This window comes from Pongo abelii, chromosome 1, assembly GCF_028885655.2.
Source record: "Pongo abelii isolate AG06213 chromosome 1, NHGRI_mPonAbe1-v2.0_pri, whole genome shotgun sequence".
Lineage (NCBI taxonomy): Eukaryota > Metazoa > Chordata > Mammalia > Primates > Hominidae > Pongo > Pongo abelii.
Genome location: NC_071985.2, coordinates 92,663,596 through 92,734,688, shown reverse-complemented (window position 1 = coordinate 92,734,688; position 71,093 = coordinate 92,663,596). Strand labels below are relative to the sequence as shown.

Here is a 71,093-nt window from a genome sequence, read left to right as displayed (position 1 = left end):
ACTGAAAATATTCATAGACTCAATGTTACCTGTTCAGGTACTTAACATTTACCTGAATACTTAACATTGAATTTTTAACAATTGGATACTTAACATTTTATTCTCACTATTATCATAGTTTTACTTTGAGAAATGCTAATATTTATATGTGATGGTCATTAAAGCCTTGCTTATAATAATGTAAAAAGAAAATACTAAAAATATATCACAAGGAGAGATATGTGTTAAAAATAAGTTATGTGTCAAATGCTGTGGAAAACCAAACAGCCATTAAAATAATTCTGTGGAATAGTATTTAATAGCAAGATAAGATGTCTAGGATATATGATTAAGAAAAAAGTGGGCCGGGTGTGGTGGCTCACGCCTGTAATCCCAGCCCTTTGGGAGGCTGAGGCGGGCGGATCACGAGGTCAGGAGATCGAGACCATCCTGGCTAACACGGTGAAACCCTGTCTCTACTAAAAATACAAAAAATTAGCCAGGCGTGGTGGCAGGCGCCTGTAGTCCCAACTACTCAGGAGGCTGAGGCAGGAGAATGGTGCAAACCCGGAAGGCAGAGCTTGCAGTGAGCCAAGATCCTGCCACTGCACTCCAGCCTGGGTGACAGAGCGAGACTCCGTCTCAAAAAAAAAAAAAAGAAAAAAGAAAAGAAAAAAGTGGCTGCAGAGTGCACTTTATCTGCTGCACATCATCCCCTGCTCTCCAATAAAAAGTGTCTGAGACGATTAGCACCACAGAGTTACTGTAATTATATCCAAAAAATCTAATTAAAGCTGATTTTTATTTTCCTCATTTTGCTTATCTGTGCATTCTAATATTCTTACAATAAACATATGCTATTTATGTACTTTTTAAAGATTCATTAAAAGAAACTAGGTTTTATGGCCTCTCTCATCTTAAAGTGTTGAAAACAATACTACTTTAACTTTCTGCATAGACAAATGGTTTGTATGTGTTTGAAAGTGTAAGTTACTCTTTCCCAGGACCAAAGCTAGTCACTGGTCTTATTATCAAATCTTGCCTACTGAATGGGTTTCTAGGTGGCCTATAATTCCTTCCCATTCTGACCAACCTGGAAGCTATAGAAATTTTGTGGATGGGAGGGAATTAAGGAAAGGAGTACAGAGAGGATCATGAAAAAGATGATGGTGGATTGGTGGTAGGTACAAGTTTTTCATAGATATCAAGGAGATTTTTCAAAATAATCTGTATCCCTTCACTGATTTCTATATACCCTCTATGGAAATGTGGCCTCTTCAGTTAAGAATCAATATTTCTTAAGGTGTTACCAAATGGTATGAGGTAAAATTCACAGTTGGTATAAAAGGTGCAGGTGGAAAGTAGCAATAATGAGGTGGGTAGGCCACAGAGGTGGCAACAAATCCTCTAAGATGGCTAACATGTTTCATGTGGGTGCTACTCTGTATTTGACAGATGGCAGTAATTTACACATGAATAGGCATATCCTGGAAGCATAGCTAAACTTGAATGCACAGTAGGCACTGTGACCAGAGATTAAGAGGCTTAATAGATACTTGGTGGGGGGCGGGGGAAGTAACTTAAAAATTAAGGCAATAGTGGCAGAAATAAAATTATGTGCCTGTAGGTTTGATCAAAGTGACAGATAACAATACTTTTTGTGCAAGGATATTTTGCCACCAACAGGATGGAGTCCCAGGTATCAGAAAGAAGCAGCATTAGACATACATATAAATGCCTCTTGGATCAACCAGGTAAACCCTTAACATGGAGATTCCACAGGTGGTAACATACTGAAGCCTATTCTGCCAGATGCAGAGCAAGAGTCATCTGTGTGAACCGTGTTCAATGTCTTGAATGGAATACAAAATACAGTGCCAAGTTGGGGCATGCCAGAACTGAGACAGAGACAAACAGAGTCTTCATAAAATATTTCAGAATAAAACAAATCACACCTCTTACTTGATGAATTTGATTACTAGGACAGTTAGAGTGGGAAAATAAAAAAATGAAACAGGTTAACTTCCAAGATCCCTAGATATAATCTTTTGAGCTTGGGGTTCCAAGGTCACTATGAGAGAATTAAATGTCATAATATATATAAATTACTTGTCATAATGATTGCTGCATAAATGGCAGTAGAAGTAGTCATAGTCATGGTCATCATCATTGTTATGGCAGTAGTGGTAGTAGCAGTTTTAATAATTACAATAATTACCTTGAGCAGCATGATATGTCTTTGTTGAGTGGGGCTTTCCCTAATAATTTCCTGTCCAAGATAGTAACTAGATACTTTCCGAGTTCTATGGAGGTGATGTTGTTTGTTGAAGAACTTCTGGGACAGAACTTGCTAGACCAAATATTGTCTATGCAGACACTCTCCAATGTAATTTAGACAGAGCCAGGCCCTTCTGCCCAGAAGATTTTTTACAATTAAATTTATTATATCTAGAAGTCCAATAGGGCTCTGCATGGACCAAATAGCATGAAAGAGAATTCAGACTGGGTATAAATGCTTGGAAGCTAGTGGTCATTACCTCCATGGAAGATATGAAGATAGTGAAAGCCCAGAGAATCAGAGAAGGCCAAGAGTAAGTTGAAGTTTTAGATAGTGTATCTCTAGGGGACTGGAGTTTAACAAAGTTTGATTTTTTCCTTCGTCATGAAGATTATCAGTTCCTTTAGTAGCAATAGAAGGTATGGTAAATCCTTACTAAAGAAGGTATTACTATTCCTACAGTGGAAGTGGAGGGGAACCCAGCCTTGGCGTCTGAAGGGAGGTAGAGACGCAGAAAGACTTAGGGAGGCTCATAGAAGACATCAGAGCAGCATCTGTGGTGGGGAGCAGTCTTCTCTCCGTGTATGAAAATACCTCCTGGCAAGTGGCCTGGGTTCTCTGAGAACAACAGGTGGGGAGGGATGTCTAGAGGTCAAATTGAGTTCAAAGCTTTCTACTTCTTGTTTTAATTGTATATGTGTGGGTTTTCCAGAAGGTGGATGGGTTATGCCTTTTCAGGCCAAGGGGAGCTGTGAACCATGGGTCATCAACTACACCAACCGTTAGTAGAATCACCCACAGCAGCTTCCTGTTGGTGTCTTTCTGACAGGCTGGTGAGCATCAGTTGTAGTAGAAGAAAAAAGCAAGAACCAAGATCCAGATTACACTGATGGCTTTCTGTCTTGTTTTACCATGTCTTTTTTTTTTTTTTTTTTTTTTGCTCACTCTTCTAACACACTCTGCTAATAACTTTTTCACAGTTCATAAAGATATGATTCCCAAGCAGAATCATTATTCATTCAGTCATTAATTCATGCATGCATGAAGCCATGCATTCAGTTACTCAGTAGAGTTTTATTCAATGTCCCCTACTTGATGGGCAATACACTTGGCACTAGACATGCCCAGATAAAAAGATATGGTCCCTACCCTAATGGAAATTGCATTCTAGCATCAGAAGACTAATAGAAAAGAGTAAACATACTTGTGTCCCACTGCTGTGGTGGAGCTCTGTACAGCATGTGAATGGACACAGTGGAGATTAAGGAGTAAAGGCTTCCAGAAGAAATGAATATTGAGAGATAGGTAGATTTTAATCAAGCAAATAAGACTTAGGAAGATGGAGAAGTTCCAGGCCTAGAAAGCATCAGGAGCATGGTAAGAGGTCAGGGACCCATTCGGGCTGCTCAGGTATCCACAGGCACTTTAGAATGGCAGATCCAAAGGTACGAGGAAGAGCATCACAGGAGGTAAGGCCCAAAGGTGGGAAAATCTTTATATTTTCATAGGGTGGAGGAGACACCCACTCCATTCTCAGGGAAGAACACCACTAGATAAAACTCTTTTGGTCCTTTTACCGTTGTCCTTTTATTCTTACTGTTTGTTCCTCTGCATGGGAGAAGAGGCTCATCTGATTGGTGAGTTGGGTTGAAGATGTCAGCTCATGACCTTGTTCTCTCTCCTCACTTGTCCTCAAACAGAAAATAATCTCTTCCTGCTTATTTTCTTATGTGTAATTATCTCAATGAGTTGTCACAGAAGCCAGGGTCCTCTGTTGGCTAAACACAACTCTCCTAACACTAAGTCCCACAGCCTATTGATAGAAAAGTAGAGAAAATCTCCATTTGGCCCAAATATAAGTCACATGATCTAGTCTAGTATGGTCATTATTAAAGCTGATATTTTGTCTCCAATCTGACTTTGTCAACTTAGTTCAAAACCTGGAGAAGAGACATAAGGTGAGTAGCACCCATAAACCCTAAATATTTCAAGACTAATGGTGGCATTTCAACCATGATCAGAACATGATCATTTTGAATTTGGACAGCAGGGTGTATGTGGACTAGAGGGAATAAAGCTAGAGATAAATAGAAGAGCTGTATGGCCACTGATACAGTCCAGGATAGAAAAGATGAAGGCTTGAACTAAGGTGGTTCTGATGAAGAGGAGGAGATAAATTTTGGCAGAGTCAAAATCTGCAGAGCTTCATGACTGATTAGGTGTGGGGTGTAAGAGTGGAGCCAGAATCCAGAAAGATACCTAGGTTCCTGGACTTTGTTTTTACTAAGTTACAAATCTGCTTTAATTTTATTTACAGCACCCTGCTCTGCTTCTTTGGATTGAAGTCCTATTTTTTTCCCTCATAATCCTTTATCCCCAAGATTCCTCTTAGAAGCTATCCCATACTTCCTGTAACCAAGCTCATTGCAATCTCATTATATAAATTTTTCAGGGTTCTCCTAGATGAGCCGCTTCCTCATATTTTGTCTCAGCTTTAGCCTCCTTTCTTCTTTCTTCTCTCTTTAACCATCTCACTCAAATTTAGCATTGTCATTTCCTCAATGCCATAGTGTTAGATTTGTCTGTGTCTTACAGGAAACTTACACGCCTTGTGACAAGAAACCACCATTATTGACCTGTCCAGGAAAACTAGTCATAAGAAGGTATATGGCAAAGCTATAAATGGCCCACTGGTGAAGGAACCCAGAGCTGAGACCAGGATAAGGCAAAGGGTGAGATCAGTTCTAGAGCTAACGTCTAACAATTTCAGTGTTTGTGCATAACTAAAAATAGAATTTTCTTCCAGTGTTTCTCAATTAATTAAATTTTTCACTTTTATCTGGCATCAGATACATAGGAAACTATAAAGAAAAAAAAGTTTAAAGATATAATTGTGGTATTGGTGGACACAATATTGGGAGAATGAAAAAGGTTTTGGTTGCAAGGGAAAGATGATTATAGAATAATAGAACTCCACAAACACAGAGAAAATTAAGGGTCATCAATATTATCAGAAAGCCTCTGACTCCAGCCAATTGGATCATCAATTACTTATAATGGAAGACATGATCCAAGATGGCAAACTAAGCACTGGTATTTAAATTTTCTTACTTTCAAAAACCCCTTAGATGATGAAAAAATTTAAAAATCAAAATAAAATCCACCACCACTTGGAAAACAAGAAGTGGGGAATACTAGTTCTGGCAGGTTTGGGTAGACTAAAACGCCTGAAAATTCTCCCACTTTAAATTCTCCCACTTAAATGCTTATAAGTGATGAATAAATGTTACATAATTTTTAAATACATAACGATATATGTAAGAAAGAAGAGAAATTCCCCCATTGTAGATAAATGAGGAAGTGAAAGCAGAGTGTTAAACATGTAAATTGGCATTACTGTTCCCCTGGGAGGAGTAACAGAGGAAATTAAACAGTAGCTACTTTTTTTTTTTTTTAACATGGAGTCTTGCTCTGTCCCCCAGGCTGGAGTGCAGTGGGGCGAGCTCAGCTCACTGGAACCTCTGCCTCCCAGGTTCAAGATATTCTCCTGCCTCAGCCTCCCAAGTAGCTGGGATTACAGGCGCAAGCCTCCACGCCCAGCTAATTTTTGTATTTTAGTACAGACGGGGTTTCATCATGTTGGCCAGGCTTGTCTTGAACCCCTGACCTCAAGTGATCTGCCAGAGTTGGCCTCCCAAAATGCTGGGATTACAGATGTGAGCCACCATGCCCGGCCAACACTAGTTACTTTTTATGGGCTTAGTGTTTAAAGTCCATGTGGAACTAGGAAACAAAACCTTAAGGCTTCAAAAGGAAGAAACTTGAAATTAAAACACCGGCATAAAGTGTGGACCCTCAAAAGACTACCTTTTAATAAATGAATGGTGGGTGGGGGAAAAAATCCACCCATTAGCACAGATGGATAAGCAAGTTTGTCTTTGTATGAGTTCTGGGAAAAACATAAAATTTTCCCTGAAATAACTAAAGCTCAGGACCATGCCACATTAATGTGTGTGCTCTGGGAAAGCCCAAATAAGGAATTACCATAAAAATTTTTCCTAGGCCAATGAAATTTTCAGGGCTTAGCAGAAACAAATGCAAAATGGATTTTGAAGGATGCAGCAGAAGCCCAGGCCACAGTGACATCAGCAAGATGGCAATCTAAAAGATATTAGCCTTCATCCTCCCCCTCACACACAAAAAAATAGTTATCTATGAATGATAATAGCCTTAAGAGGGCTCTAGGGTCCATTTAAGAATTTACAGCAACACATTAGATTTAAAAAAAGAGAAGAAGAATGACTATACAGAAATAATTTCTGGGGAGAATGGTGTACCTAAGACATCTAGAGATGGCTAGAAACAAAGAAGGGCAGGAGCTATTCAGATCAGCCAGGCAGCAGGTGTTATTCACAGTCCCCAGTGGCCTGTGCTGCAGAAAACATGCGCATCTTCCTAAGGCAACCAACAGCCATTCCTACTGCAGACTCCCAAGGAGGAGATGCTGCTGCATGCCACCTTGCACACCATTATCAATGCAGCAATGAGGATGCATGTGCCCTGAGCACACCATGCCAGACTCAAGCCATGGTTCCTCCACATGTGAACATGCTTCAGACCCCAAATCTGTGCCTTTTTTCCATGGACACTATACATCAGACACTGGTGCCACTACCACTGCAAGCATGCCCTCAAGCTGAACCTGGCATAAAAGGAGAGCCTCTTGGCCATGACTTCCCCAGTGGAACAAAAAGAGATCGGAAGGACCACAATAGCCTTCACCACTGAAGACCCTAACAGCTCTCACTATTGCTGAGGACACCCACAGCCTTGGCCACTGAGAACATCTGCAATCTTTGTCAACACCAATCTCAGCTGACAGAGCTGCATGGAGACTAAACTTCTGCATCCTCACTGGAGCTAGAACTTCTGCATTCCTTCACTCCCGGCTGGTGTCTTTAGTCCTATCTCAAGAGGACAATTTTTCTCTGCTAAAATCAGTCTAAAAAGTCTAGAGGAGATCAGTCCATCAATGTGCAGACATCAAAGAAAGGCAACAAGAAAAAAACAAGGAAACAAAATACCACCAAAAATTGCATGCCTGTAATCCCAGCTACTCGAGAGGCCAAGGCTGGAGAATCACTTGAAACCAGGAGGCAGAGGTTGGAGTGAGCTGAGATTCCACCACTGCACTCCAGCCTGGGCAATTTAATGAGACTCTGTCTCAAACAAAACAAAAACAAACAAACAAACAAACAAACAAAACCAATGATTTTCCAGTAACTGACACCAAAGACATTGAATTCTAAATTTACTTGACAAATAACTCAAAATAATTGTTTGGAGGAAGCTCAGTAAACTACAAGAAAACACCCAAACAATTTAACAAAATTAGGGAAATAATATATGAACAAAATGGAAAATTTAGCAGAGAGATTAAATCATTTTTTAAAAAGATAAATTCTGAAGTTGAAGAATATGATGAATGAAATGAAAAAAGGCAATAGAAACATTAGTAGCAGAATTGAGAAGCAGAAGAATTTGTGAATTTAAAGACATATTATTTAAAAATATCCAGGCAGAGGATAAGGAAGAATGAAAGAAAATGAGGAAAAATTCCTGTGGAATTTATGGAAAAGCATCAAGGGAGCTAACATTTGCATTGTAGGAATTTAATAAAGAAGAGATCAAGAAAAGGACCAAAAGTTTATTTGATGAAATAATGTCTGGAAACTTTCCAAATCTAGGAAAAGATATAGACATACAGGTACAGAAAGCTCAAATATCTCCAATCACATTCAATCCAAAGAAGGCTACACCAAGACATTTTATAATCAAACTGTTAATAGTCAAAGATGAAAAGAATCTTGAAAGCAGCAGGAGAAAAGAAGATCTTATTATAAGGGGATACCTACAAAGCTATCAGGGGATTTCTCAGCAGCAATTCTGCAGGCCAGAAAACAATGGGATGATATATTCAAAGTGCTGAAAGAAAGAAAATGTCCAACTGGCTAGGCGCAGTGGCTCATGACTGTAATCCTAGCACTTTGGGAAACTGAGGCTGGAGGATTGCCTGAGGTCCAGAGTTCAAGACCAGCCTGACCAACATGGTGAAACCTCGTCTTTACTAAAAACACAAAAATTAGCTGAGTGTGGTTGTGGGTGCCTGTAATCACAGCTACTCAGGAGGCTGAGGCAGGAGAATCACTTGAACCTGGGAGGTGGAGGTTGCAGTGAGCTGAGATTGTACCATGGCACTTTAGCCTGGGTAACAAGAACAAAACTCCATCTCAAAAAAAAAAAAAAAAAAGAAAAAAGAAAAAATATTCAACTAAAAATTCATACAGCAAAGCTGTTCATCAGAAATGAAAGAAATACTTTCCCAGATGTGCAAAAGCTGAGAGAGTTTATCATCACTACATCCACCTTACAAAAAATGCTCAGTGGAGTTCTTCAACCTGAAAGAAGGGACACTAACTGATAACATGAAAACATGTAAAGTAGAAATCTCACTGGTAAATACTAGTACATAGTCAATTTCAGAATATTCTAGTACTGTCATTGTGGTGTGGAAGTCATATCTCTAGTATAAAGGTTAAAATGGAGAAGTATTAAAAATAATTATAGCTACAATAATTTGTTAATAGATACACAATATAAAAGGATGTAAATTGTGACATCAAAAACATAAAATGTTTGGGGAGGTAAAAAGTATAAAGTTTTTGTATGCAATCCAAATAAAGTTATTAGCTTTAATTGCTATAACTACAAGATGTTTTGCATAAGTGTCATGGTAACCACAAATAAAAACCTGTAATAGGTATATGAAAGATAAAGAGAGAAATCAAAGAATACCACTACAGAAAATCATCAGATTACAAGGGAAGACAGCAGGAGAGGAGGAAAAGAACAAAGGATCTATAAAACAATCAGAAAACAATTTAACAAAAGACAGTAGTAAGTCTTTACCTGTCAATAACCTTGAATGTGAATGTATTGAATTCTCCAATCAAAAGATATTAAATGGCTGAATAGATTTTTTTCAAAGACCAAACTATATGCTGCCTACAAGAGACTCACTTCACCTTTAACGGCACACATAGACAGAAGGTGAAAAGATGAAGAAAGGTAGCCTATGCAAATAGAAACCAAAAGAGAGGAAGAGTAGCTATACTTATATCACACAAAATAGACTTTCATTCAAAAACTATAAAAACAGACAAAGAAGATTATTAATAATAAAAATGGGTCAATTCATCAAAAGAATATAGCAATTATAAATTTATAACCACTCAATATCAGAGCACCTAAATATATAAAGAAAATTGAATTGACATTAAGGGAGAGATCAACTGCAATATAATAATAGTAAAATTATTGAATACTCCACTTTTGACAATGAGTAGATTGTCAAAATCAATAAATCCTATAGGCTTTCTTTATTCCTTTTCATTATTTTTTCTCCTCTGACTGAATATTTCAAATAACCTGTCTTTGAATTCACACATTCTTTCTTCAGATTATCAGTTCTACTGTTGATGCCTCTATATGCTTCAGACACAAAAGCAGTAAAGAAACATCACACTTGAACTACACTTTAGACCAAATTGGCCTAATGAACATCTACAGAACATTCCATTGAACAGTAGCAGAATAGGTGTTCTTCTCAAGTACACATGAAACATTCTTCAAGATAGATCATATGTTAGGCTACAAAACAATTATTAATAAATTTAAGAATATTGAAATCATATTAGTCATTTCAACCACAACATTCCAACCACAATGTTATGAAACTAGAAATCAAGAACAGGAGGAATATTGGAAAATTTACAAATATATGAAAATTAAACAACACATGAACAATCAATGGTTTGAAGATAAATCATATAGAAAATTAACAAACTCTCAAGACAAACAAAAATGAAAATACATTCTAAAACTTATGATATGCAGCGAAAGCAGTTCTACAAGGAAAACATGTAGCAATAAATGCCTACATTAAAAACATAAGAAATACCTCAAATAAACAACCTAACATGATACCTCAGGAAACTCGCAAAGAAGAACCTATTAAGCCTGAAAATTAGTAGAAGGAGGAAAATAACAAAGATTGGAGTACAAATAAATGAAATAGAGACTAGAAACAAATAATTGAAAAGATCAATGAAACCAATGGTTGGTTTTTGAAAAGATAAACAAAATTGACAAACTTTTAGCTGGACAAACATAAAAATAGACAAAACTCAAATAAATAAAAATTATAAATGAAGGAGGAGACATTGATATCACAGAAATATAAAAGATTATGAGACTACTATAAACAATTATATTCCAACAAATTGGATAACCTTAAAGAAACAGATTAATTCTTAGGAACACACAATCTACTGAGACTGAACATGAAATAATAGAAAACCTGAATGAGCCAAAAATGAGTTAGAAAGTTGAATCAGTAATTTAAAGAATCTCCCATCAAAGAAAAGCACAGGACCTGTTACCTTCAGGGCTGAATTCTACCAACAATTTAAGAACTAACACCAATCCTTCTCAAACTATTGCAAAAACTTTGAAGACAGAATACTTCTAAACTCATTTTACAAGGCCAGCATTACTCTAATACCCCAACAAGACAAGGACACTACAAGAAAAGGAAACTACAGGCCGAAATCCCTGATGAACATAGATACACAAATCCTCAACAAAATTCTAGCAAACCAAATTCAACAGCACATTAAAAGAATCATTCACCATAATATCAAGTGGGATTTATCCCTGGGATGCAAGGATGATTCAACATAAGCAAATCAATAAATTGATATATCACATTAACAAAATGAAGTACAAAACTACATAATCATCTCAATAAATGCAAAAAAGCATTTTAAAACATTTAGCATCTTTAGCATCCTTTTATAATAAAAACTCTCAATGCATTAGGATAGAAGGAATGTACCTCAACGTGATGTAGGCCATATATCACAGCCCACAGCTAACATCATACTCAATGGTGAAAACTTAAACCTCTTTTTCTAAGTTCAGGAACAAGGCAAGGATGTCCACTATCACCACTTCTTTTCAACATAGTACTGGAAGTCCAAACCAGAGTAATTAAGCAAGAAAAAGAAACCAAAGGCATCAAAATGGAAAAGGAAGAAGTACAATTGTCTCTGCTTGCAGATGACATGATCTTACACATAGAGAACCATAAAGACTCCACTAAAAAACTGTTATACAGTAATATAAAGGATATAATTTTTACATACAAAATCAGTAGCATTTCTATGCACTAACAACAAACTATCTGAAAAAGAATTCAAGAAGACAATCCCATACTATAAAAAATAAAATAAAATGGAATAAAATACTTAGGAATAAATTTAACCACGTAAATGAAAGGTCTGTATACCAAAAACTATAAAATATTGGTGAAAGACATTGAAGAAGACACAAACAAATGGATTGAAAGAATTAGTATTGTTAAAAATGTCCATAATATGCAAAGACATCTACAGATTTAATGTAATCCCTATTAAATTTTGAATAATATTTTTAACAAACATAGAAAAAAATCCTAAAATTTGTATGGAACCACAAAAGACCCCAATACAAAAAGCAATTTCGCAAACCAATTCTGCTAAAATTTAATGCCATTTAATTTAGCATAGTGAAATTTGTTCTTGAGCAGAAATGACAAGGCTAGAGGCATCACATTACCTAATTTCAAAATGTACTCAAAGCTTAGTAATCAAACGAGTATGACAATGGCATAAAAACAGAAATATAGAACAGTAGAACAGAGTAGAAAGCCTGGAAATAATTTCACAAATTTATGCTCAAGTGATCTTTGACAAAGTACACACAAGAACAAGAACAAGAACACACAATGGGGAAAGGGCAGTCTTTTCAATAAATGGTGTTGGGAGAACTGGATATCTACATGCTGAAGAATAAAATTGGATCCTTATCCTACACCATACACAAAAATCAACTTAAAAACTTAAATGTTAAAACTTGAAACTGTAAAATACTGGAGGAAACATAAGGAAAAACTTCTTGACTTCAATCTTGACAAAGATTTTTTGGATCTGATCCCAAAATTATGGGCAAAGAAAAAGACAATATTTGCAAACCATATATCTGACAAGAGTTAGTATGCCAAATATATAAGAACCTCAGGTCAACAACAAGGAAACAAATAATTCAGTTAAAAAATAGGCAAAGAACCTGAATAGATGTTACTCAAAAGAAGACATACAAATGGCCAGCAGATATATAAAACAGGCATATGTTAAACATTACTAATCATCAGGGAAATGCAAATTAAAACCACAGTGGAATAGCACCTCATACCCGTTAGAATGGCTATTATCAAATAGACAAAAGATTACAAGTGTTCCCAAGGTTGTAGAGAAAAGGGAACTGTTAATGTAAATTAAAACATTCATTATAGAAAACAGTATGGAAGTTCCTCAAAATATAATAATAGAGCGACCATATGACCCAGCAATCTCACTACTGGATTTATATCCAAAGGAAATGAAATCAGTGTGTCAAAAAGATATCTGCACTCCTATGTTCACTGCAGCATTACAATAACCAAGATATGGAATCAACCTACGTGTCCATCAACAAAAGAATGGATTTTTTAAATGTGGTATATAAACAAAATGTAATACTATTCAGCCTTTAAAGAGAAGGAATTTATGTCATTTGTGACAATGTAGATGAACCGAAAGAGCACTCTGTTGAGTGAAGTAAGTCAGGCACAGAAAGACAAATACTGCATGATCTCACTTACTTGTGGAATCTAAATAACTCCAATTCATAGAAGCAAAGAGTACAATGGTGGTTGTCAGGGTTTGAGGGGGAATGGGGAAATATTGAACAAAGGATGTAACATTTACAGCATGGTGTTATAGTTAACAGTAATTTATTCTATATTTGAAGACTGCTAAAAGATTACATTGAAAATGTTCTCACTATAAAAAATGGCAAATATGCAAGGTGATTCATATGTTAATTAGCCAAATCTAATCATTTCACAATGTATACATATATCAAAACATCACATTATATACCATAAATATATACAAAAGTTTGTTCATCAATAATACCTTAATAGCCTTCACTTAAAAAAAAAAGAAAAAAAAAGGAACCTAGGCCACATAGAATCCCCACATTGCACAGGATGCTGCACAATGTAAAATCACAAAATCTATGAAACCACCATAAACAAGATTTAAAATATGTGAGAGGAAGAAAGATTGCTAGAGGCCAGGAGTTCAAGACTAGTCTGGGCAACATAGTGAGACCCCATCTCTAGAAAAAGAAAATGAAAACTTAGCTGGGCATGGCAGTGCACATCTAGTTCCAGCTACTTGTGGGGTTGAGGTGGGAGGATTGCTTGAGTTCAGGAGTTCGAGGTTGCAGCAAGCTATGATCATGCCACTGCACTACAGCCTGGGTGATAGAGTGAGATTCTGTCTCTAAAAATATTTAATAAATATAAATAAAATAAAATATGTGATAAACTCAGGATTAAATGCCTAAAACTTCAATTGGTAGATTTATCTGAGAATTACAGTGTATTTAAACTATTTTAAGCTTGTTAAAAATCATAAAATCAAGTGTTAAACCAATAACAGTAAAACACAACAAATAACAAAAACACTCTGTGAAGGAATGATAGTAATAATTTATTTTTTGAGGACTCAATGTCATTTCAGGCCCTGTCTTAAGCATTTTATGCAAATAATTTTAATTAATTGCCAAAACAACACTATATTTATATACAATTGTTACTTCAATTTTACACACCAAGAAGCACAAAAGGTTAATTAATTTAACCAAAACTGGAGAGCTAGTAAATAATGGAGGCAAAATGTAAATCCAGGTAATCCTCTGAAACCATGCTTTTAACCATTTTGCTAATAAAATCTCAAAAAAAGTAATCATTGAAATAGAAAATAAATAGGTTAAACAATAAAATAGATACAGCTGAAGAAAGAACCAGTAAACTGGAAGATGGAGATTAAGAAATTACCTAAAATGCAATGTGATAATGAAATGAAAATTTTGCAAGACTAATTAAGAGTCATGAGAATAGAATGAAGTCTAGCAAACTTCTAATATAAATTTCTGAGGGAAAGAATTCAAATAATGCTGCAGCAGCATAATAATAAAGAGATAATAGCCAAATATTTTCTAAACTTGAAAAAAGACATGATACCTTAGACTTGAGTTATTAATCTCTAGCAAAATAAATGCACATTTAGACAAATCATAGTGAAATTGCATAATATCAAATACAAAAAGTCTTAAAGGCAACTGGAGAGAAAAGATAGGTTAATTATAAAGAAAGAACAATTAAATAGATTTCTCAAAGAAAACAGTAGAAGCTAGAAGACCATGGAATAAAATATTACAACTGTTGAGCACAAAGCTATGCTATCAGTCTTAAACTCTGCTTTTGGGCTTTTTGGACAAATAAACTCACAGACCCTATCAAAAATGATGGGAAAGTTTAAGTTCATGAAGAAAGAAATTGATTAAGAAGAAGTGGACTGTAAGAAGCCATAGATAACATTTAATGTGAGTATTAAGGTAAAGGGATGATCATACAATACAAACAAGTTCAAACTTCTGATCACATGATACTCCAATTTCATCCTTTGAGGCCCTCCCTGAGCTCCAAGCACATAGCAATGGCAGGCAAAATATAAAATGTAAAAAAGCTGTGTTTGTTCTACAAAAAGAAAATAAAAATGTCCATGGACCAGAAACAGAAAATCAAAGCAGAAATGCAAATGAAGAAAATAAGAAAGCAAGGATATCAAGAGAAAGAACACTAAAGCATGGAAATAGAAAGTACAGAGTTCCTGAGCTGGGACTAAATTTGGTGTGCTTGAGGAACCCTGAGGCTAATGTGCTTGAAGTGAATTATGCAAGGGGAAGAGTGGTAGGATGATCTGTAGTATTAGTTGGAGTCTAAAACAGGCTTAGGTTGAATTCAAGTGAGATAAGATAGCATAATAATAAAAGGGAAAAGAACAGACTATTTAAATAAATAGTAGTGCACAATTTATATGTGTTTGAAAAAAAGTTAGATCCCTACCCCACATTTTAAATTAAAAAAATACATAAAGATAAAATCAGTAAAAGTTAGATTCTTACCTCATACCACATAGAAACATGATGTATTGAGTGAATATATAATAAAACTATGGAGGCATTATAAGAAAATATAAGAATATTTTATAACATGGCAACATGGTCTGATAGAAGAAGACAGAAAGATAGGAAAGTTAGAAACCAAGATTTAAAAAAATTGAGTTTAGCTGTGCAAAAACTAACCTTCTATATTTTAAAATTCACTGTAAACAAAAAGTGAAGTGAAAAATTGCATAAAAACATTGTCATCACATACAATGGAGAAATGGTCAAAAGCATAATGTTCAGTAGTTGTTTCTAGAGTGGCATAAATAGACTGGACATGAGTATGAGGGAACTTTCTGGAGTGATGAAAATACTTTATCTCATGATAAGGGTTTGGATTACTCAAATGCATGCATTTGTCAAATTGATGGAACTATGCACATAAAATCTGTGCATTTCACTGTTATAAATTATGCCTCAATAAATCATTCCTATAAAAACTGTAAGAAAAACACAAATGACATAGAAGATGTGCAAAGGCTGAACACAGGACAGTTTCTCTCTCCTGCTGCCATGTGAAGAAGGACATGTTTGCTTCCCCTTCTGCCATGATTGTAAGTGTCTGGAGGCCTCTCTAGCCATTTGGAACTGTGAGTCAATTAAACCTCTTTCCTTTATAAATTACCCAGTCTCGGATATGTCTTTATTAGCAATGTGAGAACTAACTAATACACCACATAAACTGATTTCCCAGACGTTGTTAGTGAAGATATAAATTGATACAGCCTTACCTGAGAGACATTGAAGACTATTTAACAAGAATATTTAATATGCATAATCTAGCAATACTAGATTTACAAATTTATTCTTCAGATAATCCAGCAGGAGTGCCATAATATGCTTGTACAAAGACATTTGTTTGCACTTTGTTTTTATAATATGAATTTTTTGAGAGCCTCCTTAATGTCCACCAGTGGTGAGAAAGATTAAAATATATTATGATAGTACTTAATGCCACTGAATTGTACACTTAAAAATGGTTAAAATGATCAATTTTATGTTGTGCATATTTACTACAATAAAAAAGAAAAAAGTTATGATTTATCTATATAACACACTACTATAGAGACTTTTAAAATAGTATAATAGATCTATTTACAGATTTGAAAATATTTCACAATAGTTTGTTAGATAGGTATATACTTCTAAATGTTTATATACTTACATGTATGTATAAGTATGTATACAAAAATAGAAAAATATCTAGAGAGCTACCTGTAAAGTTTTTAACAGTAGTTAACATTTGTGTTAACTTACAGGAAAGACTTTAACTTTTTACTTTATATACCTCAAAATGTTTATTAATTCGTAAGAGTGAGTGACTGGTTGTTTTAAAATTAAATACATTGCTTGATCCCAGGAGTTTGAGACCAGCCTGGGCAAAACGGTGAAATCTTGTCTCTACGTAAGACAAAAAATAGCCAAGTTTGGTGGCATGTGCCTGTAGTCCCAGCTACTCAGCAGGCTGAGGTGAGAGGTTTGCTTGAGCCTGAGAGGCAGACGTTGCAGTGAGGCAAGATTGTGCCACTGCATTCCAGATTGAGTGACAGAGTGAGACCCTGTCTCAACTTAAAAAAATAATAATAATTAAGATACAGACTTCAAACCATATTACCATGATTTCAAAAATTTTGTGAATAAAAGAAGACATACTTTATTCATAAAGCTTCTAGGGGCTGTAACAGATACATAATTTTGGATGTGGTATAGGTTGGCCTATATATACAAAAATATGTCACTAAAATTAAGTGTAGTCACAATAACTTTTTATGTAACTTTGTTTTAGTTCTAATTTGGTAACAGTGACTCAAAATAAATAGAATCATATTTTAAGTGGAAACTCGATGATCCATGTAAGTGGCGGGTCTGGAGTTCTGTGCTGTCTGGGTAGAGAAAGCACTTGGACTGAATGATGGGCACAGCTCTCTCTGTGAAGTCCTGCAGAGTCATTAACCTTGAGTTCATGTGCTCTAAGCTTCACTGTCCCTCCACCCCAAGATCCTAATTTCTTTTATTCCATCTTGTTTCCTCTTGTAAACAGAAGAGCACAATTTGACCTATTTTCAAAGAAGCCAGCAGGAATCTGGTTCTGATAACAGTCCCTGTCGCTCCTGTGTCTATTAGTTCTCCTAGGTAGTTTCTTCAGGGCTGCGCCAACTTCACTTCACAGTAGATGAAGGAATAGTGCCATGGAGAATGGCATCCAGAAGAGGCATACTGGAAAGCTACTGCCCCAGGATCTCTGAAGAACATATCAGGTCTGAGGCTTGGGGTCATGGATGGTTTTCAAAGAGCAGAATCTTCCATAACCTTACATAGCATCTTCATAGTCCACATCTGTAATGTTTGCTTTCCTCAGCCTGGAATAGATGTCTAAAGAAACCTGGAAGCAAAGATTAGGACTAGAGCAGGGAAGACAAGCAGAACATGCCTCCACTGGTCCACTTCCCCAGTTAGCTTGGGTGCATCTTATCATGGCACATCACACAATGCAAAAATCAGGGCCTCTTGGAAAACTGTGGTCCAAGGCCAGCATTTTCAGAGTGCCTGTATCCCATTGGTGGACTACAAAGATGCTCCTGATAAGCTGCAAACTGATGCAAACATACAGTGCCTTCCCTCATTCTTATGGGCCATTGTTAGGCAGCCCCATGGGCTGTCATTTTTTAAAAGGTTGTCAGAATTTTATATTCATAAATTAAATGCAGCATGTCACTGGACTTCACCAAGGATTTGAATTTTGTCCTGAGATATCTGGCTGCCACACTACACTAGACAAAACTGCAAAGCACCTACTGTTTTTGCACACATGCACAGAGCTGGAATTTCTGCAGTTTTAAGAAAGTATTTTCGTATCAGTGGTGATATCTTGAATTATTCAAAGTTTACCAAATGCTAATTTTTAGTGACACAAATTACTATCAGCTTAGGTTTGTTCAATATTAATTTAGTTGCTGTAGATTGGTTAACCTTATAGTACAAAGTGATGGATGTATGGCTCAACAATATTTTAGGATAAAGATTTTCCAATAAATAGAATTTTAGACTAGGTATGCACTGAAGTTTAGCTAAAAATCATTCATGCATCCATTGCTAAAGTAAATGTATTTGTAAGCCTTCAAACTTTCATTGTACAATGACCCCCTATTGTTGTAACTACGTGTTTTTACCTCCATTGCTTTGGGAGGTAGGTAAGAGGTAGACCATGGGATTTTTGCTCTTTCTAAGTGGCTATAATTTAAGAAGTTTGAGAACCAGTCCCCAGAGGAAAGAAAGAACATGGAAGAAAGAACAATAGAGACTGTTACCTTGTCCTCCATATGTGTCGCTAGGGTTTCTGCTGTGGAGAAAAGGCAAGTGCTGTGAAATTCCACTTATATTTAAAGTCCTTCACTAAACTTGTGTTAAGAAAAGCTTCTTCCTCTCCCATCTATTTCCCATGAATTGATTTCCATTAATATTTTCTGTCTTGCTTTTCTGTTTATCACAAATATGATTCCCTTAGTAGCCAGAGGAAAATTGGCAGCCTGGGGGTGGGAGGGTAAGTAGACCCCCTATGCCAGGAGGGGCCTAATACCTCTCAGCTATTCTGGGCCCACCATGTGTAGGATGGGACAAAAGCACCACCTAGGCAGCTGTGATGGGGTTATGAGGAGTATGTCAGGCTACTCAAAGAGGGCAGGCAGAAGCCATCACCTCTGATGCTGCCACATGACTGGGGAGTGAGGCATAAAATGTAGGCCTTACAATGACACCTTATTGTAACTACATGTTTTACCTCCATTGTGTTGGGAGGTCGGGAAGAGGTAGGCCATGGGATTTTTGCTCTTTCTAAGTAGGTATAATTTAAGAAATTTGAGAGCCCATCCCCAGAGGAAAGAAAGAACCTTAGTGTTAGCTCTGGGCTCTACTCAAGGTAGCTCCTGACCCAAGGACAGCCATTAAGTACACACAGCGATGCTCACAGCCTTCTGCTCTGAGGAATGCTGTTGTCTGCCGTGCACAGCCACTGATTGTTTTCTTGGTTCTGGGAAAGACAAAAGTCAGAGACAACTTTACTCCCCCATGTCTCACCTGCTACTGATTCCTGCTCCGGCTGGTTACAGTACGCCAATGAATAAACCTCATCCCCACTTACAACATTCACTGCAAGAGAAGGAAGGAGACTTCATGACACAGCCCCTGATTCCTGTCTTTCAAATTACTCCATACCTTCCACCTGTCACAGCCATGAAGACAGATGAGTCATTTTTTTGTAGCAGAGGCTGGGGCACAGCAAAGTCAGGTTTGGCTGGCAGATGTTATCCCATTTTCCCTTCCCTAGCTTGCTGTACCAACGTTGGCCTGGGTCATTTGGGAAGGCTCACCATTTTCATATATAGGCTGTAGCTGCCCTGGGGTAGGTGAGTTGAGGTAGGTGAACTCTTGGGGTACAGGGCTGGGAAGTCTCCTGCAAACACAGAGACACATGTTATTTATCTGAAATTGCATCCCAGATCTTGCAGATATCACACTGAAGGAGAGAAGCCTGTGACAAACTGTCCTGAGCAGAATACTAAGTTATGAGGAAATCAGCAGCTAGAAGGCACAGCAGTGTGGTATGAGTCACGGCCCTGTGCACAGGCTGAGTGGGGCACTGCAGAGCATGCACCAGCAGGTAACTCCATGAGCATAAAGTGTGGTATTGCCCATTCCCAGAATAGTGTCATTCACATCATGAGTGCTCCCTAAATATTAAATGAATAAATACTGATTCACTCCAGATGGAAAACACTTTGCTGGGCAAAACAAGCAACTTGAGGAAGGGACAGAAGAAAATGCCCCTTCATGTGCAGGTACCAGTGAAACAGTGCTACTCTCATTTGAAGAAAAAAGAATATCTGTTTATTGTTGGCATAAATGATAATACATTATATTAAAAAGACAACTAAACATTGGGATCTCTAGATGGAAGTATTTTAAAAAATATTTTCTTCCTCTAAACATCTAAAGAACTTCACCAATAACTGTTCAGTATGTTTATTCCCGTCTGTCTTACATTGCAGAAATGTACATGTATCTTACCTACCCTAAAATACTTTAAAACTCTCAAGAGTTTTTTATATTTTTATACTTCTCAGCACTCAACAGAATGACTTACAGATCCTCAAATATTGGTTGACTGATTGAATGAATGCATGATCCTGGTGAAAGCTATGTGATTATTTATTTATTTGTTTATTTATTTATTTATGAGACAGAGTCTTGCTCTGTCACCCAGGCTTAAGTGCAGTGGTGCCATCTCGGCTCGCTGCAACCTCCACCTCTCGAACTCAAGGGATTCTCTTGCCTCAGCCTCCTGAGTAGCTGGGACTACAGGCATGCATCACCACGCCCAGCTAATTTTTTGTATTCTGGTACAGACAGGGTTTCACCATGTTGTCCAAGGTGGTCTGGACTCCTGGGTTTAGGTGATCCGCCCGCCTCAGCCTCCCAAAGTGCTGGGATTACAGGTGCGAGCCACTGTGCCCAGCCACAATGTGATTTTAATATTCTGCAGTGGTATTGAAGGGGATCAATAGGAAAAATAATGAAAAGATTTAAAATCATTAATGTACGAAATCTAAAAGAAGGGAAGTGACAATGAATTGTTCAAAGTTGCCAGTGGGAGAACTCAGGAGTGAGTTCTGGGTATAATAAAGCAGAAAAAAAAAATGCTCAGGAGAGAACAAATCTAAATCTATTTTTAAAAGAGATTTTTCTGCATTATTGGCACTTATAGTGAAAACAGGCCTCACCTGAGCGGATCCCTGGCTGAACGTCTTCCTGAAAGAAAAACAAATGAGCATACACATAAATGGAAGAACCTTCACTGTTAGTGTTTTCATACACCCTGCACAGGGATATGCCTCATGCTCAGATGCCCATTGTGGGTGCCACTGTGTGCTCAGCAAACATCCTGGCAATCATTTACAGAGCCTTCATTTCACAGATGGAAACTCAGGTCCTGAATAATTAAGTGAGATTCCCAAAGCCAATTAGTACCAGCTCTAGGACTTGGGACCCAAGTCTCTAAACTTGCACATTTATTGTATGTTTCGGTTTTGTTTTACAACCACACCACCCAATCTTATTGTGACAAAAGTCCTTGGAGGCAGGTGCTGCCACAACCATGATATAGATGGTGTGACGTACCCAAAGATGTCAGAAAAGCTTGGAATTTAAATGAGAATTTCACAGTGTCCTCTCTTGCCTTGTCTCCAACTTCCTCAGTGAAGAGGAGACCAAGGTTAAATATATAAATAAATATGTAATTACCAATTGTGATAACGTGTGAATCTAAATAACTTGGAACTCATAATAGGAGAGAACAATTGCAGGCTGTGCAGGCCAGGTGAAGCCTCTTGGAGAAAATGTCATTTCAGAGGAAAAGCGAGAAAGTTCCAGCAGTAAGTAGAACATGTGGACGTGTGAATGTGCATTTCAGAGAGAAGAAAAAGCATGTGACAATACTTGAAGGTGAATAAGAATTGATGCACTGACTTTAGTACTGGGATATAGTCAGGATAGCTGGAACTGCTAACAGTATTTCTCTTCTGTGGCAGATTATTTTAAATGTTATATTTGTTTGTTTGTATGTTTGAGACAGAGTCTCACTCTGTCACCAGGCTAGAGTGCAGTGGCATGATCTCAGCTCACTGCAACCTCCAACTCCCTGGTTCAAATGATTCTCCTGCTTCAGTCTCCCAAGTAGCTGGGATTACAGGCATGCACCACCATGCCCAGCTAATTTTTGTATTTTTAGTAAAGATGGGGTTTCACCATGTTGGCCAGGGTGGTCTCGATCTCCTGATCTTGTGATCTGCCCACCTCAGCCTCCCAAAGTGCTGGGATTACAGGCATGAGCCACCAACCCCTGCCAAATCATTACATTTTTGTATAAAAATTAAATCACAGAAGCACAAAATATCACTTGAACTTCAATTGATAGCACATGAGGGATGGAGAACTTTATCAAAAATGTTACACTGTGTTAATAGGCACTGTTCCTACCTGCTGGGGTTGTGGGCAGATTTATAGGCAAGGTGTTAACAGCATATACATCTTTTGCAGTATACATGTCACAATTTCAGCCTGTTTTAGTGAAAACGAAGATTACAGTAACAAAATGCCACTCTCTTTAAATACTAACCTATTTTTCTTTTGAGGCCATAGCAAAATAATAAGGCCACAGTGGCTGGACCAAGGGTGCCGAGCAGCCCCTCAATGACTCCTGAGGTAAGATGATTGCTTCTGGCCCCAGTAGGCACTAGAGGGAGAGACCCGTGCATGATCTGCTTGGAGGAAGGGCTTGGGGCTTACAGAGCAGACATCTTGGGTGTGGGTTGTGCCCAAGGTCTGCTCTTCCAAGTGGGGATTTATTTATTTGTCTAGGGACTTGTGGCTTATCATCTTTATGAAAAGAGAAGAGATGCACCCAACCTTGAGTTCTCCATGCCCCTCCAATACATCACTCATGACAGCACCTCACACAGAGGCCCCACCATTGGTAGCACACCCCCGGAAGCATAGTGGCACCAGCAAAACTCTCCCAGGATGCTGGGAAGGAGACATTGACCAAGACAGTTCCATAGCCTGAGCTATACCTGTGAAGTTGAGTTTCACTGTCTCACTGCGCTGGGCCCCCAGGCCATTGTTGGCCTCACAAGAGTAGTTTCCAGAATGTTCTGCAGTCAGGGAAAGGTTGAAGGAGGCTCCTCCTCCAGAGGGGGCTGAGCTGCTCCCCAAGGTGATATCCTCGTGATAAAACCAGTACAGGATTGGAGGAGAGCCTCTCAGGGCCTCACAGTGAAGCTCCAGCACATCCTCCACTGCAGCCTGGGCCCTGGGAGCCTTGAGCATGAGGATTGGGCGAGACACCGGGACTGAGGGAGATAGTAGAGTGTAAGAGACAGTCTCTGACAATGCAGCAAACTCATAATCCCTGCCCACTGATGCTCAGCCCCATTGAACTTCCTCAGCATGCCCCAGGGAAACTTTGTGTGCCCCAGGGAAATGTGGAGCCCAGTTTGTGACTGACTGGCTGAATGGAGGGTAGTGGAACTTACTTCTGACAGTGATGCTTACCAGCCCACTGGGGCTGGGACCATAGCCATTTTCAGCTACACAGTAATATTGCTCAGCATCACTCTCCCTCGCTGAAGGAATCTCATACTCTGCTGTCAGTGAACGCTGGATCTTTGACTGAAGGTTTAAACCTACAGCCCCTTTGTACCAAAGGAAGGTGATGTCTCCTGTGCCCATAGCAACCGAGCAGATGAGGACCAGCCTGTCTCCCTCCATCACTTGTCCTCCTGGGGGCTGAGTCTCCAAGCTCACATCAGCGACAGGGACCCCTGTTTGAACACAAGATGACATAGGAAGACCCTGAGTAGGGAGAGTTTCAAAGACAGTAAGTAGATGTGACAGTCCTGAAAGCAAAGAGCATGAGTGAAGTCAATAATGTATATAGCTTAATTTGGGTGAGGTGGGAAGGGGTCTGCTGATTGGTTGGGTGATGGTGGTAGGATAAGAAAGACAACATAGTATTACCATACAAGGTGTAACATCACCTCTCTCCCTAGAACAATGTGACTTCCACTACCTTAATCTCTCAAACTTTCATTTTTTCAAGAAACAATAGTATAGTGAAGTGATTATAAGTCTAAATTGTAAATTGAAGTGCCTTATTTGAAGAGTGGTTCCAACTCTTTTACTCGTTGTGTGTGCTTGATCAAATTACTCAACTTCTCTGAAGTACAATTTCCCATACGTAAAAGAGAGCTGGTAATGATAGTTATCTCCTGCAGTTGGAGGGTTCAATTACACAATATCTGTGAAGCATTAGGATAGGGACTGCCATGTATAAATTGCTCAATGATTATTGTGGTGGTGGTGGTCCAGTTTCACCAGTGTTGAGTTTTTAGCAAGTGTGGGAGAGCACAGCCTTTTGGAGGTATTAGACATTTGCTTCATGGCACGATAGAATGGGAGAGGATGTTAGAAGTGTCAACGCTGACATGGAATAACAAGATGAATTATGAAGCATTCTTTTCTTTCTATTTTTTGGAAATCAAGCTCCAACTGTCCTTCCATAAGCCCTGCTCCAGTAACCTATTCTACACACTCCTTCAGCAAAGCCTTCTCTGAGCACCTCAGTCCTTTATCCCCCTTCTCTGTAGTCAACAGCCAGTCCTACACAATGCAGCATCACATATTTAACCCTAGTTATTCAGAGTGCTGGCTGAGCATCAGCTTCGTGTAGTCAGGGACCAAATATTATGCAGCTCTTCCCCCCACACCCTCCAGCACAGTGAAGACACACAGTAAGGGTTTCCTAAGTACTCTCTGTTTGCCTGAATGGAAACAGAGTGAATAAGGGAAGATCCCTTAAGGATCCCAATAATGAGAGAAACTCAGGAATATCTTTCAAGCAGCTCCTACTCTTGCAGAGATAGAACCCATAACAGTGAGGATTAGCCTCTTGCCACTGCCCTTCTCAGCCTATCCTGGCAGACCGACCCCACTGACACTCACTGTGCACATTTATCTGGGATCTCCTGCTCCTCAAGACTTTGGACACCATTGTCTGTGCCTCGCACCAGTATGACCCTGAGTCTTCTTTCCACATGGCAGCGATCTGGAGCTTGGGGGAGCTGCTCCAACCTGGGTCCAAGGCCCGGGCATCTCTGAAGAAGCAGAACTGGAACTGGGCATCTGAACTCTGTAGAAAGGGCATCTTACACATCAGGGTCACTGGGCTCCCCTCTGTGGGGTGGGAGGGGCTGGCTATCAACAACAGCTCTAGAGAGAGGAATTAAACACAAATGATTAATGAGGTTCAGAGTTTCTGGTAAGAGGCACTTTGTGTCTCAGCAATTCCCAACAAGACTCAAAAAAACAGCCAGTTGGACACACAGGCTACCCCACATGTCTCCACCACCCCTCAGTGGCCCATGGGCCTTCCTTTGCCATGAACTTACCCTGCTCACCCCTGGTACATCCTGCCCCTGTGCAGTGTTATCTTTCAGAAGGCAACCCTTACCTTTGACTTGGATCTTATTATTTTTTGAAGTTTCTATCCATAAACTAAAAACACCTTTCTTGAAGCCAGTACAATAATATTGAAGACTGTCACTGGAGTTGGCATTGGAGATGGTGAAGCTTGAAGTTTTATTAAAAGTGAATATGCTTCTTTTATCCTTGTAAGCCATATTCCTTATCTTTTTCTGTTCCCTTTCCCCTGGCATCTCAGAACCACACTATCTTTTTCAAAAACAGGATATGGGACCTGCAGGGTCGATCTGTCCAGGAAAGACATAGAAGAACCCAATCCTGTCATTGCTGACTCTGTCCTGCCCCTATTATTGCTATTTCTATTAGAAGAAATGGGGTGTATTTGCTTGGAAATGCCCAGTACCCACTATCCACACAGCTTCTATACAAACCTCTGTAGAAACCATGATCTAAAGAGGCTTCTATCTGAGGCTTCTATACACACCTCTGAGGCTTCTATATAAACCTCTGTAGAAACCATGATCTAAAGAGCTAATTTAATTCATATCTTAATTCTCAGGGATGTGTCCTTTTGGGGTGTTAGGAGCTCTTTTCTTTTTCTTTTTTTTTCCTTTTATATTTTTTTATTTTTATTTTTTTTTTTTTTGAGACAGGGTCATGTTCTGACTCTCAGGCTGGAGTTCAGTGATGCGATCTCAGCTCACTGCAACCTCAACCTCCTGGGCTCATCCCACCTCAGCCTCTCAAGTAGCTGGGACTACAGGCACATGCCACCAAGCCCAGCTAATTTTATTTATTTTTTGTAGAGGTGAGGTCTTATGCTGTTGCTCAGGCTAGTCTTGAACTCCTGGGCTGAAGTGATCCTACCACCTTGGCCTCTCAAGGTACTGAGTACAGGTGTGAGCCACCACTCCCCGCCTGGGGCTCTTTTCTGGTGATAAGATGATAAAATTGTGCTCTGCTCTCTCCTCATCTCCCCAACTTGCAGCAGCCCATAAAAATGTCACAACCCCTAATAGCTATGGGCTGTGTGGGCATTTGTTTATCCAACTCTCAGAGCCTCTGCCCCTTGAAAAATATTATACTTTCCCTAAGACAAAACTTTATTCTTTCCTCACCAGATGAAAATGACAAGTGCTTTGGATTACTAAGGGGTGAATTACTAGGAATTCAGCTTTTTGGCTGAAATGTGTGTTTTTTTTTTTTTTTGAAACTTTTAAACATCAGTTCCATCCATAGTACCAGAATATTTGCTTTGTCCTGAGGCATGGAATATCTTAGAGTCACTGTCTTTCCTTGGAAAACTGTGGTCCCCAGAAGACTGACCAGTAGCACAGCTCTTGGAGCTAGGCAGGGCAATAAATAAAAAGGCATTTAGGCCAGGCATGGTGGCTCACAGCTGTGATCCCAGTACTTTGGGAGGCCAAGCCTGGTGGATCACCTGAGGTCAGGAGTTCAAAACCAGCCTGGCCAACACGGCAAAACCTCTCTCTACTAAAAATACAAAAATTAGCCAGGCGTGGTGGCGTGCATTTGTAGTCCCAGCTACTGCAGAGACTGCGGCAGGAGAATAACTTGAACCCAGGAGGCAGAGGTAGCAGTGAGCTGAGATCACACCACTGCACTCCAGCCTGGGCAACAGAGTGAGACTCTGTCTCAAAAAAGAAAGGCATTTAGCATTTGGGCATCTGTAACCCACTATTCTCAATGGGGCTAGGGTGGTAATGAAGTAGGAAACTGGACAGGGTGGATTGCAAGGGTCTGGAGCTCAGTCTTACAGCTCAGAGCTTATTTCAGATAATTCTTAGATAGCAGAGACTATCTGGAAAATACCTGGTGACAGAAACTTGGTTTCTTCATCTTTGATATGGCTTTGGATTTCTGCTTAGGCTGGGATTGGGCACTTGGGCTTAGGGGTAAAGATGAGACCAGACACAAGGCATGCATGGTATTAACACAAGTCATCAGTTAGACTTGGACAAACATTAGATAAGGAACCTAGAAGGCTAGATTGACTCTGAATCTCTCTGAATCTTTCTAGTCACAGGAATTCCTAGGGAACTTGGGAATTTGTGTTCCCTAGTTGCACTTGCAGCTGATGTTCTTGAGGTAGCAGGACAATCTCTTTTAACTCTGTGGCTAGTATTTTCTGCACAAGATAGCAATTGTTACATTTTATCATTAAGCATGATCTAGTGAAGAGTCCTTGGTGGGGAAAGGAATTTCTTACTCTCCTTCTCTGGTAAAGGTAAGACTTTGAATCAGGATCAGCGCAATGAAGTAAGTTTGCATAAGCCAGAGTCCAAAAGAGAAAATGAGCTGAGGTTAACAGGTGTGGCTGCAGAGAAGAGCTAAAAATAGGAAGGAGGCAGAAGTACTACTTCATTCCACACATGTCTGGAGGATTCACTCTAATGTTCTCCGTGGATGTGTGATTTTGGCATTTCCTTCATCACCCATGGTGACAAACCCAGCCGAGAAGCACAACTGGAATTGGAGCTCCTGAGGCTGGGAGGACAGAGATGCTTCTAGCATGAATCTTCAGCACCCTTTTCCTTCCTTGGGCAAACAGTGTCTCCCTCCCTGTGCTGGGACTTCCCGGAAATAAGACTGTGTTCTTGAGAAGGTCAGAGCAAGACCTCTTCACCCCACTGAGCAGACACGTGTCAGGTGCAGAGACTAATGTGAAGACAGAGCAGCCCAGGCCCAAGGGAGCCACTGATGTTTGTACACCTCAGCAGGTGTCACCCTGATATGTTTTGGGCAGGAAGGGGCTGCTAAGCAATCCGCAGGCCTCCTGTGCTGACCAAAGTAATAAAATACCCACAGATCTTGAAGAAGAAAAGGAAGTGCAACTCACCGGCAGGTTCACAGAGTGGAGCTAGGAGAGAATTCAGCAGAGATCAGTACAGAGCAGCAAATCCCACACATCTCCAAAGTTTAAATCCTCTGAGAGCTTCCCCAACACCACACCCTCCGTCCCCTGTACCCTCCCTGCATCTCTCTCTTCCTCCCTCTTTCTCTCTTTCTCTCTTCTCCCCTTCCTTCTTTCATCTTCTCTTCCTCCCTCCTTATCTTACTCCTGCTTCTTTTCTTCTTTCTCTCTGCTCCTTTTCCCATATTCTGCATCACCCACAGAGCACCTGCCCACAGAACAACACATGGTTCATTTTTATGATCATAAAGTAATTGCCAATGACCTGTGTCGTCTGTGATTAGGAGGTGGCATCTTTGCTAACTACTTAGCAGCTCCCTCTTCAAGCTCCTCATTCCCATTCCCACCACCTCCTTTCAGAAGTCTTGAGGATCCAGCTTTGGATTGACTGTCTCTTGGGAACAACAGAGTCAGGCAAGGAGAGTGAAAAGCCTCATACTCAAGTCATAGAGACCCTTTGTTTACCAATTTCAGATCAGAGGAGGCTTAGGTCCAGAAAAGGAATTGAAATTTCTCCAAAAATTCTCTTCTATCCCAAGGATTTGAGCATAATATTATGGTTCAATGATCAAGAAAAAATAATTCTGGGGAAAATGCAGGCTTTGTAGCTGGATGACACAGATTTGAGTACTGGCTCTTCCTCTTACAAGCTGTGTGACTGTGGGAGAAATGTTTCGCCTCTCTGTGCTTTAGTTTCCTTGTCTGTAAAGTGTAGATAATTGTAGTACCTACCTCATAGAGTTTCTGTGAAGATTAAATAAACTGATATTCTTAAGGAGCTTAGACTAGTGCCTGTAATTTACTTATTCAGTAAATATTGTGTCATTACTATTATCTATTTTAGCCAAGCTTGGTTTGAGATACTTACTTTTTCTTAGGTTAAATGTTTACTTGAATAATTAGTTCCTTAGGTAGGAGAAAAGTATCAATAGGAGATAGCATAAAATCATATTCTATACATTTGTCCGTACAGCAAATAATTTGAAGTGCTCACCGTATGCCAGACGTTGTGCATGGCCCTGGAGTGATGGGAGTAAACATGAATGGCAATCTTTGATGTCAAGAAATTTATATTATAGTGGTAGAGAGCCAATTTAAAAATAAGTATATAATATTCTTTCAGAGGGTGATTGGTTCTCTAAGAAAAATAAAGCAGAGAAATAAGACACAGAACATCTTAAGATGGTCTTAACTGTTTAGATAGATTTAGATAGATTCAGTAAAAACCTAAATGAAATCAGGAAATAAGTCTTCTGAATATTTGGGAAAGAGCATCCCTGGCAGAGAAAACATCAAATGCAAGTATCCTGAGGAGGAAATACGCTTGTACAAGGAGGAATGAGAAGGCAAGGGCGCCTGGAGCTGACCAAGCAAGGGGGCAGGGGTTAGTTATCGGTGTCTGAGAAATAGGAAGGATCTAGTCACAGGCACTTTATGGACTTGGCAATAGTTTTGGATTTCATTCTAGGTGTGATGGGGAGCTATGGACAGTTCTTACTTAATTTACAATATCACTCAGACACTGTGAGGAAAACAGTATAGAAGTGAAAGAAAAACAGGGAGAACGTTAGTGGGAATTTAGTGTAGGAGAGTAAAGATAGTGGCTAAGATTAGACAGTGCTGGTGATATGAAGTGGTCAGACTTTAGTATAAATTCTGAAAGTAGAATTAATAGGAATTGCTTATGGATTAAATAGAAAGTGCAAAAGGAGAGAGAGGGGAATTAATTATGACTCTTAGATTTTTGGCCACAGCAACTGGAAGAATGGTAGTGACATTTCCTGAATTGGAGAAGTTGTGGGGGAAAACAGGTTAAGTTTTGTGGTGGTGGTAGTACAGGTGGAAGATCAAGAGATCTGTTTGAGTTTAAGATGCCTGTTAAACACCTGAGGTTAAGTCTAATATGTTTATTAAGATGTCTATTAGATACCTGAATGCAGTTAAGTACATAAGAGATATTTAAAACAGAGGTGAAAGCTGGAGAAATAAGCTTGCATTTAAGCTTAAAATGGCACATGAAGTGACATAATTATATAATTTGGGGAAGTGAGTATGGATGAAGTCTAGGTATCAACTTTGAGGATGTTCAACATTTTGAGGTCAGCAAAGGATCCAAGCCAGATGCAGTGGCTCATGACTGTAAATCCCAACATTTTGGAAGGCTGAGGTGGGAGGATTGATGGGGGCCAGAAGTTTGAGACCAGCCTGGGTGGCAAAAAATAATTAATTAATTAAAAAAAAAACCCTGTCTGTTAAAAAAAAAAAATTTGGTGGGGGGTATGGACTTTCACTCTTCTTGCCCAAACTAGAGTGCAATGGCACAATCTCGGCTCACTGCATCTTCCACCTCTTGGGTTCAAGCAATTCTCCTGCCTCAGCCTCCTAGCTGGGATTACAGGCATGTGCCACCACGCCCAGCTAATTTTGTGTTTTTTGTTGTTGTTGTTTAGTAGACACTGGGTTTCATCATGTTGGTCAGCTTGGTCTGAACTCCTGACCTCAGGTGATCCACCTGCCTTGGCCTCCCAAAGTCCTGGGATTACAGACATGAGCCACCATACCTGGTCAAAAAATTATTTTAATTAGCTGAGTGTGGTTGCATGTGTCTCTGATTCCAGCTACTCAGGGAGCTGAGGCAGGTGCATCACTTGAGACCAGGAATTCAAGGTTGCAATGAGCCATGACCATACCAGTGCACTTCAGTTGGGGCAACAGAGTAAAACCCTGATTCTAAAAAAAATTAAATAATTTAGCAAAGAAACTGAAAAGCAGCAGATACTGAATTAGAAAGAAAACCAGCAGAATATGATATTCCAGAAGCCAAGTTAAAAGTGTTTCAAAAAAAAGAGTGATCAAATGCCCCTGAGAAATTGAGTAAAATAAAAAATTAAAATTGACCCCTGGATGCAGCAACATGAAGATGGTTGATGCTATGTGCAAGAACAGTTTCAGTAGAGTGGTAAGGATGAAAGATTGATTTAAGTGGGTTCAAAGAAGAATGAGGAAGAAGTATAAGGACTTCAGTGAGTTTACCAGGGGTTAGAAATGGGAGAAGATTTGACTATAAAAGGGATTGAGGGCATAAGAAAAATTTTTTTTCTTTTCTTTTCTTTCTTTTGAGACAGAGTCTCACTCTGCCACCCAGGCTGGAATGCAGTAGCGTGATCTTGGCTCATTGCAACCTGTACCTCGCAGGTTCATGCAGTTCTCCTGCCTCAGCCTCCTGAGTAGCTAGGACTACAGGCTTGCACCACCTCACCTGGCTAATTTTTGTATTTTTAGTAGAGATGGGGTTTCACCATGTTGGCCAGGCTGGTCTTAAACTCCTGACCTCAGGTGATCCACCCGCTTCGGCCTCCGCAAGTGCTGGGATTATGGTTGTGAGCCACTGCACCCAGCCAGGAAATTTCTGAAGGGATGAAAATGTCCTGTATTTTGATTCTGCTAGTGGTTATATGGATCTAAATCTTTGTCAAAAATTATAGACAGTGTTTCAAAAAAGTAAGTCTTAATGTAATGTAAATTAAAAATAAATATTAAATAAAGGATGAAAGGAAGTGAAGCAAAGACAGCAATGCACTGAAAACTTTATTTTTTGTTTTATTTTATTTTTTTGAGACAGGATCTGGCTCCGTCACCAAGGCTGGAGGTCAGATCACTGCAGCCTTAACCTCCTGGGCTCAAGTGATCCTCTTACCTCAGCCTCCCAAGTAGCTGGGACTACAGGCATGTGCCACCATGCCAGGCTAATTATTTATTTTTTATTTTTCGTAGAGACAAGATCTTGCTATGTTGCCCAGGCTGGTCTCAAACACCTGGTGTCAAGGGATCCTCCCGCCTCAGCCTCCCAAAGTGCTGGGATTATAGCATGAGCCACCACACCTGGTGCACTGAAAACTTTAAAAAGGGAGACAGAAAACTGGTGTAGTAAATGGAAGCCATATTTTTATTATTTTAAGAGAAAAGACATTGTCGGTGATGTTGGCAAGATGGCTGACTAGACGTGTCTATTACTTATCCCCCTCCCCCCCTAAAAAAAGACTGAAACAATAAGGAAACAACTACATTTTGACTGGAGTGTCTAAAGGAGAGCACTGAAGTACAGCAGGGGAGTGGCAGAAACCTTGTAGAGCACAGAAACTCAGGATGGCTACATAAAGAAGGGAATGGAACCCTGCAACCTGCCTCTGCAACCCTGTCTCCTCAGTCAGGATCAGCTTGGAATGCAGGCTGGGATTCAGGCCTAGGAGGGGCTTTTCCCTGAAAACAAAAGGTAAAGAAGTCCCCAGAAACCCCCATTATATCTGTGGACACCGGCAGTCTTTGTTGCTGGAGAATCCTGCAGTTCTCACAGGACCTAAGTCCAGTTTTGGAAGTTGCCTGGAGTTCATACGGCTGCATTATTCTAGAGTAAGAGCCCATACCGTGGCTCCTCCCATCCCATGACCCAAGCTACTTGCACAGCACCATCTTGAAACTAGAGCAACTACTAGAGTGTATTCTGTTCTTGGGGGCAGTAGTCACTGCATCCTTTCATCCTTGAGGCTTCACCATCATTGCATCATGCCTACACACGGTTGTACACCATTTGCTAGCCAAGCTGCCCCGCTTCCTAACCCATGGGAACAAGCTGTCTAGGAAGCACTCATTTTCTCCATCCTAGTGGCTTCAGTGCCCCAACCCCAGGGACTCAAAACCTAGGCTCAGGGAGACAGCTGTGATCCTGTCACTTGAGTCCACATGACACTCTGCCCTGCCAAGGAACAGGCTGTCCTGCCCAGTGGGGAAGTCAAGCCTTATCCAGAAGACCAGCCATGTGCCTGCCTCCTTGGCATATGACCCAGTCAGGCATCCTGCCCCTAGGGAAGCCACAGCTGAGCCAGCAGACCAACTGCGTGCTCCCTTGATGTGAAAACCAGTCTGGCACCTCACCCCTGGGGAAACACAGCACCTGCCTATCTGTATTACTCTGCCCTTCTCAGCCAAACAGCCTAAGTGTCCTGCCTGGATCTGGACTAGCCCTCTGAAGCCTGAGCTGCTGAGGCACACCATTTCCTTGTTGTGATGGTGTGATATTGGGGAGTGAACCCACTATTGTACTGTTCCGTGCTCTCCAGAGCCGAAGCCACAACTGCATCCTGTCACCATTCCAGGGTCTTTCCGGTCATTACACCTGGCATCACAGAGCCGGGGTGACTACTGTGTCCCACCACTCCAGGGTCCAGAGTCACCACTATGTAATACACTCTCTCCTGGTGCCTAAGTTGCCACTGTGTCTCATTGACTCTGGGATTTGATTTGTAGTTGTGATCTGCTTCCCAGTATCTGAGCCTTTGGAAAGCCCTTTATCCTTAGAGCTGTGATGGTGCCGTATCTTGATCCCCAGGATCAAAGTCACAGGTATAACCTTGCCCGTTGTGCCTGAGATACTGGGGAGTGCTTCAGAGTCACATTATTTGTCTTGGTGGAAGAGTTGTGTCCATCTATGCCTAAGACAATGAACCTGCATCCAGGCACAGATGCCATAGTAGTGGCAATGTGTGCAGGACACTGAGTGCAGGACCACAACCACTTCAAGAATCTGTGCCCTGGAACACAGTACTACCATGCCTGCCTGTGACCCATGCCAGGGCCAAACACCAAAAGACACCCTCTCAGGTGTGATTGTCTATGAGGAAAAGAACAGGAAGATCCATAAAGCTCTTGCCACTGAGAACTGTAACAATCTATCTTGCCACCACCACCCTCACAAACTCCTACAGCCTAGGCCACTGAGGCACACACAAGCATTGCTGACATTGATTACTGCTGAAGAAATTACACAGAGACCACACTACTATGCTCACCTGGAACCAAACCAATGAACCTTCCTCAACTAAGGATCCATCGGTGCCCTAGGATCAATCTGCAGGCGAAAGTCTTTTCTTACAAAAGCCACTCTATAAAATTGAAAAAGGTGACTCTTCCACCAGATGCACAAATGGTAAAGCAGGAACACAACAAACATGAAAAAGCGAGGAAACATGACACCACTACAAGAACAAAACAATTTTCCAATAACTAACTGGAGATTTATTAATTGCCTAAAAAATTCAAAATTATAATCTTAAGGAAACTCACTTATAAGAGAATACAGATGAAAAGTTCAATAAAATCTGGAAAACAATTTATGACCTAAAGAGGAAATTTGAAAATATATAGATATCATGAAAATAATCCAAACAGAAATCATAGAGCTAAAAAATTAAATGCATGAAATAAAAATTACACTTGAGAGTTTCAACAGCAAACCAGATAAAGAAGAAGAATTTCTAAAGTTGAATATAGATCTTTTGAAATAACCCAGTTAGCTGAGGAAAATTTTTTTTCAAAAGTGTAGAAAGCCTACAGGAGTTATGGGACACCATTAAGTGAGCAAATATTTGTATTTTTAGAGTACTAGAAGAAAAAGATATAGAGAAAGTTTTGGAAAGCATATTTGATAAAATAGTAGCTGAAAGTGACTCAAGTATTGGGATGGATATGAACAACCAAATCCATGAAGCTCAAAAATCCCCAAATAGATTTAACCTGAAGAGGTCCTCTCCAAGGTTATTATAGTCAAATTGTTAAAGGTCAAATACAAAGAGAATTCTAAACATAGTAGAAACATCAAGTCACACATAAGAGAATTTCTATAAGAGTATCATCAGATCTATCACCAGAAATCATGCAGGCCAGGAAAGAATAAGATGATATATTCAAAGTGCTGAAAGAAGAAAACTTTCAGCAAGAATACTATACCCAGAAAAACTGTCTTTCAGAAATGAAGGAGAAATAAAGTCTCACCCACACAAGCAAAAGCTGATGGAATTCAAGACCACTAGACAAGGCTTAAAGTAACTGCATAAGAGAGTGTTCCAGCCAGAAGTGAAAGGACAATAATTACTCCATGAAAACATGTGAAAGTGTACAATTAACTAATAGAGTTAAATTGATCATTAAGTTCAGAAAATCTCATTACCGTAATGGTGATTTGTAAATATTTCAAATATCTACTATGATGGTTAAAAGTCAAAATGGTCAATAATAACTATAGCTGTGATAAGTTGTTAAGAAATACACAATACAAAATATGTAACATAAGGCAACAAAAATATAAATAATGGGGGCAATGATAAATGTCTAGACCAAAGTTAAGTTATCAGCTTAAATTAGTCTATTATAACTATAAGATTTTTTATATAAGCCTCATGGTAACCACAAAGAAAAAATTGACAACAGATACGTAAATGGGAGAGAGAAAAGAATCAAAGCCTAGCGCTACAAAAAATCCACCAAAACACAAAGATAAACAACAAGAGAGAAACAAAGGAATGAAAGATCTACAAAACAATTAGGAAAACACTCAACAAAATGGCAGGAGTAAGTCCGTACCTATCCATTGTAACCTTGAATGTAAATAGATTAAATTATTCAATTAAAAATATAGAGTGGCTGAATGGATTTTAAAAAACAGGACCCAACTATATTCTGCCTACAAGAAACTCTGCCTGTAAGGACATACATAGACAGAAAGTAAAAGGTTGAAAAAGAAATACCATGAAAATGGAGAACAGGAATAGTTATGCTTATATCTGATATAATAGAATTTAATTCAAAAACTATAAAAAGACACAAAGAAGGCCATTGTATAATGATAAGGAGGTGAATTCATCAAGAAGATATAACAATTTTAAACATATGTACATCCAACACTAGAGCACCCAAATATATAAAGCAAATATTATTAGATCTAAAAGGAGATATAGACTGCAATATAATAATAGTAGGGGACTTTAACACTCCACTTTCAGCAATGGAAAATCATCCAGATGGAAAATCAACAAAGAAATATCAGATTTAAACTACACTCTAGACAAAATAAACCTAATGGACATTTATAGAACATTTCACCCAATATCTGCAGAATTCACATTTTTCTCAACCGCACATGGAACATTTTCAAGGATAGATTATATTTGAGGAAGAAAAATGTCTTAACAAATTTACAAAGATTGAAATTATATGAAGTATCTTCTGACCACAATGGTATAAAACTTGAAATCAATAACACAAGGTACTTCAGAAACTTCACAAATACATGAAAATTTAATATCATGCTCCCAAAGAACCAATGAGTCAATGAAAAATAATTAAAAGAGAAATTTTAAAATTTATTGAGGCAAATGAAAATGGAACAACAACATACAAAAATCTGTGAAATATAGCAAAAGCAATTCTAAAAGGGAAGTTTATAGCAGTGAATGCCTACATCAAAAATAGAAGAAAGATCTAAAATAGGTAACCTAACGTTTCACCTCAAGGAACTAGAAAAACAAGAACAAACTCCACCCAAAGTTAGTAGAAGGAAGGAAACAATAAAGACTGTGGCAGAAATAAATGAAATACAGACTAGAAAAACAATACAAAAGATCAATGAAATGAGTCAGTTTTTTAAAAAGATAAACAAAATTGACAAACTAGCTAGACTAAATAAGAAAAAGGAGAGAAAATTCAAATAATAAAATCAGAGATAAAAAGGGGACATCACAACTGACATCACAGATTATAAAGGATAAAGGATTATAAGAGACTATTGTGAACAATTATATGCAAACAAATTGGTAACTTAGAAGAAATATATAAATTCCTGAACACATATAACTTCTCAAGATTTAATTATGAAGAAATAGAAAATCTGAACAGACCAATAACAACTAACGGAATTCAATCAGTAATAAAAAGTCCTCCATCAAAAAGGAACCTAGGACCTGATGGCTTCATTGCTGAATTCTACCAAACATTTAAAGAACTAATACCAATTCCTGTCAAATGATTTCAAAGAAATTAAAAGAAGAAAACACTTCCAAACTCATTCTAAGAGGCCAATATTACTTTGATGCCAAAACCAGACAATAACACAACAAAAAGAAAACTACAGGCTGATATCTCTGATAGACATAGATGTGCAAATTCTCAACAAAATAACTAGCAAACAAAATTCAACAGAACATTTAAAAAATTCATTTACCATGATCAATGGGATTCATTTCAGGGATGAAATAATGGTTCAACATGCAGATCAATAGAAATGATACATCACATTAACAAAATCAAGAATAAAAACCACATGATCAATACATGCACAAAAAGCATTTGACAAAATTCAACATCAATTTATATTAAAAACTCTCAGAAAATTAGGTGTAGAAGAGATGTACCTCAACATAATAGAGGTCATATATGACAAGTCTATAGCTAATATCATACTGAATGGGGAAAAGTTGAAAGCATTTCTCTAAAATCTAGAACCACACAAAGATGCCTACTTTGGCCACTTGTATTTAACATAATAATGGAAGTCCTAGCCAAAGTATTAGGCAAGAGAAAGAAAGGGCATCCAAATTGAGAAGGAAGAAGTTAAATTGTCCCTGTTGGCAGATGACATAATCTTATATATAGAAAACTCTAAAGACCCCACCAACAAAATTTTATCTAATAAATGATAAAGCTCCAGGTCACTGATTTGGGCAGCAACTTCACTGATGAAGTTGCTGGATAATAGATAGATAGATAGATAGATAGATAGATAGATAGATAGATAGACAAAATATATAAATCAGTAGTGTTTCTATATACTAATAGTGAACTACCTGCAAAAGAAATTAAGAAAACAATCCCATTCACAATAATTATAAAATAATAAAATACTTAGGAATAAATTTAACCAAGGAGATGAAATATCTGTACAGTGAAAACTATAAAACATTAATGAAGAAATTGAAGAAGATGCAAATAAATTGAAAGATATCACATGTTCATGGATTGGAAGAATAAATACTGTTAAAATGTCAATACTACCCAGAATCATCTACAGATTCAAAGCAATCTCTATCAAAATACCAATGACATTGTTTTCAGAAATAGAAAAAGCAGTCCTAAAATTTGTATGGAACTAAAAAACAAATAAACAAACAAAAAATCCTGAATAGCCCAAACAATCTTGAAGAAAAGAAAAACTGGAGGTATTACACTACCTGACTTCAAAACTCTAATAATCTACAAACCTATAATAATCAAAACAACATGGTACAGGCATAAAAACAGACACATAGACCAATGAAACAGAACAGAGAGCCCAGAAATAAATCCACACATTTATAGCCCACTGATTTTCAACAAAGGTGTTAAGAATACACAATGTGGAAAGGACAGTGTCTTCACTAAATAGTGTTAAGAAAACTGGATATCCACTTATAGAAGAATGAAATTAGATTCTTATCTCTCACCATAGACAAAAATCAACTCAAAATGGATGAAAGACTTAAATGTATGACCCTGAACTGAAACTACTAGGAGAAAACATTGGGGAAAGCTCTATGTCACTGATTTGGGCAGTGATTTTTTTTGGCTAGGACCTCAAAAACAAAAGCAATAAAAGCAAAAATAGACAAACAGGATTACACACAACCAAAAGCCTTCAGCATAGTAAAAGAAACAATCAACAGAGTGAAGAGACAACCTACAAAATAGGAAAAGGTACTTGCAGTCAATACATCTGAGAAAAAGTTAATATCCAGAATATATAAGAAACTCAAACAACTCAATAGTAAGAAAACAACCCTATTAACAATGGTCTAATTCTCAAAAGAAGAAATGCAAATGGCGAACAGGTATATGAAAAAATGCCAAACATCACTAATCATCAGAAAAATGCAAATCAAAACCACAATGAAATATTACCCCATACCTGTTAAAATGCCTATAATCAAAAAGACCAAAGATAACTAGTATTGTCAAAGATGTGGAGAAAAGAGAATCCTGACATGCTGTTGGTGGGACTGTAAATTAGACAGCCATTACAGAAAACAGTATGGAGGCTCTTAAAATATAAAAAATGGAACTACCATATGGTTCAGCCATCCCACTACTGGACATGTATCCAGAGGAAATTAAAGCAGTGTGTTAAAGAGATATCTGCACTCCCACATTTATTGCAGCACTATTCACAATAGCCAAGACACCATCAATGTAGATGTTCAGCAAAAAATTAATGGATAAAGAAAATGCAGTATATATACATGATGGAGTACTATTCAGCCATAAAGAAGAATGAAATCCTATCACTTACAAAAACATGGGTGGGCCTGAAGGATATTATGTTAAATGAAATGAGGTAGGCACAGGATGACAAGTACTGCATTATCTCACTCGTGGAATCTAAAAACATTGATCTCATAGAAGCACAGTGCAGAATGGTGGTTACAAGAAGCTTGGGCAACAGTGGGGAAGGAGGAATGAGGGAAATGTTGCTCAAGGGATATATAATTACAGTTAGATATGGGGGGGTCCAGAATAGACAAATATAGAGAGACAGAAAGTAGATAATGATTGCATGTGGCCAGAAGATAGAGGGGTGAGGATAAGTGAGGGGTTGGAAAAAAAAAATTGGGGATGCCTGCTAGTGGGTATGGAGTTCTTTCCTGGGTGATGAAAACATTCCAAAATTGATTGTGGTGATAGTTGCACCACTCAGTGATTGTAATAAAAAACCATTGGATTGTATAGCTTAAATGGTGAATTGTATTATATGTGAATAATATTTCAATAAAGCTGTTTTTAATAAAAGATACTGTAACATGTTTGTATACTTATGGGAATAATTTAGAATGAAGAAACATATTGATGACAGAGCAAACTTTTTGAGAAAGTAAGACGGCCATGGGCCCAATGCACAAGTGGAGAGTCTTGTCATCAACAAGCTGAGGGGCAATATATTTGTGGTAGGGGAAGAGAAGGCAGTGTATGTGAATGCAGAGGTGAGTAGGTCAACAGCAATAGAAAGATGAGAGAGTTTTCTTCTGACTGCTTTTATTTTCTCAATGAAATATGAAACAAGATTATACAATGAGAGTGAACAGGGAAGTTTGAGGTGACAGGATAAGGTATGCAATAGTGATCATGGAGCAACATGGACTATGAACGTGTAGGATAATTGCCTGGCATTGCTGTTGGCTACCTGAGATTCAGGGGTCCTACACTTAAAAGGGGATAAGTCATCAGGGTTGTGCATTTAAAAAAAAAAATCACATTCAGCTGTTTATGCCTGGGAGTGAAGCATGCAGAAGGATGTGTAAACCAGGAGAGTGCTGTGGGGGAAGAGAGATGAAGGTGTACTCGAGGGAGTGTTGTGGTGGTGAGCTGCAGAATCTGAGCTGAGTACCATGAGAAGTGAGCACATGAAGTGTAGTCACTGATAATGGAAAAGTAGCCCTGGGGTAATTGAAGGCATGTTGGAAATAGAGTGCACAAGAAAGTGAGCTAGAAACACAACTTAGTCGGGGTGGGGGATGTATGCTGAAAACAAAGGAGTGATGATAAGTTCTAAGGTTTGACTGTGGGAATGGGGAGTCAGAGAGGGATAAAAGGAAATAATGTTGGTAGTAAGAAGGGCAAGGAATTCAGAGGCCAATTTATTATACAGATTTTTCTTTTGGCAGCTGTTGAAAACACTGAGAACAAAGACGATTATTGATGGACAGGAAGACAGACAGTGAACACTTCCTATGAGATAAAAACTGAAATGATAGTTTTCTTGAAAATTCTGGCTTTTTGAAATATCTACAACTTTTTGCCTGACTCTGAGCCCTCCGTGGAAGTGGAGATCTGAGCACCCCTGAGCATTACCTGACAGAACCTTAGTCCTAAGAAGTCCTTACAGCCCTTCAGGAAGCAGAGCCCAAGCATGATTGCATCCCACACCCTGCTCTGAGTTATCCAACTCACCACAGATCAATAGCAACAGCCTCGGCAGCATGAGGACCAGGTCAGGGATGGTACCTAGAGATGCCTCTCATCAAAAAAAGAATGCACCTCAGAGTCGAGCACCAGCAGCTCATCAGAGGTTTGAGGAAGTTGATATCGGGAAGTTAGCCTTCAGCAGAAGTAGAAGGAAGAAGAGCCCTCCAATGACCAGTCTCCATTTCCTTTTCTATGAAGGCTGAGAAAATCAAAGACGCTCCTTTTTAAATATAGTTTGATTCAGTTCCACAAGCTGCAGATAGTACACATCAATATTTGAGGGACTTTTTCAAGAATTCAGGTATTTCAAAGGAAGTTTTCTAAAGGCAGGTTCCTGCTTTGATGAGTCTCATCAGGTTATGGTCCTGCTGAAATTCTTCTTTGATACATCTACAATACTTTTCACCTTTGATAGGGATGTCTCCTGGATTGTTTCTAATTGGCACATTCTTCTGGCTCAGCAATATAGTCCCACTATACAAACTTTCTCTAGTATAGTCATATTATGCAAACATGTCATTAAGTCAGGGACTGATGGGGCTGTCACCCCGGTTATGTGTAGTGTCTGACCCTTGCTGCATATGATGACTTATGTACAGGGTTAACCTATTCATACAGATATACGCTTTGATATTCAAACTTTCAGTGTACCAGTAAATGAGCATGAAATCACTGAAAAATAAAACCATGGCAAATTACAATCTGGGGGATATTTGAAAATGAAATACAGAAAAGAAGTATATGCAAATTAGCTTCAGGGCACTTGAGAAGGGTTCACCGTTAGTACTAACTCTGGCATTTGTAAAATTGCCTCTCTTTTCCCTCAAAATCAGGGCACCTATAATCTCTCCCATTGCTACCTTTAGCACATGAGGGCTACCAGTTCTAGGCAAGTGAAGCCTAGATCAGGGATTGTAGGAGAACAAGCTATCTTAATTTTCAACATTTCTTAAATCTGTGAGTGTCTAGAATTAAGAATAACTAGAATGTGTGGAAAGTAACCTATTAGGGGAAAGATGCTATCAGGCAATGATGTCTAAGTCCAGGTATCCAGCTCAATGAGTATGACTGAGAAAAGAAACTAGTCAGTGATACGCAAAACCAGAGGGAAAAGGGAGCAATGTTGGTAACCAGGCTAACAGCGAAAGAGCTGAAAACAAATAGGTATTCCATAGCTTTATTTATTGGCTTGGGAAAGCCTGTGTGGGGATAAGCTGGCTTAGTGTAAAGTTTCAGGACCAATGCAAAAAAATCTCCTGAATGAGAATGTAGAGCCCTCTAAATCCAGGGTGTAAAGCTGTTTTTGCATACACTGTGCTGTTTCATCTCTCTCTTTTTCTTTTAATCTGTTGGTTTTTTTAATGTTTTAATTGACACATTGTAATTGTACATACTCATGGGGCACAATTTGACATTGCAATATAATACATATATATGTTGTACAGTGATGATCAAATCAGGGTGGTTGGCATATCCATTGTCTCATGAAGTTTTCATTTCTATGTGGTGAGAACATTCAAAAGCCTCTTTCCTAGCTATTTTGTAATATATAATACCTTACTAGTAACCATAGTCACCCTACTGTGCAATAAAACACCAAACCTTATTCCTCCTATCGAATTGGCACCTTGTACCTGTTGACCAGTCTTTCCCTCTCTTCCTTCCCCATTCCCTCCTGTCTCTGATAAATGCTATTCTATGCTATACTTCCATAATATCAACTTCTTATTTTTTTCAGATTCCATATATAAGTAAGTTCATGTGGTATTTGTCTTTCTGTGTCTGGCCTGGTTCACTTAACATGATGTCCTCCAGGTTCATTCATGTTGTCACAAATGACAGGATTTCATTTTATATGGCTGAATGGTATTCCGTTGTATATATACACCACATTTTCTTTATGGATTCATCTGTTATTGGGGTCTTAGGCTGATTCTCATCACATCTCTTCCTGTGTGTCCTGCTTCAGTGCCTTCACAAGCTGTTCAGATTAAAATGTGTTTCCTCCTCCACAGATATAAAGGCTATAACATTTTATTTGTTAAGCTCTCTCACACTTTTATTTTTATAATGTGATAGTTCATGCATGCATACAAAAAAGTAACATGAATATAAATTATGAAATACTACGATGAAATGAAAAACCATGAGCCTATCCCCAGACTGTTTAAGAACTTGAACATAACTAATATGATACTATTGCATCTACTTGAGTGTGCCTTTTCTAACCCACTCCTCGTGTACTCTCCAGAAATAACTACCACTCTGAATATTTTGTTTATAGTTCTCTTTCTTAAAAATCAGCTTATTGAGTTATAATTAATATACATTGAAATGAACCCATCATAAGTATATGATTCAATTATTTTTGACATACACACTGATATAAATGCAATCACTGTCATGATCTAGAACATTTCCATCATCTCAACAGGTTTCCTTGTGTGCCTTCCCAGTCACCCCAAACCTCCCGGAACTAGGTAACTCTCCATCTGCTTTCTATAGATTTGATTTGCCTTTTCTAGAATTTCCTATAAATTGAAACATATAATATTTACTCTTGTGTTTCTAAGTTCTTTCCTTTGGCATAATATTTTTGAGATTCATCCATGTAGTATGAATAAAGCTGCTATAAACATTCATGTACAAAATTTTTGGTGAATATTCCAGGGTGGAATTATTGAGTGAGAATATGCTTATCTTTTCAAGAAACTTAAATTACTTCCCTACTTGATTTTTACTATTTTACATTCCCACCAGCAGTCTGAATTCCAGTTTCTCCATATCCTCTCCAACTCCTTTTTTAAAGCCAATTCAATGCATGTGTAGAGATATCTTATGAGTTTAATTTGCATTTCCTGGAGGCCAATGAAGCTAAACATTTCCACGTGTTTATTAGCCCTTTGTATATTTTCTTCCTTGAAATGTCTCTTCATGTTATTTTCCTATTTATTCATAAGGCTGCTTGTCCAATTTTTGTCAAAAAACAAAAACAAAAAAAGAGATCAGAATTATCTAACTTTGGTGAAGCCCAATTTATCATTTTTTTCTTGCATGGTTAATGCATTTTTTTTTTTTTTTTTTTTTTTTTTTGAGATAGGGTCTCACTTTGTGACCCAGGCTGGAGTGCAGTGGTATGATCATGTCTCACTACAGCCTCAAACTCCCAAGCTCAAGCGATCCTCCTGCCTTAGCCTTCTGAGTGGCTGGGACTACAGGAGTGCACTATCATACCTGGCTAATTTTTTAATTATTATCTTTAATAGAGACAACATTGTGTGTAGTAAAGACAAATCTATATCCAGAGTGTCTACTCCAGTAAGAACAAAACACTACCCCTTCCATGAGGGAAGTGGTCCCATGTAATCAACCTGCCACCTGGTAGCTGACTGATTACTCTGGGAAGTAGTGTCATATTAGGGACTCAGCATGGTCTCCACTGCTGGCATATTAGGCACTCCAAGGTGGCTGTAGCCAGGTTGCCCTTGGAGAGTGCAAGTTCATGATGCTGAGCCCCTGCATTAACTCCATCTTTCCACCATGGACACTTTGTTCATAAGCCCATTGGGCCACAACAGGGGTGGCTGGGGAAGTGGGCTGACCCACTTTCACAGAATGGGTCATTTTATCCATTTGATTATTAAAGTCCTCCTCTGCTGAGGTCTCCCTTTGGTGAGCATTTACATGGAACCCAAATATCTTCACATTTATTTTGCTCATTCAAAGAGGTCTATCTACGTATCCCTTCCCCAAATTTCTTTATTCACCAATTTTCCAGTCATCTTTCTTTCAAGTCTCTGACCATCCAGCCAAACTATTGCCCACAGTCCATGAATCTGCATAGAATTGCACTTCAGGTCATCTCTCCTTCCAAGCAAAAGTGCACAACCAGGTGCACTGCTTTAAGTTCTGCTGACTGAAGATTTTTTTTCACCACTGTCTTTTAGGAATGTCTCAGGAAGATGCTGCAGCTGTCCACTTTCACGTGGTGACTGCATATTATGTAGAACCATCTGTAAATCAGGCCAGAGAGTCTTCTCCTCCTCTGTCAACTGATTGGAGGGAACTCCCCATGAAGCCACAGGTGCAGGCTGGGAGAGAGAAGGCAGTGTAGCAGGAGTAGAGATTGTGGATATTTTAACCACCTCTTCATGTAGTATCACTGAGGTACAGGGCCCCTAAATTATTTTCAGATTTATTTCCCATCCTCTGAAACAAAAATGCCTCACCAATAAGTCTAGAGCAGCTGCTACTTCTCACACACTAGATTCAATCAGCATAATGTCATCAGTGTAATGGACCAGTGTTATATCTTGTGGAAGAGACAGACACTCAAAATCTCTGTGAAGTACGTCATGATATAGGGCTGGAAAATTGAAATGCTCCTAAGGTAGGACGGTGAAAGTGTAGTGCTAGCCTTGCCAGCTGAAAGCAAAATGTTTCTGGTGAGCTTTATTGACAGAGATGGAGAAAAGGGCATTTTCCAGATCAGTAGCTATATACCATGTATAAGGGGATGTATTAATTTGCTCAAGCAATAAAACCACATCTGGTACAGCAGCTGCAATTCATGTCACCTCATGGTTAAGCTTATGATAATCCACTGGCGTTCTCCAGGACCCATCTGTCTTCTGCACAGGCCAAATAGGTGAGTTAAATAGAATTGTTGTAGGAATCACTACCCCTGCATCCTTAATGGTGTCACTAATCTCCACAATTCTTCCAAGAATGCGGTCTTGCTTTTAACTTACTATTTTTCTAGGCGGAGGCAGCACTATTGGATTCTACTTGGACTTTACCATCATAATAGCCCTCATTCCACAGGTCAGAGAAACTATGTAGGGTCTTTATCAGCTGCTGAGTATATCTATTTCAATTATGCATTCCGGAGCTGGGGTTATAACCACAGGATGGGTTCAGGGACCCATTGGGCCCAATGTGAGACAGACCTCAGCTAAAATTCCGTTGATCACCTGAACTTCATAAGCTCCTACCCTGACTTCTGGAGCACAGTGATGTTTTGGGTCTTCTTTACTCAGAATGAATTAGGGCTGGAATCCAATAGTTCCCAAGAAGTCTGATTATTTTATTTTCTCCAATGCACAATTATCCTGGAAAAAGCTATAGATCCCTTTGGAGAGGCTTTGGAGAAAGATTAGTAACAAATTTTTGGCATTGTACTAGTGTTCTTCCTCAAAAGGACCTGCCCTTTCCTTCATTCAGGAGGTTCTAGCTTTGTAAATTGGCTCAAATCTAGAAATTGATTGAGGACTGTGACTCTGTTTCTATGATTTAGGTTAGACTGTTGTTTGCTTGACCTAAAATGTTTCTGTTTATATAGATCAAGTAAGAAATTAGTAGGCTTCCTATCTATTTCAATTCCAGAAACACATGATGATCTAGTCAGTGTCATAGGTCTCTGTGAGTCAGATTATTCTGATGGTTGCTTTGACTTTGTTGTCCACTTTGATAACCTACATAGCCTTTGGCAGTTGAATGTTATTACTTGGCCCTGCCATCCTGGGATCTAATTACTCCTATTGCATTTTAATTTCCCAATTCAGTGACTGCAATTTCCACTGTAAGGCCAGCCTACAGAGAAGAGTGATGACAGAGTTTTTCAGATGCCAGGGCTCCCCTCAGAAATTTATTTCTCACAGCTAATGATAAAATGTGTGTCTTCTGAACTATTCTAGTGTGTGTAAGTAGGTCTTAAATGATAAAACCTCTTTAACAGTCCACTTTCCCTAAGTCATTGAATCCCTTCTTCTACATTAAACCAAGGCAGTGTGTGCCATCTCACTCTTTGTGGGCCACCTTTTGTTCCATGTTTTGTCCTACTAACCAAACAAACTGTGAGAGCCCTTTTCACCTTCACGAGCTGCAACATTAAAAAAGGAATATATACTTTGCAAGCCCATATCAATAAATTCTGCCTAATCAAACATAAGTTCTTTTCATCATTATCTTATACCTTTAGTATTCATTCCCACATGTGTTCCCTAGATTTCTGTCTGTTTGAATTAGAAAAACTCAAGCAGTTCTTTTGGAGTGTAGTGTGACCTCCTCATGGGTCACAATTTATATCTTACCTTTAGAGGCTTGTTGCAATGTGAGTATAGTTATAGATCTAGAATCAAAGAAAAGTGGGAGGAGTGGGTCCTGAGGAGAATTGGCATTGTCTTTCATGACTCTGGGGAGGCCTTACAGTTTCCTCAGGCAATGCAAGGTTAGTCCCTCAGATGGAATAGAGAGGCCAATACCTCTGGGGTGTGGATGCCACTCTGCCAGGTGTGGTTAGGCTTCCTTAGAGTTTTCTCACACATCCCCATCCTAACTTACAGGAGCTCATCATTTCCCAATCAATGCCTGCCCTTTAATGGTAGATACGCTGAAGTTCCAGGGGGTTAAATTGCTTTGTAGTTTAGCCAGTTGCATAATTGAGATCCAGCATTTGATTTTCAGCAATCTCAACTCTGTAGCTACAGGAGATAAGGGTCTCCCTTTAGAGCACATATAAAAGTTTTCAGGTGATTCATGTGGTAATTGAGCTGTGAATTCAAATCCCTGAGCTCATCTTTTTCTTTCTCCACTTTGTCCAGTAGTATTAAGAGTAACCAGCCAACCTCATTGTATTTGCTAGTTTTCCAAAAACGTTTGAAAGTATCATAAACATAGTCACTCAGCTTCTTGCTTCTTATGAGTGGTTGATTAGGAATATCTAATGTGGATATTTTTGTATGTTTATTACCAATTCAAGCCATGAACACACAGTGCTATCTTTATTATTGTAAATAAAGTTACCAGCATTTTATATCTAATCAGATTATAGAGCCAATTTCAGAAACCCCATTACCAATTCAGAAAATTTATCGTTAAAATTCCGTTCCTCTAGAATCTCTTTCAGTACCAAAATCTGTATTTTGTCAGAGTTCTTCAGAGAAACAGAACAAATGGTGTGTGTGTGTGTGTGTGTGTGTGTGTATGTGTGTTATAATGTATTTAAGTAGTTGGTACACACAATTATGGAGGCTGGGAATCTGCTGTGTGCAATGTGGAGACACAGGAAAGGTGGTGATGTAGTTCCAGACTATGTCTGATGGCCTGAGAACTAGACCTGATGTTGTAAGTTCTGATCCAACTCTGAAGGCCTGAGAATCAGGGGCACCAAGTATAAGTCCCAGTCCAAGGGCAGAAAAGATCAATGTTCATCTCATGCAGTCATGTATACAGTAAATGCTCCCTTCTTCTGTGTTTTTCTTCTATTCAGGCACTCAACAGATTAGATGATGCCCACCTACACTGGGAAATGTAACATGCTTTACTCAGTCTACTGATACAAATGCTAACTCATCTGGAAACATCTTCACAGACACACGTAAAAATAATGTTTAACCAAATATATGGACACCCCATGACTCAGTGAAATTAACATATAGAATTAACCATCACAGGTAGTTTCAGGGAAAGTACTAAGGAGGAGAAAAATAACCAAGACAGAACTCAACCAGAGGAATCTGGGTAGGCAGCATAAGGTGGGGTCCAGAGGCAATCATAACTTAGTTGCAAATTCCCATAGTAGAGTAGTTAAAAGTGCCATTATCACTTCTAGTTTATTATCATTGCAACTTTATTAGCTCTTCCTCCTCAGGTTCCATTTTCTTCCAGAACCCAGAAGAAGGTTTATATTTGGCTTCTGCCTCAACCATTTCACAGTATAACTCAAATTAACCTTTGATGGAGGAAGGGAAGAAATGAGGAGTAAGTGGAGGAGAAGGAGTGATAAATTCCACAAGACCAGTGAATTGAGTGGTTCTAGGTTCTATGTGGAGCAACAACTTGAATGTCATACCCTTGCAATGCCCTAGGAAGACAGTGGGACCTCATAAGGGATTACCTCTAGGGTGCATCTAGAAAATGTAGATGCCATGGTGTCAAACCCAATAGTCAATTCATCTTATTTGGTCCATCAACATAGTCAATACATATCTCCTTCTTGAAACACTTTCTTCATTTGGTTTTAAAGATATCACTCTCATGCTTACTTCTACTTCACTGTCTTCTACACCTGTGATGGACAGTTCTTATGTCCCCTCAAGTGCCCGCATGTCTTAGCTTTTCTACCTGTAATTTTCACTGGTACTCAGGAGATCACTCAGCCCATACACAAGGTTTAACACCAACAGGAGCAACTCTCAATCAATGGGATATGAGATTTGGTAGATAAATACTTCAGCTTACTCATTCCTTGGTGAGAATATTTTGAAATAATTTTTACACAGTGCCTCAGAAGACCCCCAGAGAGATGGAGATTCAGTTGCCCCCAGCAGTAACCAACTCATTAATGCTCACTTTATTGGGTTTTCTTTCTTTCCTACTAACCTTCCTCAGTCTCTCACAAGTGTTTCCTGAAATTATCACCTAATAAAAAATCTGCACCTAAGTCCTTATTTCAAGGGAATGTAAGCTAAATGTTGGATTAAATGTTGGTTCTCTGAGGCTGTGTTCTTGGATCTCCTCTCCTTTTCTGTCTCACTCATTTTCTTGGGACTGAAGTCCTGTAGTCTAATGGCTTTGAATACCATCTATGTGTAATGGTTTCCCAGATCATGTATCCAAGCCCAGACCACCCCTCTAAACTTTTACTTATTATCTCCACATGGAGATCTAATAGGTACCAGACTTAACATGTCTAAACAGAGCTTCTGATAGCTCCTCTCCCAAAAACCTGCTCCTCTGGAAGACTTACCACAGTTTAGTAAATTTGATGTGTTTGAGGAAAGGAGAGAAAGCCCATGTGACGGGAATGGGTTGTTAGAGAACAAGAGTAGCATGAGATGAGGTTGGAGGAGTAGGCAGGGACCAGATCATGCACAGGCATTTAAGTCAAAGTAAGAAGTTCACATTTAACTCATGTGCAATGAGAAGCTCTCAGAGGCCCTTTGGCAGGGTTATAACCTGATTTAAATTACATTTTAAGAGAGAAATGAGACATTGAGAATAATTGAAAGTTCATCAGGTAACAAAGTTGAAGAGAGCTTTTCCAACAGAGGAAGCAGGAAGCATGAATAGCTGTCAGTTCTGATTTGCCTATCTTCTATAACCCACCTTCACTAGACCTTTAATTGTTCTGTGTTTTAATGTGGAGGCCATGAGCTTTAAATGTCACCTTTGTAAAAGAATTATTGGGCATTTATACAACCAGGGCCACTCAAAAGTAATATCTTGGAGTAATAGAAATAGAAATAGGCCTCTGTTTATAGGCCCTGGTCCTTATCTTTTCAGATCCATAAACATGATTTTATAAATGCAATGAGAGTCTATTCATTAGTAATAACTGGGTTTAGCTACTCAGCCTTACAAAAAATTAGTGAATTATCATTTTGTGAATTTGAAATAAATATATTATCTGGGGTTCTTTTGGTTGGAAGTACAAAAACCAACATAAGTCAATCAAAAACTTCAAAACAAATATTATGTACAATACAACAGTTTGTCACAGAACCCAAGGCCAGGAAAGCCATTTGACCCCAGGAAGAGACAAGGATGAGAAACCAAAAATACTTTCTGGGGTTTCTGTGTGTCTCATCTATGTTCCCCTCTGAGCATCTGTTTCATTCTTACTCATATATCTCTGTGGAAGGGCTTCCTCTGGTTCTCTGATCCATGTGGTAAAGCATTTTCTTCCCTTCTCTGAAGCTAGGTTTCTCTACCTATCTCCCCCTGCTAGCTTTTAAATATTTATTAAACAAATTGAGCTACAATGGAACCGCGGGTTAGGATGCAGAAACACACTCCAGTGTCATTAGCAGTCATGGGATCCCATAGCCAGTATTCAAGAGTCTAGCTCTTTCTGTAGGCAATCTGTCTCACATTTCATATCTGAATAATGCAGAGTAAACATGACAAAGATGCCCTAAATCTAATGAATGGACAAGTTTGTCAGCAAATAGTATCAGTTCCATGCATTTCCTTAGGGACTCTTTTCAGAGGACCCCATTATTCCATCATTTCAGCTTTGCAATGTCAGAAATTCATTCTCTCTTCAGTGTTTTTTCATCCTTCATTAAAACCTAGTGCTTTAAGAATGAATCCTCCAGGACAGGCAGTGACTTAGGGAATCACAGTTTTGCCTCCGGACTCCCAGCCGAGTGGTGGGCTTTCTCCCTCCCACTCTCCTCCTGTCCCACTGCACCCCTCCTCCCACTCTCTGTCTTTCCTTGATGGTTGAACTGTTTTGACAGAATTAATTGAGTAAGGAGCCAGAGACCAGTGTGGTTCTGGGTTAGAAACATAAACACACTGGTTAGAAGAAAAGCAAAAAAATGTCAGATTAGAAAGGCATGGCATTAGAGTTGGCTTATCAGAAGTGTGTTAGCCTGAAGTCCAGGAGAAGCGGAACTGTCTTTGGGTACACAGGCTGGAGCAGAAATAGACTGGGAAACAGTTGCACACCCAGAGGACAGCTTTTTACACATATGGTTGTAACTGGAAGGTTCTCTTCTACCTAACCCTGTTTAAGAGACTGCCGTAGAGAATCTGACACAGCTGCTTCTCTGTGGGCAGAAAGAGCATATCACACAGAGAGGCAATTGTTGAGACTGTGAAATCTGATTTATTAGATAAGTGTAAATGTGTAAATGTAGCCATATAATAAGTACTCAGCCTAGCCTCAGAGTCTAAAGTTGTCAATTTTTACAATCAAGTCTTGATTCTCTTATTTCTGTCTTGCCTCAAGCTTACAGGCCCCAAAGTCTCAGTTGATAAAGTGAAAATGATATTTTTCACTTTCGCTTGGCATAAGACACAACTTTAGCCTTCCCTGACCTCTTTCTGCCTCTTTCTTGACCTTTTCCCGGTAACCAATATATTTTTCTTTGAATAAAGTAAAATGTATTTTTGACATTCCTCTCATTAAATGTCAACCATGTTGGCAGGTTTTATAGGGATGGACAACAAAGATTTTTATTGGGGCAATCAGGATGAAACATCATTTTTTAAGGGTCATGAAAAGGTCTAGGATTATAGGATGCTGCTCTGCTCCTGAAAGAATTGTCTACCTACACTAAGAAATAACAGAATAGTGAGGTGTTGCTATTGTGGTCACCTGAAGCTTGAGGGGAAAAAAAAAAAGTAGTCCAATCAAAAGAATTCTAAACTTTCCCCAAGTTGCAAGAAATTGTCTACCCACATTTTCTTTCAAATGTTCATTTCATTGTTTCATTCCTTTAATGTTTGCAGACATAGATTTTTCCTTAGTAATGATCTGCACATCTGATCAAAGTGACAGGCCTGAGGATTCCAGGCAGCTTGAGAAGAGGCAGGAAAGGCCAGAACCAGTGTCAAAGGGTCAGGGTTGAGCGCAGGATACGTGGAAGCTCATCTTCCCCAGCAAGAGGAAACTCAACAGCTCACATCTACAGGCAGCAATGGGGGCTGCTTGTCCCTGAGAGTAAGGCATAAGCCCAGTGTTCAGACTCCTGAGGGGATGAGGGAGTAGTGGCTCAAGCCTGCGCCCCAGAGTGAGTATGAGTATAATCAGGGCTCAGGAGAACAAGCAGAGGGCCGGCAGGGCCAGTGGGGCCAGATCAAGCATCAAGAACACCAGGATACTGTCCTATAAAGAGAAGAGGAAAATGCAGTAAGGATGGGTATAGTCCAGGAAGGAATTATTCAGTTGAAACTCACATTAGCTAAGGGAGAAGACTGGGGTTCAACACAGGAAAAAGAGCTAAGCCATGTACAGATCCCACACTGATGTGAGCCAGGCCAGAACCTGGTGCAATATCCCAGGGACTTACTCAACTAGCTCCATGTGAGTCACAAACAGTACTGACATCTATTAACATATCTTATCCTCACACAGTCACAAAGTCTTTGAGGTAAACCGGACAAGTGTCTTTCTATTTTTACCCATGAAAACACTTAGGTTCTGAGGAGTTAAGTGACTAACATTACACAGCTTCAAAGTAGCAGCAGCCTGGCTCAAACCCTAGCGTCCTGCAGCTGAATTTATTCTTCTCTGGGCACTAACTGCTTCCCACATTCCTTGGTCAACTATCAGTTATCTAGTTCCAAAGTTAGTGGTTTAACCTAGTAGCCCCACATTGATTACACAATGGGGCTTCAGACGGGTGGCTCTTTTGAGTCAGCCACTCAGTGGCTGCACTTGCATTTTCTAACCCAAATTGGGACAGGGCTTCTTCCTTCAATCCTCTGAAAAGGTCTATAGTTCAGGGCTGGTATTGTGGTCTCTCTGATAAGACTCTCTCATGGGCACTCTCAAAAAGGCTCCCTACCATAGTCCCACTCTCACAGACTAATTTAAAATCTAGGAGTAATGACAAATGGAATGAGGCGGAACCATCTTTCATAGTTTAACTTAGAATTTCAAGGTTAGGGTCATCTAAGAGAATAACCTTGGGTTGAGAGTAAAGATGGTTTGTTATGGTTCTGCTATATGATTTGAAAGCAATTTTAATGATTTTGAAGAGTTGCTTATTTTCTCCGACTCTCACTTTATGTTTAATATAAAAATGTTGATGAAATAATTTTCAGAACACCTCTTGTTTTTACATTCAATACCTGTATGTTCTCATGATCAATACCTATATAGTGTCAGCCCTACCTCTACCCACCAGCCTCAGGAATAAAACCTACCACAGGGCCTGGACTTCCAGCCATATCCCTGGAAGTACAGAGCAGGTGATGACTATGAGCAGCTTCATGGCGTTTGTAGAAATACCCTTTTCCCCAGAGTACACCCCCATCATTTCCTCTTCCTTTATCATCCTCCTTGCCAGCCCTTATGAACTCCATCTGTAGGACTTACCTGAGCAGATGACAGCCACATCTTCCTGGTGGGTGCAGTCGTGAAACCCCCAAAATCTGTGCTGGCACTGCTCCAGGGACTGCTCCTCCCCTGAGCAACGAACGTTATCCAGCCAGATGCGGCCAACCCCAGGGCCATAGTATTTCCGGTCTTTGAAGGAGGGAGAGAGGGACTTCCCACAGCCCAGTTGCTTGCATACCACCTGGTCCTCCTTTTCTCCCCAATTATCATCACAGACAGAGCCCCATACACCCTTGTGCAGCACCTCCAGTCGCCCAGAGCAGAGGTTGTTTCCTCCTACTAGTCTCAAGTCAAAGGGATCTGCAGGATGGGGGAGGAAGTCAGGGGTTGGAGACAGGAAGGGAAAGGAGAAAAAATAAGATCATTTATTTTTAAAATTTTTTCATTTTGTATATTTTGTATGTTTGTTTTGAGACATCATCTCACTCTGTTGCCCAGGCTGGAGTGTAGTGGTGTGATCATCATTCACTGCAGCCTCAACCTCGAGGGCCCTAGTGATCCTCCCACCTCAGCCTCCCGAGTAGTTGGGACTACAGGTACATGCCACAAAGCTCAGCTATTTTTTTTTATTATTTTTTAGGAGACAGGGTTCTCCATATGCTGCTCAGGCTAGTCTCAAACTCTTGGGCTCAACTGCTCCTCCCACCTTGGCTTCCCAAAGTGCTGGTACTATACGCATGAGCCACTGCACCTGGCCAAGAAAATCATCTACATCCTTACCAAGCCCCATCAGCACATTTGAAACTCTCCATATGTATTTTTGTGATTAGAGCTCCTTCTGTAGCTCTCCATCATGTTCTAACCCCTGTTGTCCAGGTCGACTTTCCTCACAAGGATCTTTTCACTTCCCCGTCTATTTTATAAATCTAATACTTATAAACGACATTCTAAGAAGTTTTAAAAATTGAAGAACTTAACAGATACATAGAGAGAGGTACCTTGTTCCTACAATATAGAATTCAAACTAATGAGAGTTCATATTAATATAGTGCTTAATATTAAAAGCATTTTCAGATACAAAGTTGGGTATTATTATCTCCATTTCAAAAACAAAGGAATTAATTATCTGCCCAGTTAAATAAGTTTGCAATGGTCCTTTGGTGCACTAGTAGCTCTTTGTAAATACTGTTTGAATGAGATTCCACATAATTAAATCCATGAATAAACCTAGTCTCTGGACGCACAGGCATTACCTTCACATTCGACCCACGTGTCTTCATCATGGTTGCAGGTGTTCTTCCCCCAAGGCCCAGAAGGGCAATCCTGAAGGGTTGCTTCTCGTCCTGAGCATGACATCTGGCTCAGCCAGATGGGTCTTTGGCCATAGGCATGCTTGTTGCAGCGTTTTTGAGTCAGTATAGCCCTCCCACATCCCAGCTGCCGGCACACCACCTTTGCCGCCCGGAGGCTCCAGCCTGTCTGGCACACGATATACCACTGGTTCTGGTGCTTCACTTCCACGCGTCCCTTGCAATGCCCAGGGCCATCAGCCAGCCTGACACCCTCTGGGACTGGGAAGAAAGAGCTCTCTGGGTCTGAGGGGAAAGAAAGAGAGTGTGTCTGTTCCCTGCCAGAACATGGTCTTCTCAGTAAAGGCGGCCCAATGGACACATCTCTCAGTTCTTGGTGTTTAGTACAAGGCATGCTAAAGTGCTTAACACTGCCTCATAGATGCCTGCTGAAAGAATGAATGAGGGAATCAATGAAGAAAATGTAATTTCCAAATTCAAAGCTGAATCATTATCATTTCTGTAGCATTTTAATTTTTCAAATTGTTTTCACATTCAACTTGTCATTTGATCCTCAGAAGAGATCTTGTATAGACTTTTAAAAATAAATACGATAACATACAAGATATATCCAACACCAAATGCTTTTTGGTTCATTGTTGGCATTACGAACTAAGTATCTCAGATTATTGCTCCCAACCCTCAATCTTTCTAAAAAATTAGGACTGAGTCTTCAATGTCAAGGCAAAAGGTGACTGTTTCCCTAGAAACAAATTCTGTGGGGAGACAAAGAGGAGCCATGGACTAGCTCCTCAGTCACATCGCTGTCTAATGAACAAAAGAGAAGAGACTACTTATACACAGAAAGCAAGTAAATGGAGGGAAGTAAAGGAACACAGATCTGTTTGTCTATGTATCTTTCTATCATCTATCCACCTGTCTATTATATTAGATTGTGTTAGTTTCCTATGAGTATCTCCTGTCTACCTGACTAGAAGATAAACTCCTGGAAAACTGAAACTATTTTTTAAAAAGCATACATTATACTTTGTGAGCTCATTTCTTCCCCCATAACTCCATGCCCAGCTCCAGATACAGTATACTCTGTTCAACAAATGTTTAGTGGTGTGCATGTTGGCATGTGTGTAAATAAGAGAAACAAGTTCTCGTATAGATTGAAACTAAGATAAAAGCATTTGCTCAACCAAGTAGCAATTGCGGTTCTAGGTGAGGATATTGTTTATCTTCAGCACTGACAATTGGGAAAGTATGAGATGTGGGGGGTGAGGGGCCAATTAGCCATTGTGTGAAAGTCTATGGTGGGGAATGAAGACCAACAAGAGTGGCCATGAGGGGTATGGCAGCTGGCAAGTGGTCTGGGACCCCTGCCATACTCACTCTCACACGATGCCCCAGCATCTTCATCATGTGAACAATCATAAACTTCTTCTTGCTCACATTGAGCCAATGTATCTTCTGTTCCTGTGCAACTGACCGATTGGATGAGGACCTTTTGCTCTTTTTCTGCTGGTGGCTCATACAAAATACCACTGGGGGTTCCACTGGCAGCTCCACAGCCCAGCTCCCGGCACACCACAGCCACATCCTTAATGTCCCAGCCGTCATCACACACGGTGCCCCACTGGCCTTTCTGTTCCACCTCCACCCGCCCTTCACAGCGGTGGAGGCCCCCCACCAGCCGCACTCCAGATGGAGACGCTGCAAAGAGACGGGTTGTTAGCTAGAGGCCTGAGAGGAGCTCAGAGGGTCCTTAGGCATGTACTCAGTCAATTTGGGACTCTTCCATCATTCAAATGGTGTAGAGTGTTGGGGAACTAGAAATGAGGAATCAGAAGAAAAGGGGAGGAAGAGGAGCTTCAGAACTCCGTCTCTGAGTTCTGGTTCTGCTACAGCCTTAATGGTACCCTGCCAAGAAACTCTACTTCAAGATACCTGGACATGACTGCTGGCATTTTCAGATTGAAGATTAAGGAAAAGAGGTTGGTTGAAGATCCAGCATAGTTTTAGATTCTCTGGCATTCAGAATCAGAAGGCCCTAAAGAGATCATAAAGTCCACCCCATTATTTCACAGATGAGGAAAATCGTCCTCATGAAAGTTGTGGTCCTATGTCTACATTGTCCAAAAGTGGAAACCCCAGGCCAGAACAGAGGTGTAAAGAGAATATCTGTTGCGTTTTTCCTTTTCATGACTCTGTCTCTCTCCATGGCAGCCAGATTGAGGCAGAGTGTGTACAATTCGGGCTGAACAGCCTAACTATCTCTCACTCTCAGTGGCCAATCCATGCCCATACTTGCTGCTTCCTATGAAATTGTTCCTTGTTCGAGCACCCACCTCAGGAGAAATACAGAGCACTGGGAAAGGGAAGAGTCAGAGTCTCAGAGCCCCAAGAGTTTGGTCTAATTCCAGGGACTAGAAGAATAAGAGAGGATTCATGGAGTTTCCAGATAAGTTGTGAGAAATCTAGGACTTGGTTCAGTTTCATGACTAGAACTCTGGAAGTACAAAAGTTAACAGAGGTGGGGTGCGATGGCTCATGCCTGTAATCCTAGCACTTTGGGAGACTGAGGCAAGTGAACTTCTTGAGGTCAGGAGTTTAAGACCAGCCTGGACAACATGGTGAAACTCCGTCTCTACTAAAAAAAATAAATAAATGAATACAAATATTAGCCAGAAATCGCTTGAACTCAGGATTTGGAGGTTGTAGTGAGCTGAGATCATGCCACTGCACTCCAGCCTGGGCAACAGAGTGAGACTCCATCTCGAAAAAAGAGAAAAAAAGAAAAGACTAACAGAAATTTTCTTCCTTCCACCAAGACCTGCAAGGAGAGTAGAGATGCCTGTGTAGGGAGACAAGGGAAAAGCCTATTAGACAGCAAACATTTGTTAGGTGCATACTACATTTCTGTTTTGTTTGTTTGTTTGTTAGTTAACTCAGAGAACAGTGATGAACAAGGGAGATAGCATTGCTGCCCTCAGGAAGCTTATATTAAGCTTGGCAATCCCACCAAGCCTCCTGCAGCCTCAGAGCAATATAGCAGTGGATGAATTTGCCATGTTTACATGGAGAGAGACGGTTAGCTGAGAGAGTTCTGGTGCAACAGGAGAGGCCACGTTTGGACTGGAAGTCTATGGCCTATTGGAAGATGAACAGCTTAATAGGGGCCAACATGGGCCATATGGGATGACCCAGATTGCATGCATGGATGGAACATGACTGCTGAGGACCAGATTTCCCACAGACTGCCTGGTCACAACTGCACACAAAGTCCCCAGAGTTTAGAATCAGTCCAAGAGAAGTAGTTCAGTGAGAAAACTCTAATCTAGCTAATTTTTTCTTTTTTTTTTTTTTTGAGACGGAGTCTCGCTCTGTCGCCCAGGCTGGAGTGCAGTGGCGTGATCTCGGTTCACTGCAAGCTCCACTTCCTGGGTTCACACCATTCTCCTGCCTCAGCCTCCCAAGTAGCTGGGATTACAGGCACCAGCCACCATGCCTGGATAATTTTTTTGTATTTTTAGTAGAGACGGGGTTTCACCGTGTTAGCCAGGATGGTCTCAATCTCCTGACCTCGTGATCCACCCACCTTGGCCTCCCAAAGTGCTAGGATTACAGGTGTGAGCCACCGCGCCCGGCCTAATCTGGCTAATTTTAAACTGCATCAGGAAGCTTATGTTTAGTTCATGCATTTGTTTTTTTATTTCTTTCCTTTGCTTAAATTTTTTTGGGAAAAAATATAAAAATGGAGGCTAGAGATAACAATTAAAAGTTAATCATAAAAAATAGGGCTTTTATATAAACCATAAAAAAACAAAGAAAAGTTTTCATTTTCACACAACTGAGTTTAAGGCTTATAGATCTGGGTAAAAATATAATTTAAGAGCAGTTATCCAGAAATGTTTTTATCTTCATGAGTAGCATGAACCATAAATAATTTGGGGGTCATTGTATCTGACATTAGAGTTTGGATTGGCATTATTGCATACTCCAAGAAATACAAGCTATCAGGATTAACAGGATATGTTCTTTCCTTGCTGATTGCAAAATTCTCAATTTTTAATCAATTTTCATTTTCTATGGGGTAGAAGACTAAAATAGCCATGGGAAAGAAAAATAAATAAAAAACAAAAAACAAAAAAAAAACAAGAAATTCAGGGAAAGAAGAAATAAAAAAACAAATTATTTTTCTAAAAACAAGAAATTCAGCTTGAGGAAACAGAAGGGCTGAGAAAAGAATAATCTGAATGTCAAGATGAGAACCCAGGAAGGTTGCATCTATCAGGGTATAGGATTCTCAACACCAATAGCAATGTTTCTGGCTGCCCCTCTCTGGTAAAGTCTCTATGATCAAGCAGAAGAGGAGACTGGAGGGATAATATACAAGAAACTGATAATCCACAACCCGTAGCCTCCCTCTTCTATAAACTCATTCTCTCTGTGCACCCTTTTCTTGGGTTTATAATTTGTGCATTACCCAAAGACTCCCTGAACAGGAAATCCAGCCTATACTCTGCTGGTCAAGCTATGTGCTGCAAGCAACAGTGCATTTCTAATTCAAACAAAGATACCATTAAGCCTGGCAGGGGGACCTGGATATGCTGGAAACCAACAGGAAGAAACCAAAAGGAAGTTCATTTTTCAGGTATGCCCATAAGGCAGTGAAGTGCATTCCAGACCTGAAATGAACCTAGGTCTTACCTGGATGCTGGCCAAGTGGCCACAGAAACCAAGTGGGAGAGGTGCCCCTTGCCAGGATAAACCAACCAAACCCCTCTAAATTCTGGAGGTGGAAATCTGCCCACACAAGACTGAGTGGGTGAGGTAGGAAGCCAGAAAGGAAGTCTGCTGGGCCTGTTTTGAACCAGTCTTTCTCTGTGGCTCAAGAAGCTTCAAAATTTCCCCTCTCCTGAGCTTGAGGCCTCTCTCTCAAAAACCCCCAAAAATCTTACCTAGGAATCCAGGTCTTGTGCAAATGGCTGGGGAAGAAAGAAGGAAATGAATGAGGTCAATTTCCAAGGCTTTATTCAAAGAACACGACTCTAGAAGGCCTTCACAGAACTGTGTGAGACAAGAGTGGTAGATGCAGAGCCTCCAATGTCAGTCCTGTTGGGACCTTCTTCTTCCGGGATGACCATCCTCCAAGGACACAGGGACACTGGCTAGGAATCACAGAGACCAATTCTACCACAGCTAACTGGTTCAGCCTGCTTTCTTCACACTCGATGGTGGATAGATTGGTTTTCTATTCTAGTCAATTAGATTGATTGGTTATTACTGCCTGAAGTAAAAGTGTGGTGATACAGCCTCTTGGCTCAACAGGAAAGAGTGCTGGAGGCCACTGGGAAGATGCACTGGCCGGTGGAGGTAAAGATGCCATGGTGGGCAGTGCAGAAATTAGGGCAAAGGGGCAGGATATGCCTGTGTTCATTGGCACAGCATTTAGACCAGGTAAGCAAACTCTTACTGTAAGAGGCCAGACAGTAATATTTTCAGTTTTGTGGGCCATACAGTGTCTGTTGCAACCACTCAGCTCTGCCATTGTAGCCTGAGAACAGCTACATATATGTATGCAAATGAAGATGGCTATGTTCCATTAAACCTTTATTTATTAGACACTGAAATTTAAACTTTTTGTCATTTTCATGTGTCATAAAATAGTATTTTTCTTTTGTTTTTTTCCTACCATTTAAAAATATAAACCTCATTATCAGCTTGCAGGCTGTTTTAGCTGATTTAGATGAATAGCTCAGGAAGTAGCTCTATATGTAGTTCCAAACCTCCAGATTCCAGCACCAGCCTGTCTTTAAAACATGGGGGTTTCTTCCTACAGGATCTCTGTATATTTGGACTCCTTTCTCCATAAGGTCCCTCCTAATGCTGTAGAGAGTCCTGGGCCCTGTAACCTCCAGGAGTCCCTGAGGCCTATGCATTTTCAACTGCAAAACACCCACCACCCCCATCTTATAGGATTTTTCAGAAGGAGCAAATATCTTTGGACCTCCAGCCTACAGTTTTTCAGGCAGATTCAAGTAGTTCAGTGGTTTATCCTGGAATACTTTCTTTTCTTGGCTTCGAAATAACTTCTCATTACCCTCATTCCCTTAATCTTCAGAATGTGGACACTCTCAGGCTCAATGAGGCCTTTTCTGCAACTGTGCAAAACTCAAGGTTATATTATACATACGGGAATCATTGCATAACCCCCAACTCAACATGTGTACATGTGAAGGAAAGTGAGCATGGCAAGCCTGATATGCAGGTGCAAAGGTGATATAGCCAGTAAGTGACTTGGAAGCTCTGCAGTAGGGTGGGTAACTATAGAAGGCACAGGCCAGAAAGGCTTCATGAAGCAGGTGGAAGTGCAGATGAGCCTGGAAGACCCAGTAGTATATCCATGAGGGGCAGGACTAGCCGTTGAGTGATGTGGGGGATGCATGGATGTTTAAGATGTGGTCAGTACCTTACATTGAACACAAAAGTGTCCAGTTGAGAGGCTTGTGTGGGCTTTGGTGATGCACTAGATCATCAAGACATAAAAGTGGATGTGATTGATTAGCATAGGGATGTACCAGGCATTGTTAGATGCTTTATGTTAGTTATCTTATAAAAAAAATACTCCTAAAAACCTCTGAGGAACATAATATTATCCTCACTTCATAGATGAGAGAGCAAGATTTCAGAGAGGTATGGTAACCTATGAATTCACACCGCTAAGAAATCAAAATGGCAGGATTGAAATCCAGGTCTCCTTGGCTCCACAATCACCAGATTAACTAGGTTAATCTCTAGATTACTCTAAGCAATGAGAAACTGAAGAAAATTAGAAAAACATTATATGAAACACTTTTCAAAGGAAACCAGACAATATGATCAATGAAAGGTGATTGTCTTGCAGTTCTACTTCCTTTCCTGGCTCTATTTGCTGCTGCCTGGTGCCCATTCATTTGTCTTCTTACTAATAGTACATTTAGGAACACTTATGTAAAAAGAGAAATGGGATAAACTATCATGACTCTGTCATTACAAATATAAGAAAATAGAAAAAAATCTGTTAAAGTGAATTACAAATGTGTATGGATTAAGCGGCTTTTTAAGGATTAGAATAGTTATCAAATGTAGAAAGGAGGAAGAAGCTCATCCTTGAAAAACATCTAAATTGGTTGGCAGGGAGAAAGTTCTCCTAATCAAAGTTCCAGAAAGCTCTGAAGCCTAAACCAACAGGTGCAGAGATACTCACCAAGGATCAAGGAGAATAGCAGAGCCATGACCAAGGCAGCTGAAGATGATGAGCTGAAATTTAAGGCTAGAAGGCGGTCCCCAAGCAGCAATATTTAGTTTTAGCTGCAAGTATGTCAAGAGGAGGGACAAAGACAGGTCCTGAGTGCAGGCAAAACATTATCAGATGATCAGAAGCCAATAGACTCGGGGAGCAGAGCTGACAGAGCTGGACTTGCTGAAATCAGCATGTTTCAGAGGAAAGGAGGTGGCCAGAATTGGCAGAAAAATGCTGAAAACAAAACAGAAACAGGCTATCAGGACTTGATTCTGCTGTAAGTCCAGCTCCATCTGTCTCTGCTACAGTCTCTTTGCTATGTAAACAGAGGAAATACCTCCCACAAGGAAAGGCAGGTGCCAAAAATATGGCCATCTCTCAGTAGCAGACAAGGCAGTACTTAGTCTCCAAGGATGGTTTGCAAGGGAAATAAGCCAATTTTGATTCCTTTACCCCAGAGGGAAGTGCCTAGAAAATCTGGAAGCCAGAGGCCATAGGATAAATGCAGAGTTGCCCTTGGAGGCATATCCCATAAACCATAATCCAGGGTCATGGTGCCAATCTCCACATATAGGCCTGTCTTTATTGTCTTCAAACCTGCTTTCTCAGTGCTAAGCAGAAAGTCCAATATACAGATTTGTTATTTTTCTATGCTTGTGCTGGTGTATGCCCATCTTTGGAAGCTGGATGGAAACAGATCCCTGAGGTGAGGGGCATCATAATCATTGAACTCAAGTTGTCTGTAGGTCTAAGACATGATGGACAGAGATTAAGCAGTAAGACCCTCTCAGGCCCCTCTGCTTTGCTATATTATTAAGTATAGCTATGCTTCATGAGCTATTCTACTCCAGATTGATCAAGCAATCAATTTTGTATGCTGACATAATCCCTGGATTCCAAGCAGGGTAATTGTTCCTCTACAGTGATAATTTTTGCTTCTTTGTAATATTCAGGTAACTCAGCAGAAAGCTTGGTTCATTGTAGGCATTCATTTTTAATCCCGCATTTCTTCGTTTACTTAGTATTGTATTCAATGAAAAGTTTTTAGCACTCACGAATGCCAGGCAATGTGATGGGTGGGGGCAGTACATGAAGGAATAAGGGATAGTTTTGCACTGTAAAAGTATATGGTCTAGTAATTGCAATAACATGTGGAAACCGCTGTTAAGAGAGAAAAGTATAAGCAACTTTGGAGGCCAGGCGAGGTAGCTCATATCTGTAATCCCAGCACTTTGGGAGGCCAAAGTGGGAGGATTGCTTGAGCCCAGGAGTTTGAGGCTGCAATGAGCTATGATCAGACCACTGCACCTCAGCCTGAGTGACAGAGTGAGATCACATCTCTAAAATAAAAAAAAGAAATGAAACTTTGGAGGAAATGGTTACTATGTTTGGAGCTAATCAGAGAAGACTTCACAGCAATGATGATACTTGAGCAGGGGTTTAGGATGAGTTAAGTGGAGAATCAGAATAGGAAAAGATTTTGCTATGCATATGCAGACAAGTGAAACAGCATTACTTATTTATGGAACCACAGGTAGTTTGGAATGACTGGATTACAGCCTGCTTAGTGATCAGAGGCCAGGGGTTATTGATGTTGAAAGGTAAAGACACTAGATGATATGCAAGTAGCAACAAGAGCCAGATAATGGAGGGTCTATCATGAATGGGTTTGTAAATGCTAACTATTCACATCCTTCCCTCTCTAGATTCCGAAGTGACACAATAATAGGTACAGAATTCAGAAAAAATTCAAAATATCATCTTTACTGTTGATGAGGCTACGTTAGACTGCCACTGGGATCTAAGGCTCTATGCATTTACCTCCATTCTTCAGGAGCCAGATGTGGACAACTGAGTTTACCCTTGGAAAAGAAAAGACTTTGTGTGGCTTGAGGGCAGACAAACCCATTAGCAAACACAGGCTTCATAATTCAGAAATATATTTTCCCCATTCCATGTGGAAAATTGAGTGAAAGAAGAAGAGAAAAGAAAAAGAAAACTTTTCCCCCCAATACAGTATTTTATGAATAGGCATGAGAACATGAAGAAAGGAAAAGGAAGCTTTTTAGCCAGGAAGGACACTATCCCACAGGACACAAGAAGCCACCGAAGGGTGTTACACATTTAAGGTGTGTATTTTGGCTGCAGCACTGAGAAGGAATTGCGATGGAGAAGACCAGTAATGGGTCATTAAGATCCACTAAGAGACCACTGCACCAGAGAGAGCAGAGGAGGACTTCAATAGGAGGCAGAAGAACGTACCTGAAACCTACTGTGTTTGGAGGATAAAAGTTACTTAATGTGAGCAAGGAGGCTGTATTGGCTAGCAGCTTCTAAAAAGTGGTAAAGGTCTGAAATAATCACTAAAAGGAAAGCGAGTCTGAAAAAAGTTAAGTAAACTATCTGTTTTCAGCACTGGGTAGAAAAACTTGCATTTGTAAGCAGCATCCATGTGCCCAGCTGTGGGATCTTCTCAAGCTGCAGACAGAAGGCTGGGGTGAGAGGCCCATAAAGCCAGAGTTCAAGCTGAGGGGCCCGCCCAACTGGTATATGAGGCTTAGAGAAGATCAGGACATGGGCTGATGAAAAGTGAAAACAGAAATAAGTTCTGGGAAAGGGAACTTCAGTGAGGAAGTGCTGGGGAAAAGGAGAGTGTTAGAAAGTTCAAGGTGTAGGAAGTTGTTCAGAGATTTGGAGAGAAGTGCTTGAGGTTTCAGAGAAGCTGTTCTGGGCAATGACCAGGCACAAACCAGGGTATGAGAAGAGAGTGAAGGAAGAAGTTTCAGAAGCTGAGAGGTTTAGGGAATTGAGAAGAGGTTATCAAGAAGAGGACCACCAAGAAGAGGGAGGTGGAATGGGAGGCACAGGTTGGGGAAGCCCAAAGTTGTGCGGAAGTAGATACCTGTCTGGAGGACGTCAATACATGACACACAACAAAAGCTAGAAGACACTCTGAGGGGTCCTCTCAGGAAGGGCAAGCTTCGTGTCCTGTTGGTTTGGCATCAAGGTGAAACCCCTTGGGTAAATAGTTGAGTATGTCAATTATGGCTCTGTGAGAGTAGAAAACCATCCAAATTGCTCCCCCTTATACATCAAGTTCTTAGCATGCAATAAATGATTGCTGACTCAACAAATGAATGCATGAATGATTGTATTGTGAGATAGAACATCACCGAGCCTTTAGACTCACCAGAAATGCCATCTCTTGGCTCTAGTCCTTGTCCACATTGTGTTTTCTGGTGGCTGGGACTGACATTTTGAGAAGTTACAGAATGACTGGGCCTCTGCAGGGCTGATGTTTTATAAGCAGTTGATCTAGAACACAGGGTTCTGATGGGTTTGGTTGCTCTTTCTTGTGTACATCTGCAAACACCTCTAAATAATCGCTTTGATTCCCTTCTGTTGCTCTCACTGTGTCCCTTCTCCCTCCCCAACGGTGACCAAGATGGAGGAGAAGCTCAACATTATGTCATATGAGAAATAGATCCAGGACTTGGGGTTCAGGGAACATAAGCATTGTCTTCAGGCATTTAAAATAAAATTGTTTTGTGGGATTTCTGAGGAGAAAACACCATGTACGTATGGAAACTACAGTTGACACAGATTTGAACTTGGCAGGTCCATCCACTAATACGCAGATTTTTTTCAACCAAATACAGAGGGCAAATTATTCACATATGCAAGAACTGAGTATCCATGTACAATAAGGAACAACTATATAAAAAAAATTTTAAACCCATCATGAGAAAAAAAAAAGACAGAATAGGTTGCCCCAGAGACCATAAGCTCTCTATAATTGTAGACGCTGAGTCACATCACCTGTTAATAGATCCATTACTTATGGTTGGTTATTATTAATGCTTTTTTTATATCACCAATCTTAGGATTGTTTACGGCAAAGAAAAATCCAATCACTCACAGAAAAGAGGTTCTAAGGACTTAGGACTTAAAACTCCAGCACCAACCTTGTCAGCCTGGGCCCTTGTGGATGCTGCAGGGCGGACAGGACACCTGGACTGTGGCCTCCCTCAGGGTCATGACAAAATCGCAATGGTTTTTCATTCTTCAGGTATCTGCAATGAGGGACCCAAGAGGAGAGAGAAAAGATAATGGCGGCCCAAAGACTGGAGTTCACAGGGAGGAAACTCTGCAAGCTTCTCTGTCTAGGGTGCCCGGGCTGAACCCAGACTGGCTACCCACATCCTGCTAGCAGCAGCAAAATCAGCCCTAGCTGTCCTTGTGTCCCTGGTGTGCTCTGCCCTGGAACTTCTACCTGTGCTTTTCTGGACTTTCCTGGAACCATCCTTAAAAAGCAACATTACAGTGCAGAGGCTATGAGCATAGGTTTTGGACACAGGCAGACTTGGCTTCCAATTCCCACTTGGTAACTTAGTAGCTGTGGGACCCTGTACAAGATAGATGGGTCCTTTCTTGGTAGCTTTGTTGACTAGATCTATACATTTTTTTTTTTTTTTTTTTTTTTTGCTGGGATGATCAGTTTTCATTTCTTCCTTTTAAAAACTGAATGTTTAATTAATTTAATCTTGCTTAATCCACATTCATGTTCCTCTTTTAAATGGGAAATCATAAGTGACAGGAAAGCCAATAGCTTATAGGGTCACACCTCAGAAGCACTCTGGAAGCACCCTGCAAAGAGGCCAGCTCACTTCCAAAGGCTAATTAGCTTTGCCCAGGTGCCATTGTGCCCCAAAGTAGGGTCACTGGACACATATTCATGTTGAAAGCCCACATTCTCATAATGTCAGAATAAATGGTTCAGCAGAGGACCCGTGAAGGAAGAGGAAAGAGGAGCTGTCCCATGAACTGGCCTGGCATGGGAAGTATCATGAGGGTTACTAGACATCACTGCACTTTGCTGCCCCTGCATGGAAAACATTACACCAGCGCAAAATTTGAGTTTTGTAAGGAGTCATATGAACAGTTTTCTCATGAGCACTCCCTACTCAGCCTTGAGAATATTGTACTGTGAAATTCCAATCCTTTCTTACCAAGGAGATGATGATTTTCCTTAATCCGTGTGATTGAGCGAACCATCTGTTCTACCCAGACCCCCCACACCGATTTCTCTTCTTGACGGTCTGCCAATACTCTCTGTGTGTCCACATCATTTCTGTCACACGTGGTCTCGGGGGCAGGCGGAGTGTGTAATTTCCTATTTTCAGCTCCTCACTCCTCTTTTATTAACTGGTGTTCATCACCTATTCTTGAAAACAGGTTGGAAATGGAATAAAGAGATAATAATGATACAGGAGATGGCTAAATGCATTTAGGAGGAGGGGGGAAAGGAAGAGCAGACTGGGGCTATCCTCCATCACCCCTTATTTCAGTGCTCTCAAAGTTGGCAATACAATTTTTATTGAATATTGCTAATTTAACCACAAATATTTAGTGATTATCTCTTGTGAACCAAGCACTGTCCTAGGCTCGGAAAAGAGGAGGACAAGAATTACAGTTGGTTTAAACATAGTCTTTAACACACAAGCACCATATTAAAAGGCAGTACTTTTGGTTTTTTTTGTTTTTGTTTTTGTTTTTTTATATTTGCATCAAATGTTTTTCCTTTTTTTTTTTATTTATTTTTATTTTTTTCTATTATTATTATTATTATTATTATTATTATTATTATTATACTTTAGGCTCTATGGTACATGTGCACAACGTGCAGGTAAGTTACATATGTATACATGTGCCATGCTGGTGCGCTGCACCCACCAACTCGTCATCTAGCATTAGGTATATCTCTCAATGCTATCCCTCCCCCCTCCCCCCACCCCACGACAGTCCCCAAAGTGTGATGTTCCCCTTCCTGTGTCCATGTGTTCTCATTGTTCAATTCCCACCTATGAGTGAGAATATGCGGTGTTTGGTTTTTTGTTCTTACGATAGTTTACTGAGAATGATGATTTCCAATTTCATCCATGTCCCTACAAAGGACATGAACTCATCATTTTTTATGGCTGCATAGTATTCCATGGTGTATATGTGTAAAAGGCAGTACTTTTGAATGCTACAATATAAATGTAAGAAACTTGGGATGGGGTGGGCGCGGTGGCTCACGCCTGTAATCCCAACACTTTGGGAGGCCAAGGTGGGCAGATCACAAGGTCAGGAGATCAAGACCATTCTGGCCAACATGGTGAAACCATGTCACTACTAAAAATACAAAAATTAGCTGGGTGTGGTGGCACACACCTGTAGTCCCAGCTACTCAGGAGGCTGAGGCAGGAGAATTGATTGAACCTAGGAGGCGGAGGCTGCAGTGAATGGAGATGACGCCACTGCACTCCAGCCTGGGCAACAGACTGAGACTCCATCTCAAAAAAAAAAAAAAAAGAAAAAAGAAACTTGGGATAATTATTTACTCATAGTCCCTATTGTATTCTTGCAACTATTAGTACAGTATCTATTCTTAATATTTGGTTAATAAATATTCTAATCAATCCATACTGAATAATTAATTATAGACAGGTCTCAAAAGAAGACATTTATGCAGCTAACAGACACATGAAAATATGCTCATCATCACTGGCCATCAGAGAAATGCAAATCAAAACCACAGTGAGATACCATCTCACACCAGTTAGAACGGTGATCACTAAAAAGTCAGGAAACAACAGGTGCTAGAGAGGATGTGGAGAAATAGGAACACTTTTACACTGGTGGGACTGTAAACTAGTTCAACCATTGTGGAAGACAGTGTGGCAATTCCTCAGGGATCTAGAACTAGAAATACCATTTGACCCAGTCATCCCATTACTGGGTATATACCCAGAGGATTATAAATCATGCTGCTATAAAGACACATGCACGTGTATGTTTATTGCGGCACTATTCACAATAGCAAAGACTTGGAACCAACCCAAATGTCCATCAGTGATAGACTGGATTAAGAAAATGTGGCACATATACACCATGGAATACTATGCAGCCATAAAAAAGGATGAGTTCATGTCCTTTGTAGGGACATGGATGAAGCTGGAAACCATCATTCTCAGCAAACTATTGCAAGGACAGAAAACCAAACACTGCATGTTCTCACTCATAGGTGGGAATTGAACAATGAGAACACTTGGACACAGGAAGGGGAACACCACACACCAGGGCCTATCATGGGGTGGGGGGAGGGGGGAGAGATAGCATTAGTAGATATACCTAATGTAAATGACGAGTTAATCGGTGCAGCATACCAACATGGCGCATGTATACGTATGTAACAAACCTGCACGTTGTGCACGTGTACCCTAGAACTTAAAGTATAATTAAAAAACAATAATTAATTATAATATTAAAAATTAACCATTATAAATAATGGTCTCAATTCTGGCAGAAGCCCCAAGGCCTGGAAAAATAAGTGCTAGATCATTTGTTCAGGACATGTTCAAATTTTATAAAACTAGTCACCCATCATTAGTCCATCTTGCCCATCTGGGCTTTATTAGACAATGCCAAAAACTCATTCATTAATAGGAAATATGTATAACAAGGAATTTTCTTAAATAAAGTTTTTAGTGTACTGTGTACTTTCTTCTACCTTCCCCTAAACAAACCAAGAGAGGGACTTGGAAAATCCGTAAGAAATTTCTGCTCAGGTCCACTGAAGTTTAGAGGGACCTGGTCTGCTAGCTGGCTCATATCTGTAAGCATCTGAAGGTGAGCAGCTGGCTGGAGCTGTGTCAGGAATCTCCTGTGCACTCAAATTTATTTATTTATTTATTTATTTTTTAATGTGAGACAGTGTCTGTCTCTGTCACCCAGGTTGGAGTGCAATGGTGCGATCACAGCTCGCTGCAGGCTTGATCTCCCAGGCTCAAGTGTATCTCCTACCTCAGCCTCCTGAGTAGCTGGGACCACAGGTGAATGCCACCACAACTGGCTAATTTTTCTGTATTTTGTGTGTGTGTGTGTGTGTAGAGATGAGGTTTCGCCATGCTGTCCAGGCTGGTCAAATTTCACACAGGAAAGAAGCATGTTTTCTAGGATCTTATGTGGACCAGACTGGATCTTCTTGAAGGTGATGCTACACAGAGCATGACTGGGAGAGTCAGGTGACCCCTCAAGAGGAACTGTGTGAGAAAGGTCACTGTGAGGAGCAGTAGAGGCATTATAAGTAGTTGGCCAGAGGAATCATAGCATTAGGGAACAGCAGGTGGATGAGTCTCTGAAGAAGCTATAGAAGCGTTGCTAGAGAGGCAGCAGGTGACAGGGCACTCACTCAAGGGACACCAGCCCCACTGTAGCTGCCTTCTTAGGAAAGACTTTATCCTTCATTGTTAACCTTCTTGTCCTGCCCCTGCTCCTTCTTTAAGGACCCAAAATAGCAGCTAATGGGTTGGGAAGGAAGTGAAGCAAAGAGAGAGAGAAAACTAACAGGATTTCCTCTTTCTCTGCTGCAGGCTTCCAAGCAGAAGTCAGCCCTGTGCTGAGAGAGAGGC

General features: G+C 39.9%; 2 protein-coding genes across 3 annotated transcripts; both read right to left on the bottom strand.

Annotated features, from left to right (window-relative positions):
* Positions 1 to 16,793: 16,793 nt before the first annotated feature.
* FCRL1 (Fc receptor like 1) lies at positions 16,794 to 41,389 on the bottom strand. The gene is made up of 11 exons (XM_002809991.5): positions 41,253 to 41,389; positions 28,371 to 28,391; positions 25,031 to 25,297; positions 23,563 to 23,850; positions 23,101 to 23,379; positions 22,647 to 22,763; positions 21,253 to 21,280; positions 19,843 to 19,925; positions 19,550 to 19,621; positions 18,784 to 18,815; positions 16,794 to 17,858 (listed from the first exon to the last, which is right to left on the bottom strand). Exons 1-11 carry the CDS (start codon positions 41,281 to 41,283, stop codon positions 17,787 to 17,789), a joined length of 1,290 nt encoding a protein of 429 aa, XP_002810037.3. The 5' UTR covers positions 41,284 to 41,389; the 3' UTR covers positions 16,794 to 17,786.
* Positions 41,390 to 48,027: 6,638 nt separating this feature from the next.
* CD5L (CD5 molecule like) lies at positions 48,028 to 62,739 on the bottom strand. Of its 2 annotated transcripts, none has more exons than XM_054558859.1 (6): positions 62,605 to 62,739; positions 60,317 to 60,343; positions 56,748 to 57,068; positions 55,314 to 55,655; positions 54,100 to 54,420; positions 48,028 to 48,569 (listed from the first exon to the last, which is right to left on the bottom strand). In XM_054558859.1, the coding sequence occupies exons 1-6, from the start codon at positions 62,630 to 62,632 to the stop codon at positions 48,565 to 48,567; spliced, it is 1,044 nt and encodes a 347-aa protein (XP_054414834.1). In that variant the 5' UTR covers positions 62,633 to 62,739; the 3' UTR covers positions 48,028 to 48,564. The 2 variants fall into 2 exon arrangements, with proteins under 2 accessions (XP_054414834.1, XP_009240954.1); XM_009242679.3 differs by lacking the exon at positions 48,028 to 48,569 and adding an exon at positions 51,860 to 52,884.
* Positions 62,740 to 71,093: the final 8,354 nt, after the last annotated feature.

Bases quoted from the DNA above. Each gene is read 5' to 3' on its own strand.
- CD5L (XM_009242679.3), bottom strand. From the start codon at position 62,632: ATGGCTCTGCTATTCTCCTTGATCCTTG. The intron at 55,656-56,747 runs GTGAGTATGGCA...CTTTCCCCTCAG, and splicing joins TGCTGGGGCATCGTGTGAGA to ACCCAGAGAGCTCTTTCTTC. The intron at 52,885-54,099 runs GTAAGTCCTACA...TTCTCTTTATAG, and splicing joins TGTGGCTGTCATCTGCTCAG to GACAGTATCCTGGTGTTCTT.
- FCRL1 (XM_002809991.5), bottom strand. From the start codon at position 41,283: ATGCTGCCGAGGCTGTTGCTATTGATCTGTG. The intron at 19,926-21,252 runs GTGAGGCCTGTT...CTGTGTTTGCAG, and splicing joins TCAGCCAGGGATCCGCTCAG to GAGACTTCCCAGCCCTGTAC. The intron at 19,622-19,842 runs GTGAGCCTTCCC...CTTCTCTTGCAG, and splicing joins ACAGCCTATATATGAAAATG to TGAATGTTGTAAGTGGGGAT.